General features: G+C 36.9%; 4 protein-coding genes across 5 annotated transcripts; 2 read left to right on the top strand and 2 right to left on the bottom strand.

Annotated features, from left to right (window-relative positions):
- Positions 1–31,981: 31,981 nt before the first annotated feature.
- LOC109179720 lies at positions 31,982–32,638 on the bottom strand. The gene has a single exon (XM_019329210.1). The coding sequence runs from the start codon at positions 32,636–32,638 to the stop codon at positions 31,982–31,984; it is 657 nt and encodes a 218-aa protein (XP_019184755.1).
- Positions 32,639–40,099: 7,461 nt separating this feature from the next.
- On the bottom strand, positions 40,100–42,662 carry LOC109179721 (protein FAR1-RELATED SEQUENCE 5-like). The gene is made up of 3 exons (XM_019329211.1): positions 41,632–42,662; positions 40,387–41,512; positions 40,100–40,270 (listed from the first exon to the last, which is right to left on the bottom strand). Exons 1-3 carry the CDS (start codon positions 42,660–42,662, stop codon positions 40,100–40,102), a joined length of 2,328 nt encoding a protein of 775 aa, XP_019184756.1.
- An 11,106-nt stretch (positions 42,663–53,768) lies between these two features.
- LOC109179722 (3-ketoacyl-CoA synthase 5-like) lies at positions 53,769–54,086 on the top strand. The gene has a single exon (XM_019329212.1). It carries the CDS (start codon positions 53,769–53,771, stop codon positions 54,084–54,086), a length of 318 nt encoding a protein of 105 aa, XP_019184757.1.
- Positions 54,087–56,948: 2,862 nt separating this feature from the next.
- Positions 56,949–60,646, top strand: LOC109179718 (CASP-like protein 1E2). Of its 2 annotated transcripts, none has more exons than XM_019329208.1 (2): positions 56,949–57,484; positions 60,136–60,646. In XM_019329208.1, exons 1-2 carry the CDS (start codon positions 57,210–57,212, stop codon positions 60,470–60,472), a joined length of 612 nt encoding a protein of 203 aa, XP_019184753.1. In that variant the 5' UTR covers positions 56,949–57,209; the 3' UTR covers positions 60,473–60,646. The 2 variants fall into 2 exon arrangements, with proteins under 2 accessions (XP_019184753.1, XP_019184752.1); XM_019329207.1 differs by having other exon boundaries at positions 56,961–57,481; positions 60,133–60,646.
- The last annotated feature ends 11,443 nt before the right edge of the window (positions 60,647–72,089 follow it).

Here is a 72,089-nt window from a genome sequence, read left to right on the forward strand (position 1 = left end):
CTTTCATTTCATGTTTATATAATCCTCTTTCAGTCTTTCGCTGCCCCTGTACATCCAAGTCCAACCTTATACCTCCGGGAACCGTCGTTCCGCCACCAACGACCACCAACAATTTCCACCAACAAGTAGTACACGAGGGTACCGATCACTACACACGGCCGAAGCCCTCCCAAAACATGTGAACCCGACACACAGGTCACAACTCCATAATCACGTCATGGCCACCACGATGACCACTGACGTACCTTGGTGACTAATGTCCCATACCATTAATCGCGCAATCCAGGTACAGCCACACACACAACACCACCATAGGAATCAATCAATGGATCACAACAAATATATGAAACCATACTCAACAAGGAAAGGATCACAATCCGACAACAACGATGATCAACACAAGTTATCATCCACAATAGGAAAGAACAAACCACACACGCTAGCAATTCAACACCAAACTAGCATGCTTATCAAATGGGTAAACCAAACATAGTTCTGAAGAACATACAAGACTCATCATGGTTCAACGAATCACAAGGTTGAACACTTAGCACGATTCAAGACACCAAAAACCTACATGGATTCCTACCATATAGTTCTAGACATACGAAACATCAAGAAGACACTCAAAAGCCCAACAAAAGATCATCGGGAAGTCAAAACATCAATTACCGAGTCAAAAGAATCGCGGGGAACAAATCCCCAAACAACACCATCATGTACCCACGGGTGAGGCCACGGGTGGACCCCCACCTGTGGTTCCGCCCGCGGGAACCATCCCACATCACACCTGTACCCCGCGGGTGGGGCGGCGGGTGGTGCACTACCCGTCGTTCCGCCCGCGGGTACATATCCTGTACCAAAAATAATCCCTTCGGGGATTTTCAACACCAAGTCCAAATTCAAGTCCAAAACACCCAAAATCTCACAAAATACAACAATATGACTTGAATCAAAGGACTAGCCAAGCAATGGCATACAAGAACCCTAATAACAAGCTCTAAATATGCATTCTCACAAGACAATGCATCAAATCTCACATTTCATAGCAAAATCACAAGTAGAAGTCAAGAAATCATCATATAGGTAAGTAAAATAGATTATGTAAAGCATGGGTTACCTCATTCGCTTAACATCCAAAAACAACGCTAATAACCGGATCTCAACTATTAACAAAAGTACTAATTAAAACTAATTAATAGAGCTCATAAAGGGATTTGAACCCTAGTTCCTTCCAAAATTTACCCACAAGCACAACCATCTAAACTAAGCATCCTATTGGTAATTTAATCACAACACTAATAAGCAAACTAATAACCAAACTTCAAGGGATAGAACTAATCAACTAAAACTTAATTAATTAGCTAAAGTAGGGATTAAACTCAAGCCAACAACAAACATAACCACCCCTCTTACCACTAAGCTAAGGACTCACTTGGTAATTCTTACTTAACAAAAACTAATTAAACTAAGTTAAACAACAACAACCTAAGCTAAAGCTCACCTACTGACTTCTTCATCTTCTTCAAGCTCCCATGCCGCGGGTGGAACCACGGCAAAAACACCACCTGTCGCTCCTCCCTCTGCCAGCTGCCATGCCGGAGCACCACTACCTCGCCGGAGAGCATCGCCGACGACGAGAGAAGAGGGAAACAGCCTCTGCATAGCTCCGCCGCTACCACCGTCGTCACACACCTCCACCGCCATGAGCTGCTGGAAGCCTCCGCGGACTGTCCAAGCCATTGCCACCGGTCGAGGAGCTCGCCGGATTCGTTATTGCTCTGTTTCGCCGTAAAATATAGGTCGCCAGAAAACAGGGGAGGATCGCTGCTTCGACCTGCCGTCGAGGAGGTCTACGGCAGCAAGGAAAAGGCCGTCGTTCTGCTTCTGGTTTACCGCTGGCTTCCATTGCTGCTGACTACCGAAGCTAAACGAGAAAAGAAGAAGGGTCGCTGGTTGATGTTCTCCACAACCGCTGGTGTACGCGAGAGGTACAGAGAGAAGTAGAAGAAGATGGTGGGTGGCTGCTACTGATATGAACCTAGTCCAAGGTTCAAATAATATGGAATATTGTCCCAAGATTAATCTCAATGCAAGGATAGAGATGGATCAAAATACCTTAGACCTCACGAGAAACCCTTTGTCTCGAATCCTTAAAGACTTGGAAGAATCCCATTGTAGCTTCACGTATCTCGATGATGCAATCTTCAATCAACTAGAATCGGATCTAGTTTCCTTCGATTCAAGAACGAGTCCATGAACCAAAATCTAAGGTTGAAGAAAGGAAGATTGATTCGAGTCCACGAATCAATTTTGCTAGTCGAGTCCACGACTAGCCACTAATTGAGTCCACAATTAGCCACAAGCTTTCTTACACAAGTGTAAAGAAGAACTTAAGAATTTTATTGAATTAAAGCCTCTGAAACTGATATGGATGTGCCCTATTTATAGGTATAGGGCAGCATTATAATTCTAAATACAATGGGAAAAAGAGTCCTAAACCTAATATAGAAAACAAGTAAATAGAGTTTTATTTAGAAAGGGATTTAAGGAATCCTTTCTAAATACAAACTAGTGTTTTCTCCTTCATGCCAAACAAATTAAAATAATGATGACTAAAAATAATAAGGCTTATTTGTGCCTAATTTAATCTCCAAAATCAGCACTTAAACAATTATAAAAAGCCTTGAATTCTTCTTCATCTTTTGCAAATGGGCTTGACTTGGATTTCCACCATCTTGGAATATCACCAATGAAGAGTTGTCTTAATTGTTTAGACTTGGGCCTTGTGACTGGCCCAATTGGTACTCTTGATGGATCTTCATTATGTTGGGCCGCATCATTCTCCCCTTCTTGAAAATGATTCGACCTCGAATCTTGTAAGCATTGTCTTCAATCCATGATATCACTTGAAATGGGCCACTATAATACTTTCCTCTATCGAATGGAATTATTATTAGGCCTTCTTGTTTCTTCCACCAATGATTCTTTAAGGATGTAGTTATGGGCCTTGCCATGAGCCCACTATAGACCCTTATTGGATTCCATGTGTACTGGTTCCTATTATTCTCCCATTCTTGAAAAGGATTCGTCCTCGAATCCAAATCTTCAATGAAAGACAAATTAGCAAGCTCACTTTGTGTTTTATCACGCTCATGGAACTTTTTCTTGGGATGCTTGACACGAGTCGCTGGAATCTTCATCCTACAATCAACAAGTAAGGCAATTAAGTCTAATGACATAGCATGGAATTTAAACATTCTAGATGGTAATAGTTCAACAAAATGAGACATATTAAATTTGGCCATCTTGTTTGTATTGTCAACACGCGCAAAATCTTTCCTACTAGAGCTTAAGTTTAAACCAAACACAAAATTCATGGAAATATCAAGTAATGTTTTAGATGTATTGTGGTGGTAAGTAGCACAATTATGAACATAAGATTCTACATCTTTTTTTTTCTTTGGCGATTGAAAATATCCATGCAAAACATCATCACTCTTTGGAAAACCAAAGTGTCCTTTATGTGAATCAACAATTAAACCATTGCACAAAACAAAGCAAAAAGTGCCAATCCCATTGACTTTGAACCAAAACCCCTTAAGCAAGTAGTATTTCACATAAGAAGTTTTCAAATGTGCCTTATAACTTCCCAGTGATTCCTTATCTCTATCAAATAAATTTTTAGTAAAATCAAAATTAAGAAATCTTGGATGTTTGGAGGCAAACAAATTTCTAACACATCTAACAAGTAGGTCATTAATAGAAACATGGCAAAGAAATCTAGAGAATATTAATGCATGCTTTTGAAATAAAAGTGAGTAGAAAGTGACTCCCCTTCCTTTCTCTTGCATACTATCCTTTTTAGTTACCAAGAGAGGTTGCACTTTGACACCTTGGGCTGGTTCTTTCCACTGTATCACTGATTGTGGTCCCTTTGTTTGGCTATAAACTGAGTTAGAGGATTTGAGTGGTGATTGCAATTCCAAACATGGAGGTTACACTTTTCTCTCTTTGATTTCTTCCTTCTTTGAGGCTGGTTTGAGAGCTTGCATCAATGTCAATTGAATTTCTTCTACTTGTTTAGGATACAAACAAGGCAAGACATATGTAACTCCATTCATGTGAAACACATAAGTGTTCCTCATTCCATCAGAACTTATTCTTCTGTCAAATTAACATGGTCTACCTAACAAGATATGAGTAGCCTGCATTCGAATATTATCACACAAGATTTCATCAGAGTAACTTTTAAAAGATAAAGGAATAAGAGCCTGTTTGGTTATTCTAGCTTTTCCTGCATGAGTTAACCATTGAAAACGATAAGGAGTTGGGTGATCAAACAAAGGTAGCTGAACAAATTGAACCATAGCTGCAATAGCCACATTTGTGCAACTTCCAGAATCTATTACCATAGTACAAGCATTCCCTTTAATTGAACCTTTAGCAAAAAATATATTTTCTCTTTGAGACTCATCTTCTTTTAAAGGGTGAACATTCAAAACCTCCTTAACAACAACAGTATGACTAGACTCACTATTAGCATATTTAGAATCAGTTTTTAAAGGTATAAATGGTTCCCCCTCAACATGTTCATTGGGTGTTTCAAAATGGTGACAAACCTCTTCCTCAGATTTATATTCAAGACAAGAAGTAAGTTTTTCAAATTGTGTTGTTATCTTAACTACCCTCTTGATAGGGCAATCACGAGCTATGTGGCATCTCCCATTACATCTATAACAAATCAATTCTCTATCATGTTGAGGCCTCACTGCCTCACTTTCCTTTTCCTTACCTTTGTCTCGTGAATCATCTCTTGGAGGAGGATGTTCATCACGCCTTTGAGGGGTGGAACAAGTGCTGTTCCATCTTGATGCACCATTGTTGGACTTGTACATTTTCATCGCTTTGATTTTTGCCTCAAATTCACGTGCAGCATACAAGGCATCATAAAGGGTGTCATATCTCTGAAAACTCATTCCACATCGAATTTCTATGTTCAATCCATGTACGAAATGAGCAACAGTTTTTGTCTCTTCTTCATGTATGTCTCTCTGTTTAAACAAAATATTTATAGTTTGGTGGTACTCATCAACTGACTTTGTTCCTTGCACCGTTCCTTGCAATTTTCTTTCAAGAACATAGAAAAAAGATTTAGGACGAAAGGTTAGGCGCATATCTTCCCTTACTTGAACCCAAGATTCATAGGGAATAAAATTAGCAACTCTCTCTCTATTTCTTTTTCGCCACCAAGATAATGCATACCCCTTAAAAGATGAAGCAACTAGCCTAATTTTTGTAAGATCAGAATAGTGCTTTAAATAAAAAAAAAAAAAAAGAGTTTCAATAGAATTCTCCCATTCTATGTATTCGGTAGGTCCTTTCTTACCGGTGAAGTTAGGAATTTCAAGTTTAATGTTTCCTAACTCTGTGATGCGGCCCAACATATGAAGATCAATTAAGAGTACTAATTGGGCCAATCACAAGGCCCAAGTCCAAACAATTAAGGCAACTCTTCATTGGTGATGTTCAAAGATGGTGAAATCCAAGTCAAACCCATTTGCAAAATATGAAGAAGAACTCAAGGCTTTTTTTTTTTATAATTGTTTAAGTGCTGATTTTGGTGATTAAATTAGGCCCAAATCAGCCCTATTATTTTTTGTCATCATTAATTTAAATTGTTTGGCATAAAAGAGAAAACACTAGTTTGTATTTAGAAAGGATTCCTTAAATCCCTTTCTAAATAAAACTCTATTTACTTGTTTTCTAGATTAGGTTTAGGACTCTTTTCCCCATTGTATTTAGAATTATAATGCTGCCCCTATACCTATAAATAGGGCACATCCATATCAGTTTTAAACAGGCTTCAATTCATTGTGGACTCAATTAGTGGCTAGTCGTGGACTCGACTAGCAAATTGATTCGTGGACTCGAATCAATCTTACTTTCTTCAACCTTTAGATTTAGGTTCGTGGACTCGTTCTTGAATCAAAGGAAACTAGATCCGACTCTAGTTGGTTGAAGATTGCATCATCGAGGTATTTGAAGCTACAATGAGATTCTTCCAAGTCTTTGAGGATTTGAGACAAAGAGTTTCTCGTGAGTTCTAAGGTATTTTGATCCATCTCTATCTTTAGTTTTGAGAGCATTCTTGGGACAATATTCCATCTTTATTTGAACCTTGGACTAGGTTCATATCAATTGGTATTCAGAGCCTAGGTTTATCTCATTCTTATCATACATACTACTTTTTTTTCGTGTATTATTCATAAAAAACCCAAAAAAAAAGAAATTCCTTTGCATTCTTGATTGTGTTCTTGAATCTTGATACATGTTCTCCAGTTTCTTGAAAAACAATCCCGAAAGAGTTTTCCCTTTTTCCCGTCCAATATCAACGAGAACACACACCTCCTAAGCACCATATTACCACAAATTCTGTCAAGAAAACAACCCATCTCACCCGTACCTATATCCAAAGCGCATTTACGCGCAATCACATCGCAATCACAGCTTGTCCAGATTTCCGCATTCTGTGACCAGTTTCAAAGAATGACCTATATCTCGAGATCCACCATTTAGTTTTATCTGAAATTTTGATATGTTTTATATATCTTCTAGGGAGTTCTATTGATATATTATAAACTTGCTAATTCCTTACGGTCATTGAGATATTGATCTTCGAAGTAAGCGCAATGTTTCTGTTTTTCTAGGTGATTCTTGAAATTCTTGGTTCTGTTTTGAAGGGGTTGTGTGGATCCTCTTGGTCCGAAATTTTTGTTGATATTTACAGTAGTTATTTGGAGGTTACTTATCAAAAAAATCAAAAAAAAAAAAAACAAAAAAAAAAAGAAAGCAATAAAGAAGAAGAATAAGGTTGGGGAAAGAATTTGGTTGGTAGGAGAATTTTGGAGGGACAAGGAAGGGGAAAAGTATAAGGTTAGAAGGAGTTCTTAATATATTTTTATTTGGTTGTGGTACACTTGCACCCCTATTGCATTCTATTTGTGTCTATCTTCTGATATTGGTCCTGCATATCTTTCTGTCATACTTCTTTCTTTGTTTCCCTTTTTTCTTTCAAATCTTGCTTAGTTTCTTTGCATGTATTGTCCTTTTTCTTTGCTTCTTGCTCTCAATTTTATTACCGACCTCGCGATGCACCTTACTCTCAAAGGCTTGTGAAGTTTTCCAAGGTACGTTTTCTTGAACTTTGAGGTTGAATCCATATCAACTTGAGTTCCGGACTAGAATTTTTCATTTTGGAAAAAGGCTTGTGAGAGTATCTACCACCTTGAGTGATACACGAGTGGAGTGTGTGTTTGTAAGAGTGTGTAGTGCACCCCAGAGCCATATAATCCACCTCTTACCTGCGAGCTGAGAATAGAGAGGGAGCGAGCCAACTTTTTGGTTTCACTAACATGAATACTCACATATCTTCTTGTTTTTAGATTTTGTTTCTCATCTACAGATGGCTGAAGAGGTTCCAAACACACGTAAGAGATTAGAGCAAAAAATAGATGCTCTAGCCTTTGCCATGGAAGGTTTAAGCACTCGAATGACTAATCTAGAGCAACACCCTAAGTGAGTGCAACTGCCACTCTATACTAGGGGAAACATTCATGGAAAGGGATGCATTATCGTTATCAATTCGGATCGTTGTATGAATTTAGCTAGTGCAGCCATGGTGGTCTACCTTAAGTTACCTCTTATCAATCACCCCCAACCATATAATCTTATTGATTCTGGGGATGTGAGAGTGACTAAACAAGTTTTTTATTCCTTTTTGTATTGGCAAGTATTATGATGAGGTTCTATGCGATATTGTGCCAATGCGTACTGCACATGTTTCACTTGGAAGGTCATGGCAACACGATAGACATTTTTATTATAATGCACTCAGCAACACATGCAATGTCACCTATAATAGATTTATACATGTGCTTAAGCCTCTACTTCCAAAACAAGTAGAAGAAATTCAATTGAGAGCGAAGCAAGTTCTCAAACCAGCCTTGAAGAAAGAAGAAATCAAAGAGAGCAAATTGGAACCTCCACGTTTAGAATTTGAGTCACCACTCCAGTCCTCTAACTTAGATTGCAGCCAAACAAAGGAACCGCTATCAGTGGTACAATGGAAAGAACCAGCCAGAGCTATCAAAGTGCAGCCTCGCTTGCTAACAAAAAAGGATAATAAGCAAGAGAAAAGAAGGGGAGTAACCATTTACTCACTTTTATTTCAAAAGCATGCATTAAATTTCTCTAGATTTGTTTGCGATGTTTCTATTAATGACCTACTTGCCAGATGTGTTAGAAATTTGTTTGCCTCCATACATCTAAGATTCCTTAATTTTGATTTTACTAAAACTTTATTTGATAGAGATAAGGAATCACTTGGAAGTTATAAGGCACATTTGAAAACTTCTTATGGCAAATACCACTTCCACAAGGGGTTTTGGTTCAAAGTCAATGGGATTGACACTTTTTGCTTTGTTTTGGGCAATGATTTAATTGTTGATTCACATAAGGGACATTTTGATTTTCTAAAGAGTAATGATGTTTTGCATGAATATTTTCATTGGCCAAAGAAGAAAAAAGATGTAGAATCTTATGTTCAGAATTGTGCTACTTACCACCATAATACATCTAAATCATTACTTGATATTTCCATGAATTTTCTGTTTGATTTTACCTTAAGCTCTAGGAGGAAAGATTTTGTGCTTGTTGACAATTCAAACAAGATGCATAAATTTAATACGTCTCATTTTGTTGAATTATTACCATCCAGAATGTTTAAATTCCCTGATGTGTCATTAGACTTAATTGCCTTACATGTTGATTGTAGGATGATGATTAGAGCGACTCGTGTCAAGCAACCCAAGAAAAAGTTCCATGAGCGTGATAAAACAGAAAGTGAACTTGCTACTTTGTCTTTCACTGAAGATTTGGATTCGAGGACGAATCCTTTTCAAGAATGGGAGAATAATAGGAACCAGTACACATGGAATCCAGTCAGGGTAAATAGTAGGCTCATCACAAGGCCATAACTATGACCTTAAAACATCATTGGTGGAAGAAACAACAAAGACCAATAAAAAGTCCATTCGATAGAGGAAAATATTATAGTGGCCAATTTCAAGTGATATCATGCATCGAAGACAATGCTTACAAGATTCGAGGTCGAATCATTTTCAAGAAGGGGAGGATGATGCGGCCCAACATATGAAGATCCATTAAGAGTACTAATTGGGCCAATCACAAGGCCGAAGTCCAAACAATTAAGGCAACTCTTCATTGGTGATGTTCAAAGATGGTGAAAATCCAAGTCAAGCGCATTTGCAAAATATGAAGAAGAACTCAAGGCTTTTTTTATAATTGTTTAAGTGCTGATTTTGGTGATTAAATTAGGCCCAAATCAGCCCTATTATTTTTGGTCCTCATTAATTTAAATTGTTTGGAATAAAAGAGAAAACACTAGTTTGTATTTAGAAAGGATTCCTTAAATCCCTTTCTAAATAAAACTCTATTTACTTATTTTCTAGATTAGGTTTAGGACTCTTTTCCCCATTGTATTTAGAATTATATTGCTGCCCCTATACCTGTAAATAGGGCACATCCATATCAGTTTTAAACAGGCTTCAATTCAATAAAATTCTTAAGTTTTTCTTTACACTCGTGTAAGAAACCTTATGGCTAATTTTGGACTCAATTAGTGGCTAGTCGTGGACTCAAATCAATCTTACTTTCTTCAACCTTAGATTTAGGTTCGTGGACTCGTTCTTGAATCGAAGGAAACTAGATCCGACTCTAGTTGATTGAAGATTGCATCATCGAGGTACTTGAAGCTACAATGGGATTCTTCCAAGTCTTTGAGGATTCGAGACAAAGAGTTTCTCGTGAGGTCTAAGGTATTTTGATCCATCTCTATCTTTTGTTTTGAGAGCATTCTTGGGACAATATTCCATCTATATTTGAACCTTGGACTAGGTTCATATCACTCTGCATTACGCGGTTGGATCCTTTGACATCTAAGATCCACTCTTCCTGCTGGTGGCAGGTGTCGCTCATCATTGTGTGGTGGTTGCACTTGCTGTGAGCGTTGCTCCAAATTATTCATTCGTTTAAGTAACCTGTCTATCTTTTGTTCTAATGTCTGGGGCAGGTTTGGAACTTGTTTAGCCATCTGTATAGGAAAAAAAATCTAAAAACAAGAAGATATGTGAATATTCATGTTAGTGAAACCAAAAAGTTGGCTCGCTCCCTCACTATTCTCAGCTCGCAGGTAAGAGGTGGATTATATGGCTCTGGGGGTGCACTACACACTCTTACAAACACACACTCCAATCGTGTATCGCTCAAGGTGGCAGATACTCTCACAAGCCTTTTTCCAAAAAGGAAAATTCTAGTCCGGAACTCAAGTTGATATGGATTCAACCTCAAAGTTCAAGAAAACGTACCTTGGAAAACTTCACAAGCCTTTGAGAGTAAGGTGTATCGTGAGGTAGGTAATAAAATTGAGAGCAAGAACCAAAGAAAAAGGACAATAAAAGCAAATAAACTAAGCAAGATTTGAAAGAAAAAAGGGTAGCAAAGAAAGAAGTATGGTAGAAAGATATACAGGACCAATATCAGAAGATAGACACAAATAGAATGTAATAGGGGTTCACGTGTACCACAACCAATTAGGAATCTATCAAGAACTCCTTTCAACCTTATACTTTTCCCATTCCTTGTCCCTCCAAAATTCTCCTACCAGCCAAATTCTTTCCCCAACCTTATTGTTCTTCTTTATTGATTTCTCTTTTTTGTGTTTTTTTTTTGATATTTTTTGATAGGTAACCTCCAAATAACAATTGTAAATAACAACAAAAATTTCGGACCAAGAGGAACCACACAACCCCTTCAAAATAGAATCAAGAATTTCAAGAATCGCCCAGAAAAACAGAAACAATGCCCTTACTTCGATGATCAATATCTCAATGACCGTAAGGAATTAGCAAGTTTATAATATATCAATAGAACGCACCAGAAGAGATCTAAAACATATCAAAATTTCAGATAAAACTAACCGGTGGATCTCGAGATATAGGTCATTCTTTGAAACTGGTCACAGAACGCAGAAATCTGGACAGGGTGTGATTGCGACGTGATTGCGCGTAAATGCGCTTTGGATATAGGTAAGGGTGAGATGGGGTTGTTTTCTTGACAGCATATATGTTAATATGGTGCTTAGGAGGTGTAAGGTCTCATTGATATTGGACGGGAAAAAGGGAAAACTCTTTCGGGATTCTTTTTCAAGAAACTGGAGAACATGTATCAAAATTCAAGAACACAATCAAGAATGCAAACGAAATTTTTTTTAGGGTTTTTTAAGGAAAAAGACACGAAAAAAAGTAGTATGTAAGATAAGAACGAGATAAACATAGGGAACAAAAGAAACCAAATTTCTAATGATAATGAGATAAACCTTGACCCTGAATACCAAATTGATATGAACCTAGTCCAAGGTTCAAATAATATGGAATATTGTCCCAAGATTACTCTCAATGCAATGATAGAGATGGACCAAAATACCTTAGACCTCACGAGAAACCCTTTGTCTCGAATCCTCAAAGACTTGGAAGAATCCCATTGTAGCTTCAAGTATCTTGATGATGCAATCTTCAATCAACTAGAGTCGGATCTAGTTTCCTTCGATTCAAGAACGAGTCCACGAACCTAAATCTAAGGTTGAAGAAAGGAAGATTGATTCGATTCCACGAATCAATTTTGCTAGTCGAGTCCACGACTAGCCACTAATTGAGTCCACAATTCGCCACAAGCTTTCTTACACAAGTGTAAAGAAGAACTTAAGAATTTATTGAATTAAAGCCTCTGAAACTTATATGGATGTGCCCTATTTATAGGTATAGGGGCAGCATTATAATTCTAAATACAATGGGAAAAAGAGTCCTAAACCTAATCTAGAAAACAAGTAAATAGAGTTTTATTTAGAAAGGGATTTAAGGAATCCTTTCTAAATACAAACTAGTGTTTTCTCCTTCATGCCAAACAAATTAAAATAATGATGACTAAAAATAATAAGGCTTATTTGTGCCCAATTTAATCTCCAAAATCAGCACTTAAACAATTATAAAAAGCCTTGAATTCTTCTTCATCTTTTGCAAATGGGCTTGACTTGGATTTCCACCATCTTTGAATATCACCAATGAAGAGTTGTCTTAATTGTTTGGACTTGGGCCTTGTGACTGGCCCAATTGGTACTCTTGATGGATCTCCATTATGTTGGGCCGCATCAGCTACTTATTTCTTGTTGTTGCCGCTGCTTGTTGGACGAAAGAGAGACAGAGAGACAAAGGGTGAAGGAAGGGAAAATCTGGAAAGAGGAGCTTGGGTGAATGGCTGCTAGGTTTTAGGGAACAAGATACACATACACATATACACTATAGGTTATATTTAGCAGGCCAAATAATACTAGTTGGGCTTAGGCTAGACTTGGGTTGGGTAATTCTTTTTTATCGAGGATCATATAAAATATATAAATATATTTTGGGCTTATGGAATTTGGTTAGCAAGATATATATTAATTTAGTTATAAAATAAATACACCAAAGCCCATTTCAAAATAATTAGCTATATAAATATTTTTAATAAAAATATTTATTATTGAGACTATAATTTATTTTAGGAAAATACGGGGTGTCACATGGATGATTAATGATAGATTTACCTTTATTTCATAGGCTTTAAATATTTTAAAATTTAGGGGTGTTACAAAGAGACTCGACTGCTTGGAGTTTGTTCATCTATCAAGGGCTCGCAAGCGGTCAGCCTCGCCCACTGAGGGACTTGGCTTCTTGAAGTTTGCTCATCTCTCTGGGGCTCGTAGGCGGTCAGCCTCGCCCACTGAGGAACTTGGTTGTTTGAAGTTTGCTTGTCTTCTGATAATCCTCAAAACATGCTAAGTTTATAAGCGCTCTTCTATGGTTTTGCATATGTATTTTTTAGTCTAAAAGTCTTATTTATAGAGCAAATTATCTTAAAAGCACGAAAGTATAAGGAAAAACCTTCTTAGTTATATTTTATGTGTTTTTGAACATTTTAGGACACAAAACGTGGTAGAAAGGCCAAGAGAAGCTAAGCTGAGGCAAACGAGCGAACGAGGACCGAACACGCCAAGGCTACGCACGAAGAAGAGGGACGGAATGGGAATTATTTCCCATTCACGCCCCTCCTCACGGCGTGAGGGCGCCGTGAACGGGAGCTTAAAGAGGCCGAGAAGAGCTTCAAAGGCGGAAGAATTATTCCCCATTCACGTCGGCGTCACGGCGTGACGCCGTGCATGAATGGGAGGCCAAATGGCTAAGGACTATTTAAGGCTTGAACCTCATTTTTTTAGGGAGGCCAACTTTGTATAGAGAGATTTTCACTAGTTACAATCAGATTTTAGAGAGAGGTAGTAGGGTTAGAATGGGTTTCTAGAGAGAGATTTTAGATCTACATTAGCAAACACCTTGTATTGCTAGATTTAGCAAAAGAAGCATTGAAGATTGAAAGCAATTGGCTAGTAGATCTTCATCAACGATTTGTATTTGGTGGATCTAAACAATTTGGGGTAAAATCTATCTTGTGTTTTATTGTTATATTTCTTTTTGCCCATTGATTGTTGAGATCTTAATCATGCTTGGCTAAATCTAGTGGCTAGGGTTGAGGTGTAGATTGTTGTTGTTATGATGTTTTGATTTGCTTATCTTGTGGTGTTTGATTGATTGTTGACTATGTTGATGTCTTGTTGTTGAGGATGATCTTTGTGACATTCTTGGAGTGAGGCCCAACTCCTTTGATAGTGTTGGAAACCTAGATCTAGACAAGAGATTGCTAGATCCCAGTAGCCTTGATCCTCTTCATTCCCCCATCTTCGATCTGAGAGGGCAAGACCCGGAAAGAAGTGAGGGAAAAGTGTTTGTTTAAATGCCCCATAGAGAGTAAGAGTTCCTACAGGCGGCGTTAGACCGTTTCGTATAGCGCACTAGCCATCCACTTCTCTCGACTAGTAGCGCACAATCAAATCACCACAAGTCTCCCCTTGCGGGATTGACCAATCGCATAACACAATCAAAACCCAATCCTAACCGCCTTTTCTCTCTCCGAGTAAATTCCTATTTCCCGATCTACCTTTCCTAGTTTCAAGTTCTTTTCCAAATTCCCTTTCAAACCAACAACGTCAATCCACCTTCCTGAATTGAGCCTTCAAGTGTCTAGTATGCCTTACATTTTCTTAAGACCAACTTCCAAGTTGCCATTCGTCGAGGGAACGACACTCGGGGTGGCTCTAACACCCTGTTTTACCATCTATTCATAACAATCCCTATCACACACAACTTCAATCTTTTGACCACGCTTTCAAGAATCACAACCTAAGAGCGGATCACGATCAAAATGGCACCGTTGCCGGGGAATGGCAAACGGTAGCTTGAGCTTGTGAAGAGTAAGGAAGTACAACCTTGAAGCTTGATTCAAAACCCTTTTTCTCTTTTCTTTCACTTTTACCCAACGGTGTAGCTACTTTTTGCTACATTGCTTCCAAAATCAAATCAGAAGTTGATGCACACTAGATCACACAGAACAGAAGGTTTGTTCCCGTTAAATCCAAAGAACTTCGATGAGAAGGCTAAGAGCCGAAACAAATCAGGAAATACCAAGAAATATGGCATCCACAAGTACGGATACCAACCAACCACCTTAGCCAGGAGTGAACATCTTTGAAGGTTCTCCACCGAGAGAACATTTAAACAATAACATAAGAGTGGATGAAGAAGTACCAGGATATGTAGACGGCCGGAATAGAGCTGAGCAACTAGGAGAAAGACATATGAGAACAATCGCGGAGTATATGACTCCCGAGTTCTCTATGCACAATTCAATCTATATCCAGCCCATGGAGGGGATTAATTTCACCATCTATCCTTCTGTTATCAATATGATCCAGAGCAATCCATTCAGTGGATTACCATCGGAAGATCCACATACCGACATGACAAGATTTGTAAGAGCTAGTAGTATGTTTAGACCCAATGGAGTTCTAGAGGACGTAATCCGCCTTACTTTGTTTCCCTTCTCTGTTATTGGAGAAGCCAAAACCTAGTTGGATTCACAAGATAATGAACACTTTACCTCTTGGGGGCAGTTACATCGAGAGTTCATGAACGAATTCTTCCCCCTCACCAAAACAATGAAAGTGCGCAAACAAGTGCAATATTTTGAACAATGAGCATCTGAATCATTGGGTGAGGCATGGAGAGGATTTAAGACTTTAAGAAGGCAATGTGCTCCCGATCTACTGCACCCCTGGGACGTGATCAGTTCTTTTTATGGAGGTCTAAACGACGAGAGTAAAATGATTTTTGACTCATCCTCAAGTGGAGCGTTTGTGTTATCATCGCCTGCCGACGCTGAAACCTTAATCGAGAAAATTTCCTCTAATATCACATTTTCGGATAATAGAAGAAACACCAAGTCAGGGATGTATGAAGTATCTGGGAATGTGGCCCAAGATGCAAAAGTGCGGGCTATGAGCCATGAAAATCAAGAAACTACAGGAAATGATTCAAAAGATGGGAACTAAAGGAAAACCGTGCATGGCCCTTGCGTTGTATTGCAATGTTTGCGGGGGGGGGGGGGGGGGGGGGGGGGCACATGACACGGCAATATGCACTTCATCGACTGAATCAGGAAATGCGGATGAAATCGCATATGTTCAAGGGCAACAAGGAAATAACTATTAGAATAATCCCGATGGAGGGAGTTACGGTTGGAAACCCGCACAGGGATGGAACCAAGGAGGACAATCGTCAGGGAGACCACAAAATGCACAAGGCAGCAAACCTGCCTATAGTCAGAATAGATATAGGGGCTCAATCACCTATAGCCCACAACCAGGAGTAAACAACAATGCTCTCTATCGACCACCTCATATCCCCCATAATGATTTGAGACCTTACCAACTAGATTTGAGAGAGATGGATGAAAAATTAAACCGGACAATTCAAGAAATTAAAAGTGATAGGATTCAGCTGAAACAAGAAATCACACAGGAATACCGACAGGACATGGCAACTACGAGACAAGAAACATAAACTTCTTTCAAGAGACAAAAAAGGTCCTAAACTATAATTTTAGGATATTTTACTCTAAAAAAATGACTTCTAAGTCAGAACTAGTGCACAACTCCTTAGAAAAACTACTGAAAACTTAGAATATTTTGAGGCTTATCACAATCCATATCCATTCTATTACACAACGCAAACTAAAAGGTTCAACATAATACTAATCTCAAAACTTTAATAGCATTTACACAACAAAAGACTTAAAAGATCACAACAATATCAACATAATACTAATCTCAAAGGGTTTCTAACTAAATTCAAACTAAACACCAAAACTATCAAGAGAAAGCCTCTAAACATGCTCTCGTCATGCATCAATCCAAACCTGAAATGGGTTATCAAGAAAACATACGAAAAGAACCCATTAACATAAAATGCTAAGTATAAATCACTCAACCTCGTAAAGTAGATATAGGAGGTTTGAAAAATAGTTTGACATCAACATTTAGCATTTAACACATTAGATCATACATAGGTAAATCACTCAATCCATAGAAAATAGGTATAGATAAATTCACATATATATATATATATATATATATATATATATATATATATATATATATATATATATATCCAACTCACGCTCATGCTTATACCAAATATTAAGTCAAGATACAAAGATACAACTAAATGCGAATGAATACAAGAATGGTTAACTCATAACGGATGTCATCAGAAAAAGAATAAGGGTGTGTATTTAATCATGACTTTTGTAGAGTTTTAAATACTTTTAAAATGATAGATTTTAATAAACTTTGATTGATTTTCATAGAGTCGTTCAAAACTTTTTAAAACTTTATAAGACTCTATAAAAGTCTATATAAAAAACATTCATAGACTTTTTATCAACTTCTTATTTTAAAAAAGTCTACAAAAGTCATTGAAATTCTAAATTGAATACATCCTTACAAATTTTCAATGATTTTGATTCTTATCATTTATAAATATTTTTTTACGCGCATTGCGCGATTGGGATAATGCCCAATGTTTTTTTTTTTAAAATAAGTACTTTAAAGTATATATCAAGGCAAGATTATATTATATTGGAATTTTTCATGCATAGATAATTGAATGTTGAATTTGCGTATTTAAATAGGTAATTCTAAGTTTACAAATGTAAGATAATATAGTCAAGATTGATTATAATTGTCAATAAAATAATTGTATAGGTGTGGTTGAAACCAAATACGGGACATAAGGGAGAGCAAATAAAAATTAGGGTATAAAATATTAAATATATACTAATATTGAAGAGCTTACTGCTATTTGCCAAACAAGGATATTGCGAAGTAGTTTTTCGCTTCAATTTGTTGTGTAATTTGAATACTCTTTTTATCAATAAATCCCCAGGTAGTTAATAATTGGCTTAATTATATATTTTTATTTTTTTTATTTTTTTAAAACAATTATTATTATTATTATTATTATTATTATTATTATTATTATTATTATTATTATTATTATTATTATTAAATATATGTATACCCTTAGGTCATTTTACATGTTAATCCAAATATCTAATTTTTTCAAATATTTAATTACCAACTGTTGATATAATTCGCTGGTCAAATCCGCTAACGCTAATCGCTAACTATTGATTGTCAAACAAGGACATTGCAAGATAGTTCTCACTTCAATTTATTGTGTGATTTGAATAGTCTCTTCGCCAACAAATCCCTCAAGTAGTTAATATGATTGGCTTTATTAATTATATTTTTTTAATTTTTTCATGGTATTAATAAAAAATACTTGGAAAATAAATATATAGCATTATTTTGTATTATAACTTTGATATTTAATTAAAAAAATATAGTGGACAAAAAAGAAAATAGACAGTGTAGTGAATATAATCAATTTATGAATTTGAATGTAACGAATTTTTACATTGGAGAAAAATAAAGACAATATAACTAATAAAATTATTTCTCTTAATTAATTTATTGATAATGAATAATTTTTTTTAATAAAGACATTGTAGAGACAATGTAGCGAATATAATCAATTTATGAATTTGAATATAAAGAATTTTTATATTGGAGAAAAATAAAGACAATATAACTAATGCAATTATTTCTCTTATTTAATTTATTGATAATGAATAACTTTTTTGAATAAAGACATTGTAGACACATAATTCTAAATTAAAGAAATCCATATGTATTATTTTTTGTTGTAGCTACTAAATTATTATTTAATTTAATAAGAGTAAAATAGAGTAGTAAGTATGCCAACTTTGATTGGGATGGGGTTCGAACTTAAAACCTTTCTTATTGAAATCAATGAGTAAGTTAACGGTGAACTAAGAAATTAACGGAAAAAATAATATTTAACGGAAAAGTTAAGGGATAATCATATTCATTAAGGATAAATTAGAAAATCTTAAGGAAAAATTAAAATCTGATCAATCTGAGCCATTCATTTGATTAAAAAAATTGACCGTCATTTTTTCTACCCATTATAAGCCTCTCTCTTGGTTTCTTATTAGTTTAAAAAAATTGACCGCCATTTTTTCTACCCATTATAGGCCTAACTCTCTTGGGTTCTTATTATTATAGTAGACTAGTATTTGCACCCCGTGCGATGCACGACCATAGATATAGTATATAAAATATACAGTATGATATAATAAGAGAAAAAATATAAATTTTTAAACGGTAAACCAAATATATAATTATAATTTTGTATATATAACCCAAATACCATTATATTTATTAGGCACAAACAAAAAATTCTGTCCCAAAAATACATATATTTGTAAATTAAATGATTTAAAAGTCCAAAAGCCCTAATATGTATTCAGTCCAAAAAAAAATAACTTTGACTCAAGTATAAAATATTAATATTAATCATATCTAAATGTATATAATTAAATATTAAGTGTTGTTACACAACTCATTGGTGTATGTATTGCATATGTCTTTGCTGATAATATTGTACGCTTTGATTTACTATAAGTAGTAGGTTCTACCCGTTGAAGTTGATTGTTCTCATCTTGGACATAAACAAATTGTCTTTTAAAAAGTGTATAAAATCATTTGTTTCGATAGGTAGAATCAGTTGTTAGTAAGCATTTTATAGAACAATCAGATCCTGGAAAAAAAATCAAAAACAGTTTTACATCATCACCATGAAACTTTTGGGCATCTAAAATCCCCAAATTGCATAACTAAAATTCGATCAGGAGCTTGGAAGGACATTTCTGTAGTAGCCTTCAACTTTTAGGTGTTCTAATTGCTGCTAGGTACTCATAAAACCATTTGAAATTTAGACCGTACTCATAAAACCATTTCAACAAATTAGATTATATATTTCAACGCCAGATAAAACAATATATTTTTCATTTATTTGCATCTTTTGGAACAAACTGTTTTCTAAGAACTGCTTATAATTCCATAAATTTTTCCCACAGTATGTAAAGTTTAACTACTCTGCCACAAACTGGAAAGGTGATGTCTGAATGATTCCAAGTTCTAACCATACTTTAATTTCTTCTTCCTCAAGTTTAGCTTCTAATACCTCAATTACAATTTCTTGATGATTAGGGTGCACAAGATGAGCTTTGGGAACTATCATGGATAATTTTGAATCCCCTAATTGAAGAAACAAGATGTCAGGTTACGCATTTATCAGATGCTAAACTTAGCAGTGCAAAAATGAGATAATGCCCAATAATTTGTATTAATGCATATTGCTGTTTTGCTTAGCTAGAAGCAGAAAGATTGATTGATCAATCAAATAATAATGATAAAAACTCACCTTTCTGCATCAACTGAGATGTGACTGAAGAATATCCTAGGCACATACATACATCAAGCTCACAAGTCAGGAGCCTTTGCTACAATTAGTCATTTAGAACCCTTAAGCAGTTAAACAATAGGTAGATTTTAAGTGATTTTCATATTTCTAAAATTCTATTCTTTTTCATTAGAAAGTTAAAAGAGGATATGTAAAGCTTTAGCTGATGTGCAGGTGTTCTCACCTTAATCTTCAAGAAACTGGGATCTTCATTAGTTCCTCCTCGTGGATGCTTTCCAATGTGTATCAGAAGTGGATTACAGGAGAATATGGGTGTGCATCCTCATATCAACAAATCTTTATATAGAGGCTGAAAATGTAGTGCTCTGTATTGAACAACGAAGATGGATTGATGTCTTGGAAATATGACGACCGGGCAAAACGTTTCATAGTCCAAGATTACCTTTATTATGCTTGTATTCAAGTAATTTAAATTTCAATCTGATGTATAGTTAGGCATTGCAGGTTGGCTTCTCGATGTATTTATTATTCTCTAATGAATATTGTCTTTAATTAAGCTGCTAGTATATACATTGGTAATGGGCAAAATTATAAGATGTGATAGTTTCAAGATAAATTATAGTTGGCAAAACCACCTAGAATACTGATACGCAATGTGAACATCAATAAATGTGAACTGATTTATTCTACAGAGCAAAACGGCAGCGTTTTATTTAGGCGGGAAAATGAAAATTTCAGCAAGTTATTGCTTTATTGTAGAGTAAGATTAGATTAGATTAGATTTTCTTACAAAACATTTATAATATATCATAAAATTCTTCTTGTTATATAGTTCTTCACCCACATCAACATTCCCAACATTATTATTTTTATCCATAGTATGTTGAGACTCATATGCTAATTACTTATATAAATTATTAATAAAAATCAACAAAAAAAAAACTATTTCATTAGAAATTCATAACAATATTGAACAATAAAATTTATAATAAAATAATTGATCAAATAAAATATTTAAAAACATAATTACAAGTTTCATAAAATAAAAAAAAATCTAATATTAATAATATATATACAAAATTATATTTGATATATTGCTAGGAATCACGCAAAGAACTATTATTTGCAATAGCAATTTGAGACTGCGAACAACAACAAGGTGCTACTATTTGCAACTCCAAAGTGTTGTTGCGAACAGTAGTTCGCTATTCTTAATAACCTATTGTTAAAAAAAAAAAAGGAAAAATATATATTACGAATATAAACATAAAAAGAATATATAAAAATCAAAATATATAAGTATTTATATGAATATTATGAAACACATACTAAATTTGACGATGAAAAATTTGCTTAGTTCATGTATTTAGGTAGAATTAGAGAAAGTTAGGGATAAAAATGTAACACCCCAATTTTCATATCCAAAATTTCCTTAAATTTTTTTTTCTTAATTTACAATTTACTAAAATCATAGCGGAAGCATTAACTAATCAAAAGAAAATGGGTGTTACCGCCACACTTAGGCAACCAACAACCTAAGTGCTAAGGCTAAATTTACAATTTACAATAAACAACTCAAAATATGTACTGGTACAAAAACAACTAACAATTCAACTGTCTAACTAATAAATGATATCTCTAGGTGGTTCGCTCATTCTCATGCCCAATGCTCATGCAAGAGTTCCTGCAAAAACAATTAAAGAATAGAAAATAAAGAAACACACAAATTCAGCATTAAGCTTGTAAGATCTTGACATCTAATTCTTGAAATTAATTGATAAGAAGAAACTGCTAGGGTTTTATTTTTGTTTGGGAGAAAGGAGGGATTTTCGACAGAGAAAGATAGAAAAATATATTGAATTAGGTTATCTGGAACAATATGACTACTACTTAAACACTTAACTAATAACTTGTATTATAAATAATAATTCTAGTTGTAGGAGACTACAATACTTAAAAACTTAATATAATATTAATATACATATTAGACTACTAGTACTTAACATATATACATACGTAACACATATATAAATAAATAATTATTAGCTATAATACACAGTTTAGAAATAAAAAAGTAGTAGTAGGTGACTAGTTTAAATAGTTTTGGGTCACATAAAATACAGACCGTATAGTAAAAATGTTTTATTTAACATAATATCTATTTTATAAAATTTTATTTAGAATAATAATATTTATAACAAAATACTCAAATAACCGGGGTATCACAAAAAAAATCATAGAAAAAAATAAAAATCAATATAAACAAGCAATAATGAAGTAAAAATAATATTATTTCGAATTTTTAGAGGATGATTGTAAAGTTTAGGAGAGAGAAAAATTGGTAGAGTTTGGGTATTAGGAAAATATAGGATAATGAAGAAAAAAAATTAATTTTATTAAATTTAGATAGGTTTATAAAGTTTAAATATGGAGAAAAAATAGAGTTTAAATAGGGAGAGAAAACATTCAAAGTTATTAGAAAGAAAATTTTGAAATCTTGGGGTTGATGGTTGGATTTCAACTATTTATATTTGAGAAGGAAAAGTCTACAAAAGTCCTAAAATTAAAAAGTCTATGAAATCTCATAACTGTTTGAATAGCACATGACTTTTAAAGACTCTCTAAAATTCTTAATCGAATACCGCATGATTTTTAAAGACTCTTTAAAAATCGTGATTGAATACCGCCTGACTTTTATACTCTATAAGTTTGAATGGAATACCTCCAAACTTTTAAAGTTCATAAAAATCTTTAAAACTATATGAAAGTCATGATTCAATACCCCCCCCCCCCCCCCCGCCCCCCAAGTATAATGCAACCTAATAGTACCTGAGAAATACCCCGGATGATAAAACAGTCACTGCACTTCACTTGTATTCATAAGATATTACATGCATCATAATAATAGTTTTCTCAAATAGATATGAAAACATTTATATAGGCACTCTCAAGAAAATAGGATCATAGTAATAGTACAGGAGGATCTCACATCAATCTCATCTATCGCATATGTATCATCATAACAATGGGAAGAAATGAATTTACCTCCATTGTGAAATACCTAACTGGGCTCGGCGAATAGCGGCCGGCCTAATCTCATGCTCTCTCACTAAACTCATCTCAATTTGGAAGCAGGACCATACCTTCAGTGTGCACACCCCCAACTGGGATTCCAAGCTGTAACACTGTGACAACCCAAAATTTTATTTTATAAATTTGGTTTTTAAGAAATTCCAAAATAGCCATTTTCACTCTATAAAAATTTTTACGATGAAATCGGTGTTTGAATAAATTATTTTAAATCTAAAATCCTAAACTCTCGGGTACATTGCATACCTAGTTTTTGATCTGAAAGTCAATCTGAGTGAAACCGGGAGGAATCTGAACCAAGTGTTTGTTTAGAAATCATCTTTGGAAAAATCCATTTTGACCCCCAAACTATTTAAAACTATGATTCTAGACCTTAGTCCATGTAGCTTGGTGAACCATGAGACTCCACACTTGTCTGATATTTTTTTAGAACAACCACCAAATTACCATTTTGCCATCAACCAATGATTGTTGTGTCTCCTAGGGTTTTGCGCCCTATAAAAGCCACCCTATCTATCCATTTATTTCCTAATCCTCTTCCTTGCCTCTCCTCTCCTTGAGCTCTCTGTGAACAAGAAGAAATAAAGCAGTAAGTTTCCCAAGCTCATTCTCATCCATTCATTCACTCATTTTGCTTCTAGTTTCCATCTTCTTGTTTCAATCTCTGAGGTTCTTTACTTGTGTGTTGTTTGTGTGGTTTGTTTGAGGAATTTAAGAAGTGAAGGTGGTGGAAGTTGAGTAGAGAGAAGGGAAGAAGAATCCACATAAGAGAAAAAAGATGAAACTACAAAGGTATAACCCCACGAACTCCCACTTTGAATTTTGGCTCTATGAAGCCTTGTTTATTAGGTAGAAATGAGTAGAAATGCTAGATTTTGATGTTTTTGAGCTAGGAAGTGATCTATTACTTGTCTATGATGTGTTGATAACGTTTTGTATGAATTGGAGTTGGCTGAGATTAAATTGCAGATGAAGATAGTTCATCTGGTGCGCAGACAGTGTGCACCAGATGAAGTAACAGCCCTAGCCAATGGCCCATCAAGGGAGCCGTTGGCTAGAGCCGTGGCCGGCCAGGCCTAGGGCACGGCCCTAGGAGAGGGTCGTTGCCTAGGAATGGCGATGTAACGGCCTGAGGGGGCGGGCTATGCAGAGCCCCGCCCCCTGGTCCCTGAGTGTTATCTGTGTAGTGGCCGGGCCCTTGTGGCTCAGCTACGTGTCGTTTCGGGCCAGGTGTCGCGGGCCCTTGTGGCTCGGTACCTCAGGGTCGTCTTGACGCACGTTTTAGCTTTGATTTCGTCGGATTTGGATTAGAAATGAGCATGTTGTGATGGATTTAGTGATGAAATTGCTTCACAGTATGAATTATTTGAGTTCACTGTATTAGGAATTACTTTGTTCTATTTTCCTAATGCTATTTGTGAAATGAGTAGAGAAGCATGATCACTTTGTGAATAAGTCTTATTAGAAAAGCATGAATAGATTGTGTTATATGACCAATGGAGTTTGAGGTCTATTTTGATGATAGAAATATACAGAGCATGTCTTTTGCAACTAGTATGATTGTTTGTTCTTGAGAGTTCAATGTGATATATATACAGATGTGAAGCATGGTGTACATTAAATAGCATATCAAGTAAAATCATGTTTTAAAATTGCATAAGTGGCCAACGTGAGCCTAAGTATTATTTTCTAAAACTCATGAGCATGTGGAAAGTCTTTAACTTGTTGCATTGAGAAGTTTTGAGATGTGACATGCATAAGTTTGGTGCATGAGATATATATATATATATATATATATATATATATATATATATATATATATACATACATATATATATATATATATATATATATATATATATATATATATATGTATGTATGTATGTATGTATATGTATATGTATATATATATAGTGAAAGGTTCCCGTGCGGATGTGCGGTGGATTAATGTGCGTGAGATTTGTACTCAATGTGCGTGAGTGTTGTGCTTAATGTGCCTGAGATTTGTACTTAATGTGCGTGAATGTGTAAAATGCAGCAGAAAATATTGATATCAGCTGCTTCTTCATTCCCAGTAGCCATTGCCCCCTCCCTGATGATGATGATGCGGAGGCGGGCTATGGTGGTTAAGAATTATGGGAATAATACAACAGAAATCTACACTTAGCTGTTGTGCAAATTTTACTGTGCGTGCGTCATCTATATAAACATTCAACTGCACTGAAGGTAGCTGATAATACAGAATCCATGGCCAAATTGAAGGAAGAAGTAACAAGAAGCTAGGGCGTTAATGTGCGTGAGTTTCTGTTCTGCTTCCTTCTGAGCTCGTAATTATGAAATACTCACGCATATTAAGCACAAATCACACGCATATTAACATGACGCACATTAAGTACAAATCTCAGGCACATTGAGTACAAATCCCACGCACATTAAGTATAAACCTCACGCACATTAATCCACCGCACATTCGCACGGGAAGCCACAAATGCACCTGATCCCTTCCTTATATATATATATATATATATATATATATATATATATATATATATATATATATATATATATATATATATATATATATATATATATATATATATATATATATATATATATATATATATTATCTATATTAGTGAGGTTTTGGAGGACCCGTTGGGACTATGTCCTTTTGGAGTAAAAGAGAAAGTAATGGATATTGCGATCCGACAGATTTATCATGTAACGCGGCGTATTCCCACGTTACTAGGTTGGAGACTTCCCCCTAGGCTTGGAATCCTGGTTAGGGGGTGTGCACACTAAAAGTACGATATCTGATTCTACAGAGAAAGCAAGAAAGAAAGAAAGAAAGAACCAAGAGAGTGGTTCTGTGGGCGAGTTGAGTATGTGGCCGGCTAGATTGCCGAGCCGGTTAGGTCCATTCATGATTCGTGAAGACCTACGTCTCCACGAGTTAGAGGTTCCTTAGTTACGGATGTGGCGGATGCACGAGATTGTTCCGTACGCTAGGGATTCGCTGTGGCGGAGTACCTGCCTCGCACAAGAAGAGAAATGAGAAGCATGAGAAAGTTTGAGCAAGAAAGATATCGAGTCAAGAGACTCAAGAGAAAGAAAGCGAGTCATCGTGACTCTAAGAAACCTCCCCAGAAAAGTATTCTATTTTTCAAACGAGTGTATGAGTATACTTATTGTATTGCACGAGATTGCATAATGAGAATGTTTGCACAAGATTGCATAATGAGAATGTTTGCACAAGATTGCATTTGAGTATAGTACTGCACTAGATTGCATATGAGAATGATTAACCGAGATTGTATATTGAGCATAATTGCTTTAGTTGCACTTTGATATCTTATATATCTAGTTGCAAGATGTGATCATGAAAGCATGATGATAACTTCGTATTGGTTGTTAGTATGTGATTGATTGATAGCTTGAGTTTGTTGTGATGAGATTTGTTATGAGAAAATCTGTTGGAGTGTTTATGTTGATGAATTTTATATATATTTGAAGCATGCATGTTGATATTATAGGTTGCAAGCATATAGAAAGTCTGTGATGTATCTAAAATTGTCTAAGTGTTGAGATTGTTTGGTTTAGTATGTGAACAAATGTTTTTCCAAAGTATACTCTATAGTACTTTACAGGGTTGAGTGTGGTTATACTTAGCTTCGTGCTAACGGGTGTTTTCCTACTTGTCTATGTATTGTTTTGCAAAGCCCCTTTCAGGTGGGCCCAGCATTTAAGAGATGATCGAGTTAGACTAGCTTAGTAAATCTAGTAGTCTAAACTCCTATTGTTGTTATGATGTTTATTGGATGATTGTAGACCTTGATATTTATGTTTGATGTTAGACTTCGGGGTGTTCTCCCCCAAATGACTTTACATTAAGTAATTCGAATGTTAGTTTGGTTTGATGATCTAGTTCTATCATTAGCCTGTGCAATCACCATGGAGAGGTGATTGTGGCGGTGACATTCCCACTAGTTTATTATTTTATTTAAGTTATTTATTCGCTGCTTAGTTTATCTTGATTATGGTTTTAGAACTGTAATTAAGTTTAAGAAAAGTAGGGTGTTACAAACACCCCCGATTTTACCAAAATTTAAAAACTTAATTAAAGGGAAAAACAGTCTAAACATTAATCATTAAATAAGCGAAAGCTAATCCCTTAAACCGGGCAAGTGCTATGCCACACCCATATATCTACAGGTGCACATGCTAAGTCTAACTGAAACATCCATACAACGTCAAAAGTCTAGGGCACACATGCCAATAGTCTAATCAAAAGGAAGGCATAAGAACTACGCTATCTAGATCCACTAGCGCGCTCTCCAAGCTACTCATAACCTCAAAAACATAGGGATAACACCCGTTAGCGAGAGATGCTGGTAACCCACCAATACGCGTTAAGTAACATAATATATAGATATAGGCAAAACCATTTGAGACAAAGGGATACAGTATATATCATTTCAAAGCCAAGAGAGGGAACATCAAGGGACACAACATCACGCTCTCAACAAAAGACCGATCATCAACCACAATACACAAGTCAACAAGGACCACAAACAATATTCTCAACAATAGACACAACCTACCTTCTTAATGGTAGAGTTCTCGATAGACATGCTCATAAGCAATAAACACAACAAATCACATAATGACAAGTTTCACGTTCTAACCTTATATCTTAGTACCACCCTTATGGCTACCCCCGGCCTTATCTCAGTTCCAACCTGTACCTCCGAGTGCCACCCTGTACTTCTGAGTCCAACCTTATCCCTCCTAGGACCGTCGCCCCCCGCCAAACTGCCGCCAAACAATACCGCCGAACTCTAAGTACATGAGGGTATCATTAAATGTGAAGTCACATACCGCCGAACTCATGAGCAAAGCTCAAGTCACATCACCACCAATTTCATTCATAGTCACACATAGTCATCATCAAGATGATTGAGGCTCATCAACAGCCCAATCAAGCATCAACAACGGGTATAACAAATGTACAAGATCACATCATAGAAATCAATCAAGAGGTTTCAATGATAGACATGAAACAATACTCAACAACAACAATGGACTTCAATCCAATATCAACACGATTGGCAACACAAGTTGCCAATCCACAAGGAATGGACAAACAACACATACTAGCATCAAAGACAACATAACTAGCATGCTTATCAAACGGGTAAACCAAAATGGTTCCAACGAACCTCAAAGACTCACATAAATCCAACGAATCACAAAGTTGGACCATAAGCACGATTCAAGACACCAAATTCTAACATGGATACTTAGGACATCGTTCTAGACATACGAAACATCAAGGAGACACCCAAAAGCTCAATAATCCAACAAAAGGAGGTCAAAACATCACACACCAAAAGATGGAACCACGGGAAAAACAACACCCGACAATCCACCATGTTGTACCCCGTGGGTGGTCACCTGCCCGCGGTACCCCCCGCCGGGTACAACTCTTCAACACGCGAGTGGGGCGGCGGGTGGACATACGCCTGCCGTTCCGCCCGCAGGGAACACTGTAACACCCCAGATTTTCAGGACATTTAAAACTTATAAAATAAAGGTGAAATCTCATTAATTCAAAACGTAACATAAAGAGTACGGGGTGCTATGCCACACCTGAGCTAGAGAACTCAGGTGCACAGACTAACTAACTAATATCCTTAACAAAGTAAATGCATAACATGGCACACAGGCCGAAAGGGAACTATCTACTTCTACGTTCCAAGATCTAGCGCGCTCCAGTGACTTATTCTTCTGTGTCTGAAAGCCAAATATATCTGTTCAACAAGAGATGCTGGTAACCTACTCCAACGCGTTGAAATACAATACATATATATAGATACATAGATATACGAAAAGTCATTTCGAAGCATGAAGATATATCCTAAGAGACTCTAGCTTTCAAATCAGGGGACCGACTCGACAAATAGGGGTACACACAATCTGCAGTCATAACCAAGTATATACAGTTCTCGACATAGGGCACAGTTGTAGATAAACGCAACCAATAATCACAATTAAACATGTATAGTTTACTAGCAAGAATCCTATGGTCATGTTTCCATAACAGTCACAACATCAATCCTTCTTATCTCATCATATAGCACACTTTGTTGGCGCCACAGGACCAATCGCATGCCCATACATGAGGGTCAGCGCATATAGCTCTGACACGGCCCCGCAGCACCCTGCCCCGTCTCACAATACAGAGGGGTCGATCGCAACCGACCGATGAACCGCAGCTCTATATAATATTTATATACCTGACCGGTCTTTACCAGCCTGGTTAACAGTTGGGATGGTTCTCAACCCATTCAACTGCCCGTATAGTGGACCTTTGTCCTATATAATATTTATATACTTGACCGGTCTCTACCAGCCTGGTTAACAGTTGGGATGGTTCTCAACCCATTCAACTGCCCGTATAGTGGACCTCAGTCCTATATAATATTTATATACCTGACCGGTCTCTACCAGCCTGGTTAACAGCCGGTATGGTTCTCAGCCCACCCGACTGCCCGTATAGCCCGATTGATCTCAACCAAATCGGGGTAACATGCACACATAACACATAGCAAGCACATGCAACCCACATTAACACATTGGGAAGGGGGAGAAAACGTATAACAAAACCTATGCGTGATCCTTCACATACTAAGAATATTCCTAAGGAGTTCATACTTCTTTCACCTAGGTCAACGGGATACCAATTCAACTAGCATGCAATATATAAGACTCATGCAACCTACGAACGGTACCCGAAAATCCAACTAGACATAGGCACGATAGACGGAGTCCGTTGGGACACCACGGGGGTCGGGGGAACATCAAACGGGGAAGCCGGGATCCCGAAGTGGGGTACAATCCAGCGGGTAGCCGGTGGGAGAGGGGTCACCCGCCGGCTGCCCCCCGACGTTTTACTATTCCGGGCAGCTGCCCGCCCGCCGGCTGCCCGCTGCCGGCGTTGCTCGACTAGGCCGTGGGTAGGTGGCGGGTCCCCTACCCCCCACTGACTCTTTTTCACCAAAAACGCCCCGGGAACCTTCGTGGAACCCGAAACCATGCTTAGACACTTTCAAACGCAATTGATAGCACACGTAGACAATTAATGGATCAAAATCAAGAAACAAACGGCACATAACCTATCATGCTTTTCTAAACATAATCAACACCCAATCATGCGAATTCCCACCCAATATACCAAGAATAATACCATACGAATCCCACGATATAACCTAGGGTTCTAATTATTTTTAAATCAACAAGAACACAATTCATCAAGATTCGGTAGGAATATCTTATAAATACCAAGAACATCATATAATCATTAAGAACATCAAGAACACCATATAATCATCAAGAACGTCATATAATCCTCAAGAACACCATAATTATCAAGAACCTCCCATCATCAAGATCACCCATGGAATCATCCCACCAATAATAATATCACAATTCATCAATACACAATAATATGGGGAAATCCTAAGAGGGGAATCATAGCTATGAAAATAGGTTTTGTTGAGACATGGGTTACCTCTTAGCCTTAATTAATTCCTTGGCTATGAAGGGTCTTTCTTTAAGCTTTCTTGCTTTCTTGATTTCTTCTAAGGGGATTCTTGGAGCTCTTTGGGTGGTGAGAGATTATTGTGGTGGGAGTTCTAGGTTCCTCCTTATGTTCCCTATTTTTATATTTAAGAGTCTTACTTAGGGCCTAATTACCATAGGTTTGCTAAGTCTATTCCTTTTAGGACTAAGGATTGGGTTTAGAGATGAGGGCCCACGGACTATGGTGGGCCTTTATCCTAATTAATTTCTGTAATTTAATTCCTTCTTTTGGGTTATTGATTAAATGATTTAATTGATTTTAGGGATCGTAACACGGGGTGTTACAAACACCCGATCCACAAATATTTCCCTTCGGGAAAATTCATCTCCAAGGTCAAGTTCAAGTCCAAAACACCCCAAATATCACATACACCAAGGAAATGACTTGAACCCAAGAATAGATCAAAGAATAGCATTCAAGAAACCTAGATACAGCTCTAAACATGCATCATCACCAGATCATGCATCAAATCTCACATTTACACCAAGAATCATCAATAGAAGTCAAGAATCATCAATAGCAAGTAGAAAATAGGTTTTGTATAGCATGGGTTACCTTTGAAGACCAAAACCTTCTTTCCTCTAACCCTCCTAGGCCTTACTTTGAAGCTCTTCTTCCTCACAACCTTCTTACACAAGCCAAACCACAAGAAAACACCAAACTTAGATAAAGACACCTTAAAGCTAACTAAAAACACTAAATAACTTTAGATCTTACCCTTTCCTAAGCTTGGAAGATAGAAAGGTGGGATCTTGGGATGAATCTTTGCAATGTTGGATGGGGTCTTTCTTGGCTTGGGGAAGAAGCCAAGTTTTCTTAGAGAGAAGGGAGAGAAAAGTTGTCTTGCTAAAGTGGGGAAATGAATTTTAGGTTTGATATGTTAAGGCTTCAAGACCAAGTAAGGGGAAAGACCATCATACCCTTACTTTCCCTAGAAAGGCTTAAGAAGACCCCAAGGAATTAGGTACAACCATCAAAGCTAAAGGTACCCCTTTTTGACTTAAATCAATTGACCAAGGAGTTTGTCAATTTAGGTCCTCCGACTATCAATTTAGGAAATTGATTAGAAAGTCAACAAGGATAACTTACGATTAATTACTCAATTAATCCTATTTAAAGGATAGGATTTTCGGGGTGTCACATCCTCTCCCCCTAACAATAAGCTTCGTCCCCGAAGCTTGGGTACAACAAGGTCTGTCAGAAAGGATAATGGTGAACAAAATGTGACTTGAATAGAAGTAAAAGATAAACAAGGCTTTTTAGGCAACAAGCTCTCACCAAGCAAGCACAACAACTAACAGAAAAACTAGCTACCCTTCCCACAACACTACGTCTACACAGCTAAAACATAAGGGTAACTCGCAGTACCTGGGGTAAACAGATCGGGGTAACGCTCTCGCATGGCAGACTTCAACTCCCATGTCGCTTCTTCCACTCCGTGATGAGACCACCATACTTTTACCATCTTTATCGACTTCCTGTGGGTTTCTCTTGTTTTAGAGTCCAAGATTCGGATCGGCCTTTCTTCATAAGACATGGTCCCGTCAAGGGGCACCACTTTTGGCGGAATCACATGTGAAGGGTCGTGCACATACTTCTTTAACTGTGACACATGAAACACGTTATGCACCCGCTCTAACTCCATCAGTAGCGCTAAATGGTAAGCCAGATTTCCTATCCTCTCAAGGATCTCATAAGGACCAATAAACCTGGGGCTCAACTTGCCCTTCTTCCCGAACCTCATCACTCCCTGGGTGGGAGAAGCTTTCAGCCAAACCTTTTCCCCAACTAAGAATTCCGCTGGTTTTCTTCCTAAGTCCGCATAGGACTTTTGTCTATCTTGTGCCATCTTCATTCTACCTTGGATATACTTGATCTTTTCCACGGTATCGTGCAAATATTGAGGTCCCAACATTACCGGATTAACCAAGTTCTCCCAACATAACGAACTGCGGCACTTTTGCCCGTATAACGCTTCATACGATGCCATTCAGATGCTTGAGTGGTAACTGTTATTATAAGAGAACTCAATCAGGTCTAAGTGTTCTTACCACGATCCTTGAAAGTCCAACATGCAAGCCCTTAACATGTCTTCAAGCATTTGAATGGTCCTTTCGGTTTGTCCATCCGTGGCAGGGTGGAAAGCGGTGCTTAAATTCAACTTCGTTCTCAAAGCTGCAAAGCTGCTTGTAAAGATCTCCAGAATTGAGACAAGAACCTTGAGTCTCTGTCTGAAACGATATCCCGGGGAACTCCATGGTATTTCACCACTTGACTCACGTATGTCTTGGCTAACTGATTCATTGACCACGTTACTTTCATAACGATGAACAGAGCCGTCTTAGTTAAACAATCCACTATCACCCAAATCTTATCTTTGCCTGAACGGGTCACCGGTAAGCTCCCCACAAAATCCATACAAATGGAGTCCCATTTCCCTTGAGGTATCTCCAAGGGTTGCATCAACCCTTTGGACTTGCATCGCTCCGCCTTGACTTTCTGACAATTCAAGCACCTACTCACGAAATCGGCTATTTCTTTCTTCATGCAAGGTTGGATGAGGTCTTTCTTGGCTTGGGGAAGAAGCCAAGTTTTCTTAGAGAGAAGAGAGAGAAAAGTTGTCTTGCTAAAGTGGGGAAATGAATTTTAGTTTTGATAGGGTAAGGCTTCAAGACCAAGTAAGGGGAAAAGAGCATCATACCATTACTTTCCCTAGAAAGGCTTAGGAAGACCCCAAGGAATTAGGTACAACTATCAAAGCTAAAGGTACCCCTTTTTGACTTAAATCAATTGACCAAGGAGTTTGTCAATTTAGGTCCTCCGACTATCAATTTAGGAAATTGATTAGAAAGTCAACAATGATAACTTATGATTAATTACTCAATTAATCCAATATAAAGGATATGATTTTCGGGGTGTCACACAAGCCCACCGGGTAGTATCTAAGCCCCCAAAGTTAACCCAGGATTTTTCGACCAGGCCACTTCTTATAAACCCAGGATTTTTTGACCGGATTTCTCATCATCATACCTTTTCATTATTTATTTTCATCATATCATTTCATCATTTTCTACTGAAGGGATCGTGGTCCAATCGGGTCCTAAAAAATTATAGGTTTTCCTCACTTTTAAAAGATAACGGTGACATAGCATTTGAAAAACATTTCTTTTCTACAAATGGGATTCATAAATATCATTCATGCTTTTAAAAAGGGAATATGTAAATAGATATAGATATAAATTTTCCAAAAAAGTATAGTAGGTATGGATATATGTATAATTGAAAACCTTTATTTTCAAAATAGGTTTCATAATATATATATATATATATATATATATATAGAGTTGCACTCGGGTGCGAACGGTTCGCCCAGGCGCGAAATAGGAATGGATTCTGTTCATCCACGTGTCCAGATCTAATGGATGAGAAACACTGATTTTTTAAAAAAACGCGGTGGCATTTTCGTAAATAATTGAACATCGAAGTGCAAGTAAAATGTATTACAAGTGCATGTAAAATGTATTATAGGTGCAAGTAAAAATTTACACTGAGCATCAATACTTAGTTGCACTTATAGTTCTAAGTAGTTGCACCTATAGTTCTAAGTAGTTGCACATATAGGTATAAGTAGTTGCATCTAGGTGTATGAATGTTTGCGAGTGGTTTTCAGGAGTATTACTACCCGCTGAACTCAGATCAATGAATGTTAACAAAACAAAATTACATGCACTTATAGGTGAAATTAGGTGCACATATAGTTATAAGTAGTTGCACCTATAGTTATAAATAGTTGCACAGATAGTTATAAGCACACCCAGGTGCATGAATGGTTGCGGAAAGTGAATGCTAACAAGGCAAAATTACATGCACTTATAGGTGAAAATAGGTGCACTTATAAGAGATTTTACTTGCACTTCGATGTTCAATTATTTACGAAAATGCCACCGCGTTTTTTTTTAAGTTATTAGATCTGGACACGTGTCACGCGCTGATTCGTTCACATTTCCTTCCTGGGCACTTATTCGCACCTGAGTGCGTCCCTATATATATATATATATATATATATATATATATATATATATATATATATATATATATATATATATATATATATATATATATATATATATATATATATATATATATATATATATATATATATATATATATATATATATATATATATATATATATATATATATAGAGGAGTGATCACATATGGCATATACATTAGGTGTGGCAGTGTGGTCAAATAAGAGCTGTCTGATCATTTCAATCCAACGGACAAGATTATAATTTTATGGCGCGCCTATTTATCTATAGCGTAGCAGAGAGGGGTAGATCTGTCATTTCATTCTATTCAAACACTGTGTGAAGGTTCCTTCTACAAGTCATATCGATTCATAATCCCAAAACACAAGAGAACCGCTCCACTTCTCTCACTCTCTCGGCGACGACGTACTCTCCTTACTCCACGAAAGACGGCGAATAATGGTGAAAAAAGGCAAGGAACCGGCGCGCATGGGTATGAACTCACTGCATTCTGTAATATATACTCGAAATAGACCTTTTTATGTGTTTTAATTGATGATCGGTGTATACTAAATAGGTAATTAGAGTATTTTCAGTGCCCTACATGCTTCCACTCGTCCATATCGTTTTTGTTATGTGCATTGTCAATGGCATCGTGTAATATATTTCAATAAATACTGGTGTAATGGTGTATTTTTTCATTGTGCTTGTGTGTTGACTGTAGTGTACATTTCAATACCTACTGGTGTATTCTGACATACCTCAGTTGAGTATTGTAACCAACATTGTTGTGTGTTTTTCTTTGATATTGGTGTATTTTTTGATTGTGCTTGTGTGTTGACTGTAGTGTACATTTCAATACCTACTGGTGTATTCTGACATACCTCAGTTGAGTATTGTAACCAACATTGTTGTGTGTTTTTCTTTGATATTGGTGTATTTTTTGATTGTGCTTGTGTTGACTGTAGTGTACATTTCAATACCTACTGGTGTATTCTGACCTACCTAAGTTGAGTATGGTAACTAACATTGTTGTGTGTTTTATTTTGATATTGGTGTATATTTCACTAAGTAATAGTGTATATTTCACTAAGTAATAGTGTATTCTGGACTACATCACTTGAATATAATAAAAAACATTGTTGTGTGTTTTAGTTTTATATTGGTGTATTATTTCTTGTGTTTGTGTTGTTGATTGTAGTGTATATTTCAATAAGTAATAGTGTATTCTGGACTGCATCACTTGAATAGAGTGAAAAACATTGTTGTGTGTTTTAGTTTGATATTGGTGTACTTTTCAACATTGAGCTTATATCATGCAGACACCAAGAGGAAAACATTAGAACTAGAAGATCCCCCGGCAGCAAAACAAATAAGGAGGCAACAAGCCCTTGACTTCATTGATAGAATCGAGGTTGAGCTGCAAAATGAAGATTCCGAGCAACAAAATCAAGATGAGTCCAGCTCAAATGATGAGGAAGATGTACTGGATGTTGAAGACAAAGAAGCTGGCCTGAAGATACGACCCCTTCCCACCCAATTAATGAACCCAATTGCAGACCTAACTGATCCCCAACGCAGAAGTGTAGAAGATATTGGACTAGGGAGACTTCTTGACCTGAATATTACCAATGTCCCAAGGAAGTTGGGGCTCTGGCTTGTTCAAAACTATGACGCTAGGAGCAACACGTTAAACCTGCCAACTGGTGAATGACTACCCATCACAGAACATGATGTTGCTGCCACAATGGGGCTGCCGATGGGAGGCATTGAAATTGTTAAAAGGGCATCCAAGGAAGTGTCTACACTATTGGCTGGCTGGAGAGCAATGTTTGGAAAGACTAACGGCCACATCACCCCCCATATTATGTCTGAGCATATGTTGACACTAAATGCTACTGATCCTTGGTTCAAAAGGCAGTTTGCACTGCTTGTAATGAGTGTATTGGTTGAGCCCCAAGTCAATGGTTATGTCAACCAAAGCTACATTGATAACTTCCAAAATGTTGACAACATCAAGAATCTAAATTGGTGTAGAATGCTCATCAATTCGCTCATCACCAGCAAGCAGTCATGGCTGGACAGTGTTGATGGGAGATACGGAGGACCAATTATTTTCCTGATGGTAAATATACTACCAGCAAGATGCATCTAATTTATTACCCACCGATCAATTAATACTCTAAAATGCAAAATGCAGATATTCTATGTTGACCGTGTGGTGCTCTACCGGAGGACAGTCCCAAGAAGCTTCCCTGCCATGAAGAGCTGGACATTTAAGCTGCTCCGTCAACGAGAACAAGCAGAGATAAAATCTGGTGGCTTTGGATATGGCCGTCTTGAAGATGCCTTGCCATTGGACAGCACACCGTTCAAAGAAGGAAGTCCCCCCCCCCCCCCCCCCATTGATACAATCTGATGTTCGACCCCAACCACTGGCTATTGAAAGTAATGCACCACTTCCCACTGCGTTACAGGTAAAACAGACCACTTGAGTCACATTCATGGTGTACTCCCTTATATCTCTTTTACTGTTTTTAAACCTATTGACTGTTGTGCATCTTACAATGCGGTACCTTAATCAGTTTGTGTGAATAAGATAATGTACTATAATGGTGTGCTTCTTAATAGTATTTAGTGCATATTTTGATATACATTGGTGTGTTTTATTATATCCTTGATGTGCATATGCAGGAGTTTGTTGATGAGATTACTAGCAACACAAGGACAATTGCAACAAGTTTGCTGAGAATATCCAGACTGATTGAAAATGCACCTGCTGCTATTTTGGAACATCATACATTCAAGCAAGTTTTTGAGTCTGCTAGACAAATGCTAGGATTCAAAGCACAGGAAGATGGACAAATGACATTTACCCAAAGCGAAGACGCCTACTGGAGTGACCCTGAGTTTCTGAAAGCAGTTGATGAGATTGTACGTGCGGTGAACAAAAGGAACTTCCTAAATGATATACCCTCTTTCAGCCTGGGATTGTCACAGGATGAACCAAACAAAAGCTGGGCAGATGTGAGTGAAATTGCACGTGACTACCAGAATGTTAACGAAGCTGATGAGCCTGCTGAAGTTCAGTTGGGTGTGGATGATGATCAAGCAGCAGACAGACACCAAGAATGCCCTGAGACAGCTCAACAAGAACCCCTCTCTGACCACCATAAACAGGCCTTGCATGAGACTCACGCAGCTGACACTAATACTGAGGTAATAAACTATAATAAATCCAACATTAACACACTATAAAACCTGATGCTCTCACCTTTAAATATTACAGGTCACACCAGAATGCCAAGGGCAGCCAGCCCCTGCATCGAGTCCACCCCCCCCCCCCCCCACCCCAACCAGCAGACAAGGGAAAAGACCCAGCTAAAGTGCACAGCCCAATTGCACGAAGACCGATCACATACGTGCTTGACATTGACACACCATTATCTGCAACAGAGGAAGCTATCAGGCAGTGGGTGTTGGAAAATCCTAATCCAAATCTGTAAGCACAACACATTCTAGAAACAATGGTGTGCTGTTTATAAATATTTGGTGCATTATATAATGATGTTGGTGTATAAATATCCTATGCACATTGATGTGCTATTCTTTGTGATATTAGTGTATATTATGTTAACTATTGGTGTGCTTATACTAAATGATTAGTGACTGATTGTGTTTTATACCTAACATATTTCTTTTGTTTTCAATAGGACCCAAGAACTGTTCAAGTATGAAGGAAGGGTAATCCATTGGGAAGATATGCTGTCAATGAGGCCAGATTCACAGATCCCAGTCTCTATAATTGATGCTTGGGCAGCCATAATCAACATCCGTGAGTCAGAAAGAGGATGTACGAAGTTCATTGCTTCGTTATGGACAACAGTGAGTTGAACATATAAACCTAGCTTCAACTTTAACCAGCTTACAGTTCTAACAAAAATACCCTTACAATTTGCAGTTGTACACCGTTGTGGACCCACAGGGAGATGAGGACGTTAGATTTGCAAGATTCAAATCAAAGTACCTTGAAGACAAACTCATTGCTGGCGACGTTAGGTGGAACAGCATTCTATACGTAAGATGTTAATATACATTTGATGCATCCTACTGTTTATCTATTTGTGGTGCATTACCAAGATTCGTACTAACCCCCGTAAAAAACATATCTTTTTTCTATAACAGTTTTTGTTTCCAATTGTATCATGCAACCACTACTACCTGCTTTCCATTTGCCCACTAATGGAAAGATTTGACATTATTGACAACTCTTCTGTCACTGTGAATAAAGAAAACAAGTATGGGACTGTGCTTGCAAATATGGTAACGCACTAAACCCTGTCTGATTACATATAATTACTGCACAACTACAACAAAAAATGCTCAGATTGTATTACTTGATGCAGCAAAAATTCTTGTCAAGGTTCTTGTCTGACCTGAAATCCTCATACAAGGCTGAGAAAGTGAACAAGGTGAAATCTAAGATAATGAAAATGCCTTGGAGAGATGCACACAACAAGGTAGATTGTGGGATCTTTCTCATGCGACATTTAGAGACTTTCCGAGGGCAGACATATGATCAGTGGCAGTGTGGACTTCAGAAGGACAACAAGGATCAGTTGAACAAGCTACGAGTTCGATACATGGCTGCCCTAATCATGTCAGACTTAAATGAACACAAACATAGAAACATTCAGCAGGCAGCAGAGTTCCGGCTTTGAGCATGACATTAATGTGGAAGAAAGACACTGTGAATATCTCTGACTTGACATGTTTTTTTGTGGTTTTTGATGACCAGCAGTTAATTTTTGTGATGCCAGACATCTAATCTGACAACTACATGTGCTCTTTTTGCGCTATAACAATGCACCATATGCTATAGTAAAACGCACCATGATATATTCTAACATGCACAAATATTTCTGTGTTATAAAACGTCTGCATACCTGTAAAATACACCAACCACACAAGTAAACACACACCATTGATATTTATTATAATCAATTTACATGATTCAGTATACACTATTCTGACTGTAATATACACTACATTCAAAACCATAATACATGGTTGAATATATATAAATATGCACCACTATATGACTGAAAACGCACCACTGTCTATTATAAAATGCACAATACCAACCACACTCCAAAAAATCTGATTCTGTGTTATGAATCATCTGCATACCTTTAAATACACCAATCACACATATAAAACACACCACAATCACACATGTAATTCAGAATACACTATAAAATACACCAAATTGTGTGTCAAAACGCACCGTTATGTATTGTAAAACGCACAATTCCACAATGTCTACAAAATCCGAATTCTTTGTGTTATAAAATGTCTACACAACTGTAAAAACATCAAATTCCACAATACAAACCAACTAAGAAAACAACACAAAACTCTAGCCATTTAATGGGCACGTCCTACTATTATGGCCATATTCATCACAAGTATGGCATTTCCTTGATTGCTTTACGCACTTATTCACAGCTTTCTCCCTTGCACTCTTCATCCGCTTCCCGCCGCCCTTGTTCTTAGCTTTAATTGGATCACGCACCTCCACTGTTGACCCCTGAGACACATCACCACAAAATGATTTAATCACACTTTCTTTGCTGCTACCAGCTACCCCATTGTTATCCTCACACCCATCTTTGATAAAAAAAACTCCCTTTGCTCACAAATAACACGTCTTAGTTTTTCCAACCGTTCTACATTACCATCAGCCAATCCCACGCTAGCATAAATTTCAGACCACATTAGATTAGTAAGCACCCTAACATTGTCCACTTTAGCCGATTGGTCAACAACCGTATCATCAATATCAAATATTGGCTTCAAACTAGCACCTTTTGTCCACCGAGACACCAAATACATAGAAGGAATTCTCTCAAGTCCATGATCTTTAAACACAAAAAAAATATGCCTACACACCAACCCCATCCGCTCAAACATCTTGCATGAACATATAGCACTACAGTCAGCCAACAAAAACTCCACAGACCATGCCTTCTTGTCACCATCTTTTATCCCATAGCACACCTTACCCTCGCACTCACACAAAGACACCACTCGACAAGAAAAACAACCTTCACAAATCTCTACTTGCACATCATAAAATACAGAAATGGTATAGACATCCATTGCATGTTTCTCCAGCGCCAATGGAGTCTTCAAAACAGGAAAGCATGATTCAGAGTCAGCAGTCAATTTTGCTTGGGCATGTCGTTGTGCACTAATAGCACTATCAAAATGCACCAAAAACTCAACCAAACTGGAATGACCATTGGAGAAACTGCCAAAAAAACTATTTTGAGACTCTGATCGAGATGTTGTCCTAACAAATCCCGACATAAACTCATCATGAAAGTATGGAGATGCCCAAAATGTATGAGACTCAAACAAGTAACGAAACCAACCATTATCACCCAAACCATATTCCTCTATAATACGACTCCATAAATCCTCAAAAGTTTTGGAATCTATAGATTTGTTCCAAACAATGCCATTCAACTTCCTCCTAAACACCTCGTCCTTAGCTAAAACCGGTCCAACCTTCTCGCCAACCTTGCACATTATATGCCACATGCAGAATCTATGTTTTGATGTACCAAACACACGAGCAACTGCAATCTTGACAGCTGGATCTTGGTCAGTAACGACACAAATAGGTTCATGACGCATGGTTTTCTTAAATCTCTCCAAAAGCCAAACATATGAGTCTACGTCTTCCCTCGTAAGTAAACCAGCACCAAATGTGATGGATCTCTTATGGTTATCAATTCCAGTAAATGGGACAAACACCAAATTATACCTACATAATGCACAACCCAATAACTACTGAATATACTAAATATAACAAAACACACTATTTGAAATCAAAATATGCACCAATATATTATACATAATACACAATAACTATAAATTACTAACCTGTTAGATCGGTATGTAGCATCGAATAAAACAACATCACCAAACAATGCAAAGTTCTTCCTTGATACTGCATCTGCCCAAAAAACCCTTGTAAGCTGATCAACATCATCAACATCATATTCAAACTCGAAAGCCTCACACAATTCACGCCTTTTAAAAAGCGTATCTATGAATAGTTGAGCATCACCATTCAATATGTATGCCATCAAATCACGCTTGAAATTCTTAAAATCCACCCCAGTAGCCCCAACATTGGAATACTCACCAAAAATCTCCTTAAACAGCTTATACGACCGAACATACCCAATATTTGCCCGAACACAACTTGCAATGAACATTTGATGGCCAGTATCAAGACTACGATTCACCTTTAAAAACTGCTTAGCAATAATTGAACACATCACATGAGTGTGTCGTTCCTCCAAAAAATGCACAACAAACAGTCCATTAGACTTACGCTTAAACACCACTCTAGCCTTGCAGCCAACCCTATTTGTCACCCTCCGTCTCTTCACAACAATAGGCTTACCATCACCAACACACGTAGATTGAGTACTATAAATACTCTGTTTAAACCCCTCTCGGCTACAAAATACCTGTCTCTCCACAACAACACCATCCCTCCTCCTCCGAATTGTACCCTTTCTACAATCAAAACCAACATACCCAGCATACTGTTTATAAAAAACAATAGCACAATCCAATGAATCAAACGTTTGCCCCACCATAGGCTTCAAACTATCAGTGCAAACTGGACGCCAATACTTAGTCAACCCAGGAGACGTTTCCAAAACACATGCATTGTCTTCCGCCTCAACATCAGTCAAACAGTGTTCACTGGCACCCTGACCACTAGTCTCTACAGCAACATCAGTTGAATTCCCTTCATCACACTGACTCCCACTTCCTTCTACGCAACCATCAATATGACCACCATCAGTGGAATGCTCTGTATTGCATACACCACCACTGCCTTCTACACCGGCATCAATTGACGTATCTTTATCATAAACGAAGCCCACCGGGTCCATAATAATAGCTGCACACCATGTATATATAATAACACACTAAAATAACCAATGCATGACATTTGGTAACTACAAAACACATAAAATACTATACTACTTAATATGCACCACAATCATGCAACTTTCACACTATATTAACACAATAACACACAACATCGTAACAACAACAGTGACTTATCTCACCACCAGAAAAATATCAAACCAGATAAAAAAACGCTATACTACATTAATATGCACCACGATGATTCAAATTTCGCACTGTATTCACGCATTAACGCACAACGTCGTACAGCAACATCGACTTATCTCACCCCCAAGAACAATATCAATCCATATAAAACCGATATAACACATCCATGACATAACAAACGCATATTATTATGATCAAAATAAAACTACAAACGTCAATACATCAATACATACCATTCTCCATCGCACAAACTGCCCGGTATACTCAGATTGCCCTACCAACTGATCTCCGGCGACCTTCTCCGATTTGCGAACCGATCGCGATCTTGAACTTCCCGAAATTGCGATGTGATCGCTATCTTGATCTTCTCTTCACCAAGTTGCCGATTCTCTCCGAGTTTACATATATAGAACAGAATAGAACAGAAATTACCTTATATACATTCCCGTAACCATGTAAATGAAATTACATAACTACCCCCACTTACCAAAACGCGAACAACTCTTCCTTATTTTTGAAAATACGCCTCTGCCGTTAGATTGCCTTGATCCAATGGTTCAAATATAACCACACTGCCACACCTAACTACACTGCCACATTTGAGCATTATTCTATATATATATATATATATATATATATATATATATATATATATATATATATATATATATATATATATATATATATATATATATATATATAAGGTTCAAGTGTGGCAATGTCCTTAGGTGCGGCGTCACCAATAGTTCAACAACTATACACCATCAACGTAAAGAAAATGCACCACAAAAACGCACACAAATTTGGTATGCGTCACCAAAAATACACCATTAGGTGTGAGTAAAAACACCATACAGTTTTCAGAAATACACCATTGGGGTGTGGTGAGTTATATGGTGTATTTTTTTGGGTCTATTGTGTATTTTTTGGTGTTTTTTTTGCATTTCATCGAGGTATGTTTCCCTTACACTATTGTATCAGGCACACAAGATTACATGTAAACATCAGGTTTCGAACTCAGGCTCTATTAATTAACAAATGTATGCACACGACATACAAATTGTGGCTCACGACTACATTCGGTCATGTACACGACGTACAGGCTAATGACACACACTACATTTGTCCTCACAGTGCTTTATAATATACTTGTACTCATTTGAACGCAAGTATATATATATATATATATATATATATATATATATATATATATATATATATATATATATATATATATATATAAAAGGATTTTGGAGTATGCACTTAGGCTTTTCTAAAACAAATGAGCAGTTTCAAGTAAATAAGACCTAGTCTTTAGGTATAGATACTAGAGATGTGACAACTTCAAACATATACTTCATTTAGTCATGATTTCTCATCCTTTAATGCAAAACGAGCAATATATAATTGGTGCAGTTAAGCAAAACTCTCATCATTTCTTGTCACAATACCAAAGCTATCACACACTCGATGTTCATAATGAAATATATCCCAAAATCACACTTAATAAAATCATAATTCATGCTTGGGTTAAAATATATTTTCATTCATATAATACTTTGTAAAATCTTTCATCATTTCATGATTCAACATCAAAGTCATCACATACTTAGTATGTATAGCAAATATATCTCAAAGTCATGTTCAAGTAAATCACATTTCATGCTTGGGGTTAAGATAGAATTTCGTTTGTGTAATACTTTGGAAATTTCACTTAACCGACATAAAAATCTCGAGCCTCATGAGCCACACGCGAACCCACAAGTTCCCGAACCGAAAATGGGAACACAGTAACAGAGCCACAAGGACCCTGAATCAGTGGATCGTAATGCCACGGGGTTGCGTGACAAGACTGGGCAGTCCTGTCACTTGGCCCTGTGAGGTTACGGTCTAGAATGGCAGGACACAAAGAGTTCGCCACTCCAGTCGCCTTTTTCCGTCCACAGGACTACGCCAACAGGACTAGTTAGTCCTGTGGCAGAGTCTTGCTGCCTACATTAGCCTACAAACAACAGATCTCTGGCTTCTTCGATCAAACTCAACCAACATACGGTCACACCCACAAAATCATATATCAAATCTATCATTTCGAGCACCAAACATCATACATTTCATCATTCTAAATACCCAAGATGTATATGCACACACAAGCAACTACATCACATAACTTAGGGCAAAATTAATAGATTTAGGCATCCATGGATTATACCTTAAGCTTTTAGTCCCAATCTCATGAGTCATCCATCTCTATCCTCAAGCTAGGTCTTCTTCTTCACCATCTCCATTTATCAAGCAACAACCATAACAACAACCTAAAAACACATCTAAGCTTAGATAACCTATCTCAGAGGCAAGTTAATAGAGAAATAGAAATGGGGGGAAGAAGAGAGAAGCTTACCAAAGTTTGAACCTCAATTCTTGAACCTAGGCTTTGATAGAAGAAGCTCTAATATGATGAAGAGTATGATAGAGAGAGAGATTCACGAGAGAGAGTGTGTGGGTTGCCAAAGAAGGAGAAATTAAATGAAATGAATAAGTGTTAGGGGTTGAATATTTCCCTTTTATAGCTAGGGTTTTGGAGGGGTAAAAATGTAAATGTCAGATTCTAGGGTAGAATACATGAGTTAGGGATTTGGAGTTAGAGGAATTTGACTAATGAAATATTATTGGGTTTAGAAATTTAAAATGATATGGGTCTAGTATTAAATACATATAAAATAATTTTGGCAAACTCCTCTCAGATAGACTTTTGGGTCCAGTTTTTGATAAATAAATATATCCTTAAGATAAGGATTTTGAAACCATAAATAATTATATAAATATTTTGTACCAAATCATTTGAAATAAAGAGTTTAAAATATTTTATTTGTACACCCATTGGAAAAATATCGTAGGAGTAAAATTATATAAATAATTTTATTTTGAGTTTTGATAAAATTGGAGTTTTGGTAGAAAAGTATTTTGGGTTGTCACACTTTCCCTGCAATGTTAGCTCAAATACAACACTTCAAAAAGGGACAACTTCACAAATTTCCCTAGCACCCTTATCAACACAATCAACACTCTCTTCATCCCCCCAATCAAAATCCTTGCAATCATAGAATTCATGACAAGAAGGAAAGGAAATATTATCACAATTACTAATAGAATCATCCTCCAAATAATCAAGAGAAACATTAACAAAAGCATTAAGAACATCATTACATGAATCAAAGGAGTCATCTTCACAAGAAGTATAAGTATGCTCAAGACAAGATTTAGCACGGGTATTATCAAATGTAGTGACACAAGTAGTGTTAAGAATGTTACCACATGTAGAATCATTGGTGTCACTTTTAAGCTCTTCATCCTCCCATACTAGCTCAATGTCATCTTCACTCTCACTAGCCTCATCCACCTCTTTTTGATTTTTCAATTCATGGATTGGAATCTCTTCAAGCACGGGGGTGTCATCTAGTATGGGATCATCCTCGGCCCCCTTTGGTTTCAGAAGTGTATCAACACTCCTCACAGCGATAGCGTGAGCCTCTATCTCCATGTTTTTAGTGAACTCATTCATCAAGAGGCTAAGAGATTCCTCCAATTTTTTTGAGGGTTGCAAGGCCTTTAACTCTTCTTCAAGTACTTCCATGATTTCGACCTTGAGATTGAGCATTTCTTCCTTTTCCTTATGTATGATCTTTTCCAACCTCCTCTCTAAGCATTCAAACTCACCATCAAGGTGTGGTGGGTTATCATGAGGTGGTTCATTCCAGTGTTAGTGATTGTATGGCTCATAAGATCTTCTTTCATTATATTGCCAATGGGTGGGTACTTGAGGTGGATTTTCGGGTGGGTAGGATTTTCTTTTTTCCTCCAACTGAGAAGCTTGGCGTGAACTGGATGAAGTTGATGATGCAGCTCAAGATTATTTCAAATCTGGATAAAGAATATGAAAATTTTTCTCTCGCACTGGCTATTTTGATTTTTCAAGAGAACTAGATGAACTTGTAACTAGATGAATTTCAGACTTGTTGAGTTCAGTTATTGTTTTTCATCCTTGTGAGAAGCAGGCTGTTTATAGGGGTAAATTTTGTTCCATTGGAGAGGAAGACAAAATTTCAAATACCTTATTATCAAGTGGGTACAGACTTTGGGATAAAGAGTGCATGTGGATGTCAGTACTATTTAGCCGTTGGTCCATGAAGTGTGCTGACAGTTTTGTCACTTATCACTTCACAATAGGACAAGGCATTTAATGATAGTTTGACTTAGGGATTTGTTCCTAAGACTCCTTTTGTCCCAAACAAATATCCCACATACGAGATTATGAACTATTCATGCTCAGAGGATGTCTCTGGCTAGTTCTCATGATTCGTTGATATTGAGATCAACTCGTGTGCACTCTTGACTAGTTGACTTTACTAATCATCCAAATATCCATCGAATGATTTTGTCTTAATCATTCGGTCTTGAATACTTCAAAAGATGGACCCTTCAATGATTCGGTCACTTGTAACCTTTTAGACTTCAACATCTTCAAGTCTTCAACTCTTCTTGATTTGACCTCGCTGACTGTTGGTGATTCGTTACCAGGACGATTCGACTAGTTCTTTCTAACTATATCAGAAAATTGAATACCACGAGTTGAGACTGAAAACTAAATAAACTTAGAACGAATTGGGGGTCTAAGTTCCTAAGTTTGGTATCATCAAAATCTAATTACAGAAATGTTCTTAACAATTTCCCCTTTTTTATGATGTCAAAATCTATACTCTAACCATATGGCCGAATTCATATGAGAAAAAATATATTTTATTTTACGTGGCCACATAGTTGAGTTTAACAAGAATTTCTAGTTGTAAAATTACTGAAAAGTAAACTCAGCACACACCAAAATATTCCATTCAATCTTTTAAGAGTTCATTACATTTACCAAAATGTAAGGCAGTAAGCTGTCTAATTTACATAATTTAAAAAGAAAGTTTCGAAAGCTTGCCTTTGATGTAGATGTCTCTGATGTCAAGATTGTTGTTGATTTCTTGCCTTTGTTTGAGCTTATCTCCAATGTCTTTGACAAGCTCAGCACACTTTGGAGCGAGTTTGAATTCCATGTAATTTGAGAAGGCTTCCAGAATGTTGTCTCCTTGAATGAATCATTTACCCCACCATAGTAAGAATTCTGGCTTGCTCATTCCATGAATGAAGTCTCGGTCAGATTCCTTTATCATTTGATGAACTACTGTCTGCTTCAGTTCGTTGTCAGCACTTTTACCAATCAGATGGTAAAAAGTTCAAATATAATTGTCACAATGTAAAAAAACAAAATAGAAATTTTGTTTACCAACAAACTTAATATAAGATATTAAAATATAGAATTAATTCCATTTTTGTTTTAGATTTATAAGTGGCAATCCACTTTTAATCATTCTTTTTCAGAACAACCGGCTTTGCTCATAGTATTATTGTGGCATGACCCTTTTTGGTCTTCCGTCAACAAAATCATTGAAATTAAATGTCGTTAAATATAAGGACATTTCGATTTTTGGATCTTTTTATACAAAGTGGGTTGACCCGTTATATTTTTATGTTTATTTTTATTTTTATTTTATTTTTTGAAAAATCATAATTAAAGACAAATACCTTTGTATTTTACGAAATTTAAATGATTTTATTGATGGAGGACCAAAAATGGTCATGCTACAATAATAACTAAAAGAGGATGTTTTGAAAAAAAATAACTAGAAATAAATTGTCATCTATAAATCTAGAACAAAAAATGGAATTAACTGATGAGCATCCTCACTAGTGGAGTTTTTTTTTTTTTTTTTTTTTTTTGTGGTTTTTAAAGAGTTTTTGTAAATGTAATTAGGAAAGAGAATATGGGATGAAAAAAGAAAAAAAAAAAACAAAAACAAAACTGATTTAAAAAGAAAAAAAAAGTAAAGAAAAACCTAAACAACGCCATAGACGCGCCCGTTGGGCGCATTTTGTGCCTTTCACGTGTTGGTGACGAGATGGGCTTGTTCTTCAGTGGGTCCCACATTTCTGCAAAATCTTGAGTCTTTGTAGGAGGAACTCAAACCATATCTCTCTTCCTTCTCTTTCTTCTAAGGTGACAAAAAACTCCTCAAAAGCTATGATAATTTACTAATCGGATGCCCTTAAAAATATAATACCAATTATGACCAGTCGTTGCGCAAATTTTGATTCAAATCATCCCTATATATGATATTAATAACGGCCAAGACAAGGCACAATCGTGGTCAAGATAAAGAAGCCAAGATATCTCACAGAATCGAGGACAGATAAGGGAAAAGTCAAATTCTCTCGAAGTGAACAGATATGAACGCCTTATCCCCATTATGCTCATATCTCAACAAATAGAAATATGTCCAAGGTCAACTCATTTGTGCTAATATTCGTACATTCTTGTGTTCATATCTTATAGTGGATATGGATGTGGATCCCAAGCCGCCACGCAGAATGGGGTCATGGGGATAACTTTGCTGTACGCCAACTTAGAATAGAATGTGGACAACTTTAATTTTATGTACACTTGAAATTATTATCATTTTTTTTTACTTGATTTAGGATCCAATTTTAAGTAATAAATCTTATTTTCATGAGCTGTACTTACTTCAAATAAAAGTAAGGTTTGGAGGAAATTCTCACTATTATAAAATAACAAAATATTTATAAATTTAGTAATAGATTAAAGAAATAAGGGTCAAATAGTCCATCAAATTTATAAAATTAAAAAAAAAATACAATTAAATCCTTGAACAACGTAAAATTATGCAATTAAATCAAAAGTGACATGTTCTCTGTTTACCTGTTGATGACTGATGTGGCAGCTACATATTAAAAAAAAATTATTTTAATAATTTTATTTTAAAATTACAATTTAAAAAAAAAAAAAAAAAAAAAAAAAAAAAAAACCTCGCAGGCAGCAGACCTTCATTTCCAGGCTGCCGGAGACGAAGAGTCCCTCATTCATCTCCAGCAGCCTCGAGACGAAGACCATGAGGTTTTTTTTTTTAATTTAAATTTAAATTGAAATTTATTTTTTAAATAATTATTTTTAAATTTAGTAGCCGCCATGTCAGCTATCAACAGGTAAACAAGTCACTTTTGATTTAATTGTATGATTTTGCGTTGTTCACATAGACGGAGCCAGAGGGGGGGCAGGGGGGTTAGCTGCCCCCCCTCACCCCACCCCACCCCACCCCTACCCTACCCTATATTGTATATAATATGTATATATAGTACATTATTCATATAAGTATTATAAAACAGATTATGTAAACAAAAGTTGTGATAGACAAGGTGATAGCTAATGTGTATGAGTTTTGAAATGACTTGGGTTCGAGTCTTTGCATTGACAATGTCACAGTCTTCTTCACTTTTTTTATTAACACAATTAAATTTTGGCATGATATATATAACTTCCATTATAACTTTCTTTATATTAATAATTGAATGTGTAATTTATAATGTGTTTTATATTCGAATTGTTTTATCAAATTAATTATGTTTCATATTTTATTATAAATATTTTTATAAAGTTTTAATATGTTTTATTTTTCGCTATATCCAACAATATTTATTGTTATACTTTCTAAGTATTTCATTTTTTTAAACTTTCTCTTTTATTTTAATTTTTTTCCCTCACTAAACAAAATTTCTGAATCCGCCATTGAATCCATCCTTACTTCTTTGCCCCCCCTCAACATATTTTCTGGCTCCGTCCCTGGTTGTTCAGGGATCAAATTATAATTTTTTTTAGTTTAATAGCTCAATTGTAGTTCGATGGCTTATTTGACCCTTATTCTTGTTTTAAATAATAACAGTTTCCTTTCAAAAATAATAATAATAACCGTTTAAAAATTTATGGATTTCAATAATTTGTTTATAAACTTTTCTATAGGTTTGATTTTTCATGTGGTGTGTGTATTGGTTTTTTAGTTATTTATTTTTTATTTTATTTGTGCATGATTAGTTGATTTTATCCTTAGTAATTAACTTTTGTAAATATATTTGTTGGTTGTGTTATGGTGTATTTTTTAATCATTAATGCTGTGTAACTTGTGTTTTTTGTGTTTTATCCTTAACATTCTATTTGCTTCAATCAACCATTTTCAAACGGATATGAATTTAGTACAATTTTGCAGATGTTACCCAATATTATGGACAGGAAATGTCAGGGAATTAATGATAAAGGCAGGGGAGATGGTAGCTAAGAGTAAGAAAAATACTTGATGTACTTTCATTTTAAACTACTAACTTGTACTCTCTCTTACATGTTTTTGATGTAGACACTTTTCAGTGATTCCACATGATGAAAATAACCAATCTTGATTTGTCACCTCAGGAAGTATAAATGAGGGAGTATAATTTTGGGAGTCTATATAGTAGAACTCTAGGACTAAGGACTAAAAATAAAATAATGGGTAGTAATTAAAAATGAAACATAGGGATCAAAATAATAAAGGCAAATTTTCTTGTATGTGAGATTGTCTCACGGTCTTAATCCGTGAGACGTACGGGTCAAGTAAGGAGAATTTGAGTATTATATTATGATGATTATATATGTGCTTAGTATTATAATTTCTTGCAAAATGTCTATGATAATTTTGTTTGTTATAAAGTGCTAGAATTATACTACTATAATAATGTCTACAAACCTAATAAGAGCTAATAAAGTTAGGCTATAACGGAAACTAAAAAATGTTGCTGTAATTGTTTTGTTGAAATGAATGGTTCATATTATTTTGATTTTAGTATTTTTATTATTACTTTTCCTACTTTACCCTCGATTATATCATTTACGTTTCTTAAATATCTCTACATTCCGTCAATGTAAACTTTACTAACAGAATATTCCGTTAAATATTTATTATTCTTAGCTTACTTATGATTTTCATAAGGAATGTCTTAGGTTCGAACCTCATCTCAATCAAAATTGCAATGTTGCAAAAATCGCGCCTAGGCGCTAGGCGGTCGGCCACCTAGGCCGTCCCAGGTGCTTAGTGATTTTTTCAACCTTGCAAATTTGACATAATTGTTAAACACATACTATGAATATGTTAGAGTGTATTAAAAATGAACAATATAAAATTTAACATGAACTTTGGTCAATTAATTAGAATCATGCATTGGACATTGATGATACGGTACATCTAATTTACAATATATATTCAACACATATGAGAATTCTGTTTTTTAAGGTGCATTGCGCCAATGCACTAAAATTGCAGTGAAGCACACTAGGGGACTAGATTAAATCAAGAATTCATTTTTTACGGAAGTGACAACAAGAGGAAGCATGGATCACGCCAATTAATAGGATTTTGTATTGCAAAAATTATGCATGGGTACTATCTAGTGAGGGTGTTTCTCTCTAAAACTGTTATTGCACCAGTTAATTTTATGAAAAAATTATGCTACAAGTCATAGTTATGCATTCATGAAATATTTGATAATCTTGCATTGATATACGCCTTTTTCAACCTAATGAAGAACACAAAATCAACAACGCCTCTACTGAGGCTCAATCTCATGTCCTCCCACATGGGAGAGGTCACTACATGTCATCTAGCACAAGGTGCTTGGCAATTAGTATATTATATACAAAGCTTAATGTATTGATTATTATATCTACAATTCTTGTATACAATGACTTTTTATTTCCTGCAAATTGTCTATTATTGTTTTCATATAAAATATTGCATTTATGTTATAAAGTATATTATATATAAGGTTTAAAGTATTGATAATATTTGTCATTCTGTTATGTTATTACTTTATTGCCTACAAAATGTGTATTACATTTATGCATAAAGTATTGATTATATTTGTCATTCTGCTATGTTATTACTTTATTACCTACAAAATGTGTATTACATTGCAGAGTTATATAACGCTTAAAATATTAATTTTTCACAATTTTGTTATTTTATTACTTTATTTTCTACAAATTGTCTTTAACAGTTTTGTTATAAAGTAATATATTTATAATATAAACTAATATATATAAGGTCTAATATATTGATGATATGTGTAATGATATTTGTAATTTTTTTATATTATTATTTATTCTTTTATTCTCTACAAATTTTTTTTTTTTATATAGTTTTGCAATTATGTTATGACTCAATTTAATTAGATCTGATCCGTCTTACAGATTGAGATCAAATTCGTTAGACGATTTTACATATATAAAACTAACCCAATAATTAATCATTTAATCGTACATAATTTAAGAATAAAAGTATAGTTTTCACATTGATTTTAAGCAGATTAAAAAATTTTATATGTATATATGAATTAACTAAGACCCTGAATCATGGAGTTTGTTATGGTCTATAGGAAAAGGTTGAGAAATATTGATTATTAGAAACAATCATGACTCATAAACGACAAATTTTAATCTATATTTAATAACATGATGACGCATAACCCATATCATACTCTAATTATCCCAATAAAAAAATAGAGTAAATACCCAAAATGGTCCCTCAACTATAGCTAAATTCACAAATTGGTCCTCGACTTTCAATTTTAACCAATTAAGTCCTTAACTTTGCAATTTTAACACGATTTGGTCCTCCGTCTATTTGACCGTGATCTCCGAGGATATATATGTAATTTCATCGCCGCCCGCCCTCATCCGCTGCCGTGACACAGTCTATCTCCCAGCCACAAGTCATTGTCCAGCCGCCCTCATTTACTGCCATGATACACTCCATCGCGTAGCCTTCACCTACTGTCACGACACAATCCACCGCCCAAACACCTTCTCATAATTCATCATTGCCTGCGCTACAACCCAATTTTCAACCTTCACCAGGTCCAACGCGTGTCTGAGTCTACTGGGTGGCGCCGCGATTCTCGTGTCCAACAAGAAGCGCGATTCAGGTCGAGCCAAGTACCAGCTCATGCACGTGGTCCGCACGCACAAGGGCGCCGACGATAAAGCCTATCGCTGCGTTTACGAGCAGGAAGATCCGCAAGTGAAAGTCGGAATCAACCTCTCAAAAGACCTAATGGTGATCGTCGACGAAGCCCTGAAATCCAACAGAACCACAATTGGCCCGCACGTTCTCCTGCCATCGGAGCAGCTCCTCTTCCTCTTCACCCTAATCGACCGGAAAATCTTCAATCCCAAATGGAAACCCTACATTCCCGACTTCAAACAGGACTTTGAACACTTCTGCATCAACACCGGCGGCCGCGCCGTCATCGACGATCTCTAGAAGAACCTGCAGCTCTTGTCGGAGCATGTGGAGGCCTCCAGGATGACGCTGCACCGATTCGAAAACACGTCGTCTTCTTCACTTTGGTACGAACTCAACTACATTGAATCCAAAGGGAGAATGAAGAAAGGCGACAGGATTTGGCAGATTGCTTTCGACAGTGGATTCAAATGTAACAATGCGGTCTGGAAATGCAACCGGAACCTTAAAAAACCGACAATGGACCATGAAATTACATATATATCCTGAAAAATCACAGTCAACAAACTGTCAAATAGACAGAGGACCAAATCGTGTTAAAATTGCAAAGTTAAGGACTTAATTGGTTAAAATTGAAAATCAAGGATCAATTTGTGAATTTAGCTATAGTTGAGAGACCATTTTGGGTATTTACTCAAAAGAATATAATGACTTTACAAATATCAATAATGTGTTAAAAGGTTTCTCAATGTAATTGATATTTTTTCATACAGTCAACCATGGAATAGTGGGTCAAAACTGCCACACATGTTGAACTAGTATATAATAAATGAATAATGAATAATTGTATATTGGAAAAATAACTATTTTAGTCTACTAAGAATACCTAACTTAGCCCTTTAATGATATATATCCTATTTAGTCTATAAATTGTTTGTTTGGTGGTAATTTTAGTTTCTCATTTCAGATATTTGTTAAAATTAATAAAGATAAAAAAGTAAATATGTAAAATTTTCAGTTTCCTCCCAACCCACACATAAAATAAGTGAAAACATATTTTAAGTAAAATATATTATACATTAGTCTTTTTTTTTTTATTTATTTTAGTTTTTTCATAATTATTTTGAAAATATTTAGCTATAGGATTATTTTTATTCGCTGAGCAGTATTATGCTTTTCATAAAAGTTATTTTTTACTTATTTAATGTGTGCTTTGTAATGAAATTGATGAATTTACTTATTTATTCTTTCATCACGGTTACTTTCAACTGCTATTTGAGGTGAGGGACTAAATGACCACCAAACAAATCAAACAATTTAGTGACTCAATAAGATCAAATATATAATTAAGATCAAACCAGGACTATGTGGTCTAATGGTACTCGGGTTGGACTTCCATTTGGAAGATTATGAGTTTGAGTCTCAGTGGAGGCGTTATTGGTTCTTTGTGTTTCAGTAGGTTGAGAAAAGTATATGAACAGATACTACAATGTAATAGAGCCAGTAACTTTCAAAAATATATATACATATATATAAGATACTACAATGTAATAGAGCCAGTAACTTTCAAAAAAAAAATATATATATATATGGAAAGAGAGAGTTCCATTTTTGGTCCTACTATTATATGGATTTTTCCAATTTTAGTTCACCATAATTTTTTTTTGCCACATTATGGTGGATTAAAATTAGAAAGATCCCTATATCAGTAGGACCAAAAATGAAATTCACTATTGTATAAATTATTAATGTATATGCATGGTTGTATTTGAAAGACAAATTTTAGCCACCTTAGCTTATAGTGTACATTCTTTAAAAATATTCATCTCTTTATGGTTAACATTATGGTGATTATTAAAGATTGTTTTAAGTAAAACAATGCTAACCTAGTATAACGTCACTATCAATTTTAAAGAAGACATACAATAAAACCTATCAATTATTTGGTATAGAGGATTTCTAGAAATATATACAAATTAAATGACTCAAAATTTCTTTAAAAGACTATGGATGTTTGATACAGTGCTGATGTTTGAGCTGTTAGAGGGGTGAAATTGTAGTAGGGGTTAGTGCTATCCACTAGTGAAAGTTTGAATGATTGGAACAATAAATTGTTTCAACCATATATTGAGTCAGGCCAGGTCATATTGCTAAATATAAGTGCTTAGAGAGCTACTGAAACAATGAATTACTTCTTCAATTGCTTTCTCATATGTAATGTAAGACTATATTTAATAGCAGGGTGAAATTAAAACGATTAAAATGATGATAATAAGATTGGAGCAATTCGACCATCATGTATATCCTAATTGCACTGCTTTCATCTGATTCTATTTTGACATTGAAACTCGAATTGTTAAACCAATAGACTACTCTGATCTAATCGTTGCCATCTAAATTAATGCAAATAACCATTTCAAAATAATAACGTTCACAACCATTTCAATCGCTTTTTTCAACAAATCACAATAAAATTCTATTTGCCTATATTTGGCGATATATGTGGCCTCATCTATAGCCCATAATGGCTGACTGTTAGCGGCAAATTATATCATGAATTAGACTCCACATACCATTATGAATCTTGTATAAATTTCATACTTGTAAGGTATATAAAATTTCATAATACAAAACACAAAAAAATTAAATCACAACATAAGATCCATAGCATAGCAAACCAGCTAGCTGGACGGAAAAGATGAAAAAATTAAATCACAACACAAGATCCATAGCATAACATTATGAACCAGCTAGTTGGACGGAAAAGATGAGGTATAGAATCATACTCGTAAGGTACATTATTTCAAAACATAATACATAAAAAATCATAACACAAAAAACATACACATTTTATATATTTACTTACTTTTTCAAATCTGAATTAGGTATATAATTTGTATTTATAGGCACAGAATTTCACAGACACAAAAATTCATAAAATAAGACACAATTATTAATTTATTCCATATACAGAATTCATACTCAAAGTACAAAATTTCATAATATAAAACACAAAAAACTTATAACACAAAATACATATACATGAACTAGGATTCATAGTGTAGTATGAAGTATGAACTGATACATGGTATAAGGATTTACTATTAGCCCCGTGAGCGGCAATTGGCATATATAGCAGTGCTCAAACGCTAATCTACAACAACCCCCCTCCCTCCCCTCCTCCCCTTCCCACCATATAAGCAGAAAGTCAAACATCCTGTTTCCACACTTCTCTGTTCAAACCAATACCATGTACACACTTTGTTCTTTCCCACCTCTTATCTTATATATATACATACTGAACGTAAACCTCTTCCCCTGTCTGCAACTATCTCGGAGATAGTATCTCCCTTAGCTTCTCAACCCTCTTTATTTCTCTTGAAAAGCACGAGTATTCTGCTTGTATTTTTGTTGTTCGGAATTATGCAGAACGAGAGCAAGACTGCGCCTGTAAGCCTGGAGCGAGGAATGGAGGTGGAGGGCAGCAGACGGGAGGTAGTGGCGGTGGCTAACAAGCAAAACATTAGATGGGCAGACTTTCTTTTAAGGCTTTTGGCCTTTGCACTCACCCTTGTGGCGGCCATAGTTCTCGGAGTGGATAAGCAGAGCACGGTTGTCACCAGGCAGATCGTTCCCACCTTGCCGCCGGTCAGCGTTCCGCTCACCGCTAAGTCGATTCACTTGTCTGCCTTCGTGTAAGTAATCCCCAACATATATACCTACCTCTACTTCAATTAACCAATTAAAGTTATTTACAAATTAATTTTTTAAAATATTTAATTTAATATTAGTATATATGTTAAGATCAAGAACTTATTAATCTTTATGTGTTGCCATTCAACACTTTTCCTTTAACATTAGTTAGTGTTAAAGTGCTTTAACTACTCTTGTTGGGATTCGCACCATACTACCTATTAAAATTAAACGTTTACCAGTACGTCAAAATCTATAACTAATAGCAAATGTCACACCTTTATTTTTTGGAATAAGTTTCAAATTGGCCACTGAACATAACCTGAAAATGCAATTAGGCCACTGAACGAAAAAAAAGTGCAATTAGGTCATTGAACACTAAAAAAATGTGCAATTAGGCCACTGGACTCTCCAAACGTATGCAATTTTACCGGATAGCAGGTTGCCATCAATTTTAGCAGGTTACCTACTTACGTGGCAGCTAAGTTGGCATTTTTAATAATTTTTAAATAATTTTTAATAATTAATTTTAATAATAAATTTTATAAAAAATTGAAAAAAATTAAATAAAAATAAAATAAAGTCGTTTTTATTTTTTTAAAAAATTTTTTTAATAAAAATTTATTATTAAAATTTATTTAAAATTAATTAAAATTTATTTAAAATGCCAACTCAGCTGCCACGTAAGCAGATAACCTGCTAAAATTGAGGGTAACCTGCTATCAGGTGAAATTGCACATTTTTGGAGTGTTCAGTGGCCTAATTGCACTTTTTTTTTCGTTCAGTGGCCTAATTGCATTTTTAGGTTACGTTCAGTGGCCAATTTGAACCTTATTCCTTATTTTTTTATACTGTATGTCACACATTTTGACTTTAGCCAACAATTCTCTAGCCACGTGGTGCTGGACTTGCCTTTACCCGCTTCCGCTCAACAATATATATAAAATTTAATTATTTTAAAACTAAAAATTATAAAAAAAAAATGTTAAATAAAATTACTAAACAAGGACGAGTTAAATTGAGTAATTAACAGTAATCCTATATATAATAAAGCTATATGGTCTTGTGAAAATTGAATGTTGCATTTAATTTTCACAAGACCATATGACTTTAAGATGTGAAAGTCTTGTGAAAATTAAATGGGCTTTAAGATGTGAAAATTACTTTAAGATGTGAAAATTAAATGCAACATTTAATTTTCACATTTTAAAGCCATAGGGCTTTAAGAAGCATGCATGCAACCCCAAAGTCCATAAGTTTGAAATTAATATATAACATAGCTATGTGGCTTAATATTTAAGATTGTTGATGTGCATATTGAGGACTACGGAGATAAAAATGCGTTATTCGTGGATTCATCGGATACTATCCAACAACACTCTCCAACTTAATTGACATGAAGTAGGCTTAGTAACATTAAGATTATATTCTCGAATTATTAGTTCTCATCTTTTATTGATTACACACTTAATTCGATAGTATTTGGAAGAAAAAAAATCAATGTTCTAACTAAGATTGTGATTTTGGTCTTTAAAGGTCAATTGTATGTTGCTACATCTAGAGTTAGAAATCTCAAAGGTCTAAAAATTTTGATCCGTGGTGACTCTAAAATTGTAATTCAATTACTATTGTAGTTTACTAAGTTCTTAAAAATTTATAATATTAAATACTATGTACTAAATTTTTAATATAGTTTAAGATTTGTAGTAATCACCCACCTTAAATATTATTTTAATTGTAAATATATTTATGTTCATAATTTTATCATAGGAATTCACACATAATAATTATTAAATAACAAAAATTTTATATATGAATAAACCTCATATTATAGTGTATATTTTTATAACATATTTTCCGTGCATCGCACGGGACAAATACTAGTTATAATATATAGATAAAATAGGACACATGTAGTAGTTGGTTTGGATAAAATTTATCATTCACACAGATACAGAAGGTTGTTTTAATTGTATTTACAGCACACCTTTGCTTACCAATAAATATATTTTCAACTGTCATTAACTAATAGTTTTTTTTTTTATTATTTTATTTTATTCTGTAGACTCGAATATAATTTTCTAATTAAATTAAATATCTGAAATATAGGGACCATCAATTTTATTGCTCAAGACCTCGGCTAATCTAAGCATGTATATGTCGGCTCGATCTGTATTATCTTAACTTACACTGCAAATACAGAAGTGTCCTACTATTAGTTCTACTAGCCTGGTCTAGATGCGACCAATATCACTTAAAATGTCCTGGTAAAGGTGATCAAGTGAATGAAATATAAATTTAATATCACGATATTACATGTTTTATTTTTGTCATCAATACCGTTACACAAGTTATTTCTATGTTTCCAACGTACGCGGTCATGTATTGACAAGGTAAACCCTCATCATCTAAAAAAAAACATATGACTTGAAATGTCTATATTTTATTAATTTGTGTTAAAATAAGAGTATCATCATAGTTTTACCTTGGCACGGAAGTAGAATAATAATATCTCAAGTGAGAATTGATGTTCTTAGGATATATAATTAACTATTTCCATAATTTTCCAACATGCCTCACTCTAAGGACCTATATGTCTGTATCGTCTAGATCTGTCAAACACTAAAATTCTTTCCTTCTGATCTGTTTTCAGGTACTTTGTGGTGGTGAATGCTATAGTCTGTGCATATGCGGTTGTTTCCATGGTCTTCACACTGGCAAACAGGGGAAAAAATAATGGCATGTCCTTAATAATTATAATCCTGGATCTCATAGCGGTGGCGCTACTCTTTTCCGGCGGCGGAGCCGCAGCAGCTATCGGGCTGATGGGCTACAAGGGGAACACACATGTGCGGTGGAACAAAGTGTGTAACGTGTTCGAGAGATTCTGCGGCCAAGTGGCAGCGGCCTTAGGAATATCACTCGTCGCCTCGGTCTTGTTCTTGTTGCTCATCTTGTTTGCAAACCTAAACCTTCACAAGAAACATCACTGATAACAAAATTGTTTCCTTAGCTTGTTATTGGCTTGGATTTCCACGAGGCCTGTTGGATAGTACTGCATGTATGCTTGTTTATTTAGTAATGATGATCTGATCTATAGAATTGTTTATGTTGTGTTTTTAGTAATTTGATGAAAACAAATATGCATGGTACATTTTTAGGGAAAATATTATTTGTATCAAATTTTACACATTAATATGTCATTGCTTGTAAAAAAATTTATATCATAATGCAAGATTTAATAGGGGTCTAAAAGTATGGGAACAATTGTTTGGATATTTTCGTTGGTAAAATCCAATAATAATCCGGCCTACAAAATAAGAATTATTATTTTATGGAAAAACTGGGAAGGATGATCGGATGTGATGGGAAGAACGAAAGGATATCGAGGGAAGATGTTTAGTATGAGTCGAACGAAACACTCTTTCCTTAAAACCTTATTTGCTACCTCCCACAAGTGTTAAAAGCGTTGTAGCCTAAGTTTCCCAGCCTAAGTTTCCCAGGATAAAACGTACTACGGTTCAATTGTTTGAGCACCCAATCTTTGAACCTGGCGAATTAGAGCAAAGTTCAGTAGGCTAATAAATGAGTAGAAGCAGAGAGTTTTGGAGCTGAAACAATATAACTTTTCATTGTTAAAAGTTCTGTTGTCCTACTCCTTATATAGGGTTGAAGAAGTTGAATAGCCTTCAATATGACATTTAAACTGGTATTAAAACCAATTACGTAACACCTGAAACAACCTGCCCCATTATGTGAGACTTAAATTCGAATTTTAAAATTGAAATTAATAGAAAATTAAATTTGTAACTGTTGAAATTTAGTCTCACAACGGTCTGGTTGCAGTAGAAGGCTCATGCTGTTGGCTTATTGCCATGGTTCGGCCCCATGCAACCCATCGTTGCTGCTCTCGACCTCCTAGGCCGAATCCTACTAGTGGATTTGCGCGTTGTTCAGTTTCGGCCTCCCCCGGAGGCCAAATCCTACCAGTGTCTTTGCGCGTTGTCGTTCGTGCCCACATGTCCAATGGATTTGCACGTTGTTCAGTTTCGGCCGAAGGCCGAATCCTACTCGTCTCCGGCTGAATCCTACCAGTGGCTTTGCGCGTGGTGGAGGCCGAATCCTACTAGTGGCTTTGAAGGCCGAATCCTACCCGTCTCTGGCTGAATCCTACTGGTGGCTTTGCGCGTGGCGGAGGCCGAATCCTACCAGTGGCTTTGCGCGTGGCGGAGGCTGAATCCTACTGGTGGCTTTGGGTGTTGTTCAGTTTCGGCCAAAGGCCGAATCCTATTGATAAGCGCCAAATATGCTATGTTTTATAGGCTAATTTTGCTTTAATTGGAGTCCTTTATACCTAAATTCATGCTTATATAGCTTAATTTGATAGAAATTAGGATTAATGACTAATTCTATTGCGTTTGTAGAAAAATGGCAAAACATTGTCAATTTTAGGGCATTCCAACGACAGTTTGGTATATTGATCATATATTGAGCTAGGAGTGTCCAAATAAGCTGATTCCAATGACCATGGTTCGGCAACTTCTAGGGCTACAACTTTGGTTAAGGCAAGAAAGTCAAATTCGCAACAACGCGACTCACAAAATGCGTTGTAAGCGCGTTGTCGGGAAGGTCAATAGAACAACGAAATTCACAACGCGAGTTGTGAATTAGTTGTGATGCCCAACACGGAAAAGTAAGATTTTTAGCCTGTTTAAAAGCTTTTAAGGGGATCACTTAGACAACCACTCCTTTTCCCATTATTTTACCTTTCAATTCAGCACTCTTAGATTAGGTTAGATTAGTGTTTGTCTTTTCTTTTCATTTTCTTAGATTAGATCTACTTTCCTTTCTACAATTCATTGTTTAACATTGCTATTGGATTACAAGCATCAAGATTGAAGACTTGGATAACCACTCTTCCTTGTTCATATTTCATATCTAATTTATGCTCGGTGATCTTATTAATGATGATGAGTTGCTAGATTTCTAGGATTTGGATTGGTGTTGGATTGTGTTTGTGCTCTTATGCTTTGAATGTATGAATGATGAGATTGGTTGTATGTTTTGGCCTTGTATGCCTTTGTTGTAGAGGAGTGCATATTGATCTCTTTCCATTGAGGTACCCAATGGTTAGATGAGTGTGAGAGTGGGAGTTTAGCAAGAGATTGCACTGTCCTTAGTCTTGCCCTTGCAATCCCACTTCCTACGACCCGAGAGGGCGAACTTAGGGGAGGAGACGGTAGACCCACCAAGTGTTTGATAGAATGCCTCAACCGACGTAGGTAACAAGAGACTAAGTCCTACGCGTCCTAGTGAAGGTGCCTTTGGTTTCCCTAGGTTAGACAAAACCATATACCCACTCTTGTCTACTTAAGACCAATGAGTGCACAAACCACAATCCCAATTCCATCCAAATCCCTGTTTTACTTGTTTATATTTGTTTCCTTTATTTTCCTTCACTTTCTTATGTTTCTCACTCCACACACAACTACCAACACCCCTACCTTGCACCTAGTTCATCCATTGACACATTGTGACAAAGGGTTGTCTTGCATTTCACTTAATCCGACTTGCCATCCTTGAGTTCGACACTCCAGAGTTCCCCAATTCCCGTTTACACGTACCTTCATCATTTCTCCTTCCATTAGTATGAAAAAACATTCGTCAAAATGGCTCCGTTGCCGGGGATGTCAATAGGTGTCGAGTGAGGTGTGCTTACTATGATAATCTAGGAATGTGTCAATAGGAGTTCTAGGTTGCCCGTTTTATTTTGTTTATTCCATTTTGAGAATTTGTTCTACCTTGTGAATCCATCTTGTGTTTTTGTTGTTTTTCCATGTGATTCCATAGTGTTTTTCTTGTTTTTGTACATATCTTTGTTTGCTACTTGCTTGGAAGTAGGCACCAATTCTTTGTATACATTTTTGCTCACCTTGCAACTACTTTTAGTTACAAGTATACTTGTTGGGTGAAGTTATTTTTTGCAGGAATATTTCAAATTCAATACCAAATGAGCTCATCAACACGTAAGGATTAGTCCTTATGTTTGTCCACCCGGTGAAACCATATCATTGAACCAATTCCCAACTTACACCTATGAACATCACCTACCTTACAACCATTATCCATACTACCACCCACCATACTATCCATACCACTACCACTTACCAAATTCACCATATCCATTTCACCATTCACCACCACCACCAAACCAATTTGAACCCCGACATTTTTACCCACCTCAAACAACCACTCAAAGGAATGATCCACTTCAAGAAAACCCACCACACCTTTCTAATGAGCTTAATGACCTTGAGATTAAGTGGCAAGAGATTATACATGAAGAAATGAAGCAATTGCTACATCTCAAGACCGAAATAAAAAAGGAACTAGGGGGAAATTTATCTCTTTTGAAGGATTCTATGTTGCAACCATTGCAACAACTTGAGAACAATCTTCGCCTCTTGATGGAAAAGATCACCGCAAGCATTGAGATGGAGGCCCAAATGAATGCTACCAAGAGTATCGAACCGGAGAGGACCGAGGACAATCCATTGCTTGACGATTCTCCCGTGCTTCAAGAGATTCCACTTCATGAAAGGACACAACCAAGAGGAGTAGAAGAAACTAGTGAGGAGGAAGACAAATTGAGGTAGTGTGGGAAGACAAGGAGCTGAGTAATGACAATATGTGTGGTAATTTTCTTAAACCATCTTGTGTCATTGAACTTGGAAATCTAGATCTTAAACGTTGCATTGGCTCTACTTGTGCCCCGTTTGAGAGTAATCCCTTTGATGATTCTTTTGATCCTTTCTTTGATATATCTATTGATGATGATTTGGGGGGAGGTTCTTTAGATTCTAGTGACACCGACTCTATGGGTACAATAGGGGATTGTGGAAACATATCTTTCCATTCCTTGAGTGTGTACTATGATTGTGAAGACTTAGATTGGGGTGATGTGAGTTTAGATTGTGAAGATGAGGGTAGAAAAATTGAAATGAATGTAGAAAAGGAACAAATTTGTTGGTGAGTTTAGAGACCTAAGTGTGGAAAGAAATAAGGGGATGGAAATTGACAATGACATAAGAGTGTTTATTGACATGGAAGTTGAGAAGATGGAATCTATAGAGGGTGGAAAAGGAGGGCACTACATTCTTGAAAAGCTGAGCCTAACTTTGCATACTTTACCCTACTTGCTTTTAATTGATTTTATGTGCCTTGTTCTTACATGTACATTTGAGAATGCTCGCCATCTTGCAGCATTTCTCAAGTCTAAGGTGGATGAGACACATGGTCCCGTCCCCATCCGTGTGTGTTTTCAAGTGTAACATGCGTTTTCGTCTAGCCAAAGACGGTAAACGTGACGCTTCTTCGGAGGCAACACAAGTAATAAAGTGTTTTCTTTGATTTTTGCATCTTTCTTTATATTTGTAGTTGCTTTGTAGGTTTTTTTTAGAGCTAACTTTTCAGTTTAAATGCTAAGGAAGCATCAAATGAGCCGAAAACAAAGTCCAAAGAAAAAGGGAAGCCACAACGAGGTCACAACGCACGTTGTGGCATGCGTTGTGACACTGGCCGAAAGATCAACGAAACAGGGAAGAATCACAACGCCACGTTGTGATCCACGTTGCGAAGGAGAAGAAAAAAGAGGGGATTTCCAAAAAGTTCAACGTGCGTAGCAACGCATGTTGTATTGACTCTACTTGTGCCCCGTTAGATAGTACCAAATCGGAGAGGACTGAGGACAATCCATTGCTTGACGATTCTCCCATGCTTCAAGAGATTCCACTTCATGAAAGGATACATCTAAGAGAAGTGGAAGAAACTAGTGAGGAGGAGGACAACATTGAGGTAGTGTGGGAAGACAAGGAGTCGAGTGATAACACTATGTTTGGTAATTCTCTCACACCTTCTTGTGTCATTAAACTTGGAAATCTAGATGTTAAATGTTGCATTGACTCTACTTGTACCCCGTTAGAGAGTACTCCCTTTGACGATTCTTTTGATCCTTGCTTTGATATAGCAATTGATGACGATTTGGGGGGAAATTCTTTAGATTCTAGTGACACCGAATCTATGGGTACAATATGGGATTGTGACAACATATCTTTCCATTCCTTGAGTGTGTATTATGATTGTGAAAACTTAAATTGGGGTGAGGTGAGTTTAGATTGTGAAGTTGAGGGTAGAAAGCTTGGAATGAACTTAGATAAATAGCAAATTGGTGGTGAGTTTATGTAACACCCCGTGTTACGACCTTCAAATCCGAATCAATTATTAAATTAATTCCGCTAACCAAAATAATTAAAAAGGGGATTTAATCCAATTATAATTCCCTCAATTACCCTGAGTGGCCCACAATGAATCGTGAACCGTTGCCTGAACCAAGAACCTTAAACCCATGGGGAATAGGAAAGCAGGCCTTATTACTCAAACCTTGAATAGGTTTCCCTTCAATATATAAATAGGGGATTAGGAATCAGATAGAACCCTTCCTCTCCCTTCCCTCACACGAAATCACTCGCAGGAACCCCAGCCAAGGAAATCCCCCACCAGCTAGCCTAGGGAGATCAATTGAAGGAAGAATCTTAGAGAATAACCTTAGTAGCCAGGGATATTGATTAGGGCTAAGAGGTAACCCATGTCTCGACAAAACCTATTATCCTTGCTATATCTTATTCATTGACTCCTTTGATATATGATTCTGTGTTTGAGTCTTGAAAGAGCTTTGCCTAGGGTTTATATTGTGTTTATGTGATAATCTTGATGTTCTTGATATTGTGATTGATTATATGAACGATCGTGTATTTTGATTATGTCTAGAGCCCTAGGGTTATATCGTGAAATTCGTATTATTGTGCTCTTGGTATATTTGGGTGGGATTATGCATGATCGGGTGTTGAGTCTAGCCTAGGACTTGTGTTTAGGACTTTGCATATAGACTTCTTGATATTCTTGTGGTTCCGGATACTCCTGAACCTTTGTATGATTATTGTTAGGTCTTGGCATGCTTAGGAATTGTGTTAGAACGTATTTGGTGTGATTCATGATTTAATTCCGTTAATTGGATACGTGGTGTTGTCGTTATGTTTTTGAACGTGTCTGGACATGATTTCGGGTTCCACAAGGGATCCCAGGACCAAAAGTTGCCTGAAAGTCAGTGGGGGGTAGGTGGGGGCAGGGGTGCCCGCCACCTACCCGCTGCCCCTTTTGCCCACCTTCCGGCGGGCAGGAAATTGCTTGCCAGGCACCCGCTGGACTGTAGACCGCCACCAGCGGGTGGTCCTCCACCCGCCGCCCACCCGCTGGAATCTTGGTGTAGGCCGTGATGTTTACCCCCGTTTGTTGTTTTCCCATGTCCCGTCGTGTTCCGTTGTACCCCGTTTGTCGTGTATGAGTCTTGTTTGGTATTTTGGGTATCGTCCTAGGAAATTTTGTGTAATACGTGTCGTTGTTGTTGTTGTGTGTTGATTTTTATTTGATTATGTGTTGATTGATTGAATGGTGATGAGTATCATGGTCATTGCGCAATGACCGGTGTGATTGATGATGTTGATGATGATGATGAGATTGTGATTGGTGGAAATGAACTGTTGGCGGTTGGTACCACTTGTGCCCGGTCATTGTACTAAAGGTACAGACCATAGCGGTGACTGTGTAAAGGCACACACCCACCTTCGACTAGCTTGCCGTTGAGCATGGGTCAGGTTATAAGTACTGCGTTGTCATGTTAGAGCTGTATGCGCTAACCCCTTGATAGTGGCACTAGAGGTGCGGATCATTGAATGGAACTGCGACACCATCTTGATATGTTGGTGGTTGATAGGCGGTTTGTCGATGGGGGCATGTAGTTGCCCGGAGGCATAAGGGGTGGTGATAACCTGGAGGTGTAGGTTGCAATTGATATAAGGACGGAGGGGAGCTACAAGGTTGGAGGATGAATTGTGTGCTTGGATGTCTACTTATTATTTTTATTGCATTCGTTGTCTCTACTTGTCATTTGTATGCGTATCTGCCTGTCGTACCTTGTATTGCGTACCTAGGATGCCTGTTAGTCTTTATGAGTATTTTATACTGTTGAACCTGTTAACGTGTCTTGAGTCTTGATCTTAGATTTAAATTAGAGTCTCGTAAGTATATATGTATTCCAGTTTCAAAATGAGTTTCTTATATCTATCTATATTGTACTTAACGCGTTGGAGTGGGTTACCAGCATTGTTCGCTGACGGTTGTTACACCGAATGTTTTTCAGGGGCAGTTGAGTAGCTTCGGAGCGCGCTAGTTGGGTTCATGGTTCTAGATTAGGTAGTTCTAGCTTTAATATGAGGGCCTGCGTGCCTTGGATTGCATTTAGGTATTAAGTATGGATTATGCCTTGTTAGTTAGTTTAGCCTGTGCGTCTGGGTTCTCTAACTCAGATGTGGCATAGCACCCCGACTACCATGTTTTAGTTATGCTCTGTTTGGGTATTAATAATAGATTTGCCATTATTTTATAAATTTTAAATATCTCAAAATTTAGGGGTGTTACAGTTGGTATCAGAGCCTAAGTTCGACCCTAGGATGAGACCCTTAAGACAAGACTCTAGGACATTAAGCTTAAACTCTAGGTACCTACATAGGATCTAGAGAAACTTAGGGCACGTGGTGAGGCAGTGAGTTTATTTACCATCTTATGCTTAACCCCCTTTAACCTGTGTCTACAAATATATGCTCTATGCTTAGTATAGGAAATTCCTGTAGACAAGGACGCAAATCTCTAACTCACACCCACACTCGGTATTAAATCTATAGACAACCGGGATGGCACCATCAGGAGATTAAGCAGGACCCCACACGCACGATCTCCTAACCCAGAACATGTAGCGATTAACCCAGATCGTTCAAACACTGAACCACGCCTTAGCAACTAATAATAATCCAACCCTAATAGGTGGAAACCATGACTTAGTACACCGAATCAGGGAATACAACCCCCCTTCGTTCGCCGACGAAGAGGACCCTGAGACACTCGAGGAATAGATTCGGATTTTCAATAAGATCTTCGAAATAACGGATTGTCCAGAGGAATGACAAGCCCAGATAACCTCATTCTACTTTCGGCATGAGGCCAACGTGTGGTGGGCCCAGACAGGGCCAGGCGTGAGCTGGCCGGCCTTGCAAACCAAACTGAGAGAGCGTTTCTGTCCCCAAAGCATCCGAACGGCCAAGAGCGAAGAATTTCTGCACCTGAGACAGGGAAATGCCACGGTAGAGGAATACCATAAGAAGTTCCTAGAGCTGCCCCCTTCGCCAGCGAGTTGATCCCTACAGAAACCTTCAGAGTGGAAAGCTTTGTTACCGGGCTCAACCTCGAAAGCCGAAAAGCCTTGACTACAAACAAACCAAAGACACTTGAGGATACCTACGCTAAGGTAATCAAACTCCCACAGGTACCATGCAACCCGTGAGGGACACCCAAGGGACACAAAAGGAATGTCGAGGGAAGCCACGCAACCCCTCCACAGAGATTAAAGGTTGCCAGGGCCACCCCGCCCCAACGGCAGGAGAAGACAATGGCGCAGGTCCCAGGGGAAGGGGCGAGAAACACCCAGGGAAGAATCCTTGCCATGAGTAGAGCCCGAGTCGGAGACAGCGACGTAGTCACCGGAACTGTAACACCCCGAGACTTTGAAGCTTTTAAAACTTATATGATAAAGGTAACTTCTCATAAAATCCCAAACAGAGCATTACTAATTATAAGTGTACGGGGTGCTATGCCACATCTGAGCTGGAGAACTCAGATGCACAGGCTAAACTAACTAAATATCCTCAATACATCATTATGACACGCAGGCCGAAAGGAAAGACTATCTATCTAAATCCACGATCTTCTAGCGCGCTCTGGGATCTACTCATCTGTGCCTGAAAGCCAAATATATCTGTTCAGCGAGAGATGCCGGTAACCCACTCCAACGCGTTGAAATACATTATAGATAGATATATATAGATATACGAAAATCATTTTGAAGCAGGAAGATATATACTTAAGAGACACTAGTTTTAAAAACCGGGAATAGACTCAGCAAATAGGGGCAAGCACATCAAACAATAATAAATAGTTAAGTAGAGATAACATCATAAGGAATACGCATCTAAGGTCACAGATCACTTTCCAATCCCAAAACACATCATCATTCAATCACCATTCATATCACATAATTGTTGATGGCGCCACGAGACCAATCGCATGCCCCGAACATGAGGGTTAATGCCTATAGCATTAACACGGCCCCGCAGCACCCTACCTCAGTACCGTGGTACGAGGGGAGTTGATCGCAACCAACCCTTTGAGAACCGCTGACGAACTCAACGTCAGACCACGATCCGACACACCGCTGACGCGTACAGTCGGTGGACCGCGATCCCCTTTACAAGGGGGGACTTACGACCCTACACACCGTTGATGCGTACAGTCGGTGGACCGTAGCGGATCAAGCCCGACACACCGCTGAGCTAAACTCAGTCGGTGGGCGAAGATCCTCGGAGACTACGGCCCTACACACCGCTGTCCCATTACTCGGTGGATCGCAGCCAGCCGTAGCCCTACACACCGCCTGATTACTCAGGTCGGTGGACTACAGCCTTCCTCGGCTTGTTGGCCCTACACACCGCCTGGCGCGTCCAGGTTGGTGGGTCATATCACCGAGTCCAAGAAGTGAATCAATTCGGCCTTTAGCCAACTTCTGAGCCTTAGCTCAGGAACAATCCATTTGGCCTTCAGCCACTTCCGAACCTTTAGTCCGGGAACAAACCATTCGACCTTCAGTCGACTTCCGAACCTTAGTCCGGGAATCACCCAATCGGTCTGTAACCAAAATGGGGGATCATGCAACACATAACACATAGGAGCACGTAGTAGCACATTGGGGGGGGGGGGGGGGGGGGAAGACATATAAATAAACTTACGTGTGATCATTCACATACTAAGAATAGTCCTAAGGGTTCATACAACTTCCACCTAGGTCAACGGGTTATCAATAATCTAGGAGGCACTTAGAACCCACACCACAATAATCTCTTACCACACAAGAAGCTCCAAGAAATCCCCTAGGAGAAATCAAGAAAGAAGGAATCTTAAAGAAAGACCCTTCATATCCAAGGAAATTAATTAAGGCTAAGAGGTAACCCATGTCTCAACAAAACCTATTTTCCTTGCTATAATTATCTTCTTTGGCCTCCTCTCTATACTTGTGTCTTGATGAATCGTTTATGATATTGATGATATGTTCTTGATGATTGTGAGATAATTTTATGTGTGATCTTGATGATCTTGATGATGTTAAGAGGTTCTTGATGATTATGTGATGTTCTTGATGAATCTTGATGTTTTGGTAATTAAAAGATGAACTATGATTTTATTGATTTGAATATGATTAGAGCCCTAGGTTAAAATTGGGAATTTCGTATTGTGTTATTCTTGATATAATTGGGTGGGATTTCGCATGTTCGGGTGTTGATTATGTTTAGAAGTCACGATAGGTTATGTGTTATATGATTCTTGCTTTTGATCCGTTAATTGTCTACGTGGTGTCATCAATTGCATTTAAAAGTGTCTAAGCATGGTTTCGGGTTCCACAACGGATCCCGGGACGTTTATTTTGATAAAGAGTCAGTGGGGGGTAGGTGGGGGTTGGGAGACCCGCCACCTACCCGCTGCCCGAAAAGGGCGTCGCCGGCAGCGGGCAGCCGGCGGGCAGGCGACTGCCAGCCGGGCACCCGCTGCCCGGAGACTTGTCGCCGGCGGTTGGTCCACCACCCACCGGCTACCCGCTGGAAATTGTCTACTTTGGGACTCCGGCTTCCCCATTTGATGTTCCCCCGACCCTCGTGGTGTCCCAACGGACTCCGTTTATCGTGCCTAAGTCTAGTTTGATGTTTCGGGTACCGTTCGTAGGATAAATGAGTCTTATATATCGCATGCTAGTGAATTGGTATCCCGTTGGCCTAGGTAAAGGAAGCATGAACCCTTTAGGATTATTCCTAGTATGTGGATGACCACGCATAGGTTTCGTTATACGTTTTCTCCCCTTTTCCCAATGTGTTAATGTGGGTTGCTTGTGCTTGCAATGTGTTATGTGTGCATGATATCCCAATTTGGTTGCGATCAAATTGGTTATTCCTGAGCTGCGGTTCAGAAGCTGGCTGCGGTCAGAATTACACCCTCGGGCTGCGGTCCACCGTTTGGTTACGATCAAATGTTTTACATGAGCTGCGATTCATATTCCTGGCTGCGGTCAGATGATCACTTTTGGGCTGCGGTCCACTGTTTGGTTGCGATCAAACATTATGATGAGCTGCGGTTCATCGGTCGGTTGCGATCGACCCCTTCATATTGCAATACGAGGCAGGGTGTTGCGGGGCCGTGTCAGAGCTATATGCGCTGACCCTCATGTATGAGCATGCGATTGGTCCTGTGGCGCCACCAAAGTGTGCTTGTGTGATGAGATGAATGATGATATAAATGAGATAAAGTGAATATGTGACCCTAGGATATATGCTAGTATCTTTATATGCTTGGTTATAACTATTGAATGTGCTTATCCCTATCTGTCGAGTCTATTCCGAT

The sequence above is a fragment of the Ipomoea nil genome, unplaced genomic scaffold, assembly GCF_001879475.1.
Source record: "Ipomoea nil cultivar Tokyo-kokei standard unplaced genomic scaffold, Asagao_1.1 scaffold0977, whole genome shotgun sequence".
Classification (NCBI taxonomy): Eukaryota; Viridiplantae; Streptophyta; class Magnoliopsida; order Solanales; family Convolvulaceae; genus Ipomoea; species Ipomoea nil.

Coding starts and splice junctions, on each gene's coding strand:
- LOC109179720 (XM_019329210.1), bottom strand. CDS start 32,638: ATGGCATCGTATGAAGCGTTATACGGGCAAAAGTGCCGCAGTTCGTTA.
- LOC109179721 (XM_019329211.1), bottom strand. CDS start 42,662: ATGGACCCGGTGGGCTTCGTTTATGATAAAGATACGTCAATTGATGCC. Junction 41,513..41,631: donor GCTACATACCGATCTAACAG/GTTAGTAATTTA, acceptor TGCATTATGTAG/GTATAATTTGGTGTTTGTCC. Junction 40,271..40,386: donor GGTTGGAAAAACTAAGACGT/GTTATTTGTGAG, acceptor GATGTGTCTCAG/GGGTCAACAGTGGAGGTGCG.
- LOC109179722 (XM_019329212.1), top strand. CDS start 53,769: ATGCACGTGGTCCGCACGCACAAGGGCGCCGACGATAAAGCCTATCGC.
- LOC109179718 (XM_019329208.1), top strand. CDS start 57,210: ATGCAGAACGAGAGCAAGACTGCGCCTGTAAGCCTGGAGCGAGGAATG. Junction 57,485..60,135: donor CACTTGTCTGCCTTCGTGTA/AGTAATCCCCAA, acceptor TGTTTTCAGGTA/CTTTGTGGTGGTGAATGCTA.